At 37.1% G+C, this 72089-nt stretch overlaps 3 protein-coding genes and 1 pseudogene across 8 annotated transcripts; 2 read left to right on the plus strand and 2 right to left on the minus strand.

Moving 5' to 3' along the window:
• Positions 1–6806: 6806 nt before the first annotated feature.
• Positions 6807–10260, minus strand: LOC105477452 (G protein-coupled receptor 15). Its single transcript, XM_011733955.2, has one exon. The coding sequence runs from the start codon at positions 10152–10154 to the stop codon at positions 9072–9074; it is 1083 nt and encodes a 360-aa protein (XP_011732257.1). The 5' UTR covers positions 10155–10260; the 3' UTR covers positions 6807–9071.
• Positions 10261–10380: 120 nt separating this feature from the next.
• Positions 10381–17216, plus strand: LOC139362084 (large ribosomal subunit protein eL38 pseudogene; annotated as a pseudogene).
• A 2001-nt stretch (positions 17217–19217) lies between these two features.
• On the plus strand, positions 19218–35414 carry LOC105477449 (claudin domain containing 1). 6 transcript variants are annotated; one of them, XM_011733948.2, is made up of 6 exons: positions 19230–19375; positions 20520–20570; positions 20783–21092; positions 23185–23295; positions 24979–25116; positions 25289–35414. In XM_011733948.2, the coding sequence occupies exons 3-6, from the start codon at positions 20801–20803 to the stop codon at positions 25507–25509; spliced, it is 762 nt and encodes a 253-aa protein (XP_011732250.1). In that variant the 5' UTR covers positions 19230–19375; positions 20520–20570; positions 20783–20800; the 3' UTR covers positions 25510–35414. The 6 variants fall into 6 exon arrangements, with proteins under 6 accessions (XP_011732251.1, XP_011732250.1, XP_011732253.1 ...); XM_011733951.2 differs by having other exon boundaries at positions 19299–19375; positions 20505–20570; XM_011733950.2 differs by having other exon boundaries at positions 19303–19375; positions 20527–20570.
• Positions 35415–49470: 14056 nt separating this feature from the next.
• On the minus strand, positions 49471–50449 carry LOC105477448 (olfactory receptor 5K2). The gene has a single exon (XM_011733947.2). It carries the CDS (start codon positions 50416–50418, stop codon positions 49471–49473), a length of 948 nt encoding a protein of 315 aa, XP_011732249.2. The 5' UTR covers positions 50419–50449.
• Between the last annotated feature and the right edge of the window lie 21640 nt (positions 50450–72089).

Below are 72089 nucleotides of genomic sequence, written 5' to 3' on the forward strand. Positions count from 1 at the left end.
AAAAGATATTTGAGCAAAAATATGAGTATAAAAATTTAATATTTCCTGATGTAAATGACGAGTTGATGGGTGCTGACGAGTTGATGGGTGCAGCACACCAACATGGCACAAGTATACATATGTAACAAACCTGCACGTTATGCACATGTACCCTAGGACTTAAAGTATAATTTAAAAAATTTAATATTTAACATTTGTAAATGTTTTTCATTTTAATTTTAATCAACGGAGAGATTTTTCTAGCATGTTCAGTTTGGTTCAACAATGATGAGTGCTTGATATGGAAAAAGCAAGCATATGGCTACACAAAAATGAAGACGTGGCTTCTTCTGTTCCCCACCCCCAGGGAGGAGGGAGCTCTCTTCTTACCTGTTAGACAGACATGGCACTAGATGCGTCACTATGCAGCATACAATAGTTGCTGTGTTAAGAGACATTATGGGAAAATAAAGGTCCTACCTGCATGCTGAAATGTTCATCACCATTTTCAAATTTTAAATGCATAGCAGTTCTAAAACTGTTGCTTTTGAGGAATTGGGTACTCGTAAAGGAAACAGAGGGTCATCCTAGAAAGAATCAAATGATTACTAGGGGAGGTCTCAAGGCCAACGTAGGGACTGTACTCACAGATCAGAAACACAGTAATTGAAAAACTAGAGGACCTACAACTCAGAAATGATGTTTTATAATAAATTTAGCTACTATTTTTATCTTGTGTACTTCATTGAAAGTCTAAACTAAATTTTAGCTTTTTTTATTTCTACAAAATTAATGTATGTTATTTTTGGAAAATACAGGTAATAATAAATATAAAAATCAACTGTAACTTCACAAAGTTAACATTTTGCTGTATAGGGTTCCAGTATTTTTGCATTTGTAGATGAATAAAATAGTCACAAATATGTGGTCATCCTATAGGTATAGTTTTGTAGTGTGCTTTTTTCACTTAATTTCGTTGGATTTATTTTTAACGTCTTTCCACTTCTGTATATGGTACAGTATTTTTAAAGACTGCATAGTATTCCATTGTAAGAAAGTACATGAAATTTAATTTACTCAGTCAATTTGGACATTTAGATTGTTTTCACTTTTCTACTTTTATGAACAATGTTGCAATGAAAATACATGTGCATATATCTTTTCACCTGGCTATGATTTTCTAGGGTAAAATCTTAGAAGTGGAATTGCTTTTGATACAGGTTTCTAAATTTTTTCTACAAAGCTTAATCAATTTATACTCAATAAGCTTCCCTCATACCTGCAGACCCAATCCTGGTCAACCTTAGTATTTAATGTTTCACTTTTTGTCAGTTTCATGGGTAAAACCGTATTTTGTTTTTTTAATATTATGTATTATGCTAAATATAAATGTACAAACTTTTTGGCAATATTCTTTTCTATGTTTGAATTATTGTAGGAAGGACACATTGATTTGAAATCCTGAGGACTAAGTTATACAGTTCTGTGTTGACTTTTATTCAATTCTTTACTAATTTTCTGATTTTTAAGCTATTTCTATTAACATACACAAGTCAGGTGTGAATTGCATAAACATCTTTTTTTATTAGAAAAAAGGTAGCCATTCTCATCTATCTTCAAGTGCTCTGAATCTGTATTTTTGCTTTAAACATGAAACCACAGGCCAAGTTTCGTTTCTCATTTACCACTTCTCCACCTGAGTTGTCAGTTTTGCTTTTGCTCTAACCCAAGGGCAAATGAAAGGGCATCTCATTAAATCACTGTGCTGGGCAAGGTTCATGTATCGTTACCTACTTTGCTTTGCATACTTTTTAGTTTGTCATGTGGAAATAAATTTAAACCTAATACTGTTCAAGATGTGTTCTTGTGTTTAAAATAATGAGTCTATACTTTTAAAGTCTTACAGATTTTTAAGACTAGAGAGTCTTAAAATCTATAAAGACAATGATAGTATTTTCATTTGAGGATGCTAATGTGAACACTTTAAGAAAATGTAACAATGTTTAGGAAGTAACCATATCAAAATAACAATTACGTAAGTGACTTGTATATGGACTAAGTATGGGCTTCTTCTAAACACTGGAAAAGACCAAGGAAAATTATTTGACTTGTCATTTTCCTTGTATATACCAAGCTCTTCTTGGGTGTCACTATTTCATTCTTTGATTGAAAAAAAAAAAAAAAGCAACTATGTGGATTCTAAACTCCATGAAAAACAAGTTCTGCTTCTACCTTTTAAAATCCTATAGAGTCGAGTAAAGTGATATACATATATCACTCTATATATTTATTGTGAACAAATACGAATATATATATATATATATATATATATTTGTTCAACTTTTTTTTTTTTTTTAAGATGGAATTTCACTCTTGTTGCCTAGGCTGGAGTGCAATGGCACGATCTTGGCTCACTGCAACCTCCACCTCCCAGGTTCAAGTGATTCTTCTGCCTCAGCCTCCAAGTAGCTGGGATTACAGGCATGTGGCACCACGCCCAGCTAATTTTGTATTTTTAGTAGAGACGTGGGGTTTCTCCCTGTTGGTCAGGCTGGCCTCGAATTCCTGACCTCAGGTGATCCACCTGCCTTGGCCTCCCAAAGTGCTGGGATTATAGGCATGAGCCATCATGCCTGGCCTCAACCTTTGTTTTTTTTTTTTATATAGAGAGGGGTGTCACTATGTTGACCAGGCTGGTCTCAAACTCCTAGCCTCAAATGATCCTCCCATCTCGGCCTCCGAAAGTGCTGGGATTACAGGCCTGAGCGACTACACCCAGCCATGTTCAACCCTTTAGTAGAAATTTCAATGCATTTATATGCTTTTTGTAATTGCTGATGTATTTATGCATACATATGCCATTTTATTTTGTGTTTTTTATTTACTATGCTTTTCCTTTGCTGTATTTTCTCCTTTCCTGCATTCTGTATTTTATCAGTGGATAAAACAGTTATATTCATCTCAAGTACTTCAGTCTGAATATTAACAGCAACATTCAATAGATGCTTTTCAGCTGCAACTGTATACAGTATTTTTGTGGGTTTGTGCATGTGTATAAGAGAAAGAAAAGCCTGCGTGCAGTGGCTCATGCCTGTAATTCCAGCACTCTGGGAGGCCAAGGTGGGCAGATCACTTGAGGTCAGCAGTTTGAGACCAGCCTGGCCAAAATGGTGAAACTCCATATCTGCTAAAAATACCAAAAAAAAAAAAAAGAAAAAAAAAGTAGCCTGGCATGGTGGTGCACACCTATAATACAGCTACTCAGGAGACTGAGGCAGGAGAATCGCTTGAACCCTGGAGGCAGAGGTTGCAGTGAGCTGAGATCACACCAAAGCACTCCAGCCCGGATGACAGAATGAGTGAGACTCCATCTCAAAAAAAAAAAAAAAAAAAAAAAAGAGAAAGAAAGAGATTTTGTGAATGTGTAACTGCAATATGCCTGTTTTAGAATCCACCAGTTACAATAAAAAGATTTAAGAATTTTTATGGCTGTCATGGTGCATTGTGTACGATAGACATTTTGCATTCACAGTTTGATGTTTGAAATTTTGATTGAAACTCCACAGCTGTATGACATAAAAAGCAGACATTTAAACCACTGACCTATGAGGTGATACGAAATGAGTCACTTAACTAGTGAGTCAGGCCAAACACTTAGGATAGATACCTCCTTTCAACTTTTCTTTTTATACATTTTGCAGTAGCTCTGAAAACATTACATTTTATTCAATTCGTATGAAGTAGATTATATGCTATATTGAAGTTGGCAAATTTAGGGATTTGTGGAGGTTTTACAATGGATGATTATGAAATACAAAGGGTCTATATATACTCTGTAAGGAAAAGAGCAGTATTGCTTGCTGAAGGCTTTGCCACAGATATTTTTTACATAAAAATAAAGTCTCTAGTCATATGTAATTTTTGATGCATGAAATGTTATTTTCTCTCTAAACATCACAATAATAGTTTATATCTCCTCTTTTGTATATAATTAAGAGCAGATGAAAGAGTGCATTTATAGTGTACAGATCACAAATATGCTAGGCAGGAGCACTTTTTTTTGTTTTATTTTGAACTAATAGAAATACAGAAATAAAATATTTTAAATCAGAATTGATAGGACCTAGCAAGTAAAAATGTTAAATTTCCTATCAATGTTGACAAACATGAGGTACTCATAGATGATGTTTAACTCTCTCTAACATGAGAGTGTTAGAAAACTAGTTAATTATTATATACATTTAATTAGCAAATAAGAAAAATCACTGAATAATATCAAATTGACGAACATCCTTTACTAGGTTGGCAGATAATGATAATAATAATGTGAATATTTTGTCATAGATCTTTAAGCACATGCAGCTAACTCAGAAAGTTTCACGGTAACTTGAAAGTACCTTTGGATCTTAGAAATTTGGTGCTTATATACATAAACCAGAAATGTTTTAGTTTAATAATGTCTGCCCAACTGGCAGAATACTTTTCCCCTACTTTTAGATTAACAATGAGCATTTTATGTAAATTTACATTTCACTACCATTTACCTTGTCATGAGAACCTTTATGACTAGTTTGATACTTTGGATATTTAAAGTAGGGTTTTTTTTGTTTTGGATTTTGTTTTTAATGCTGTAGGTTTATCGTAGGATGCAATTTCCACTTGTCATATATGTTTAGGAAATACAGCTCTATTAAGGAAATGGCAAAGCTAAGAAGAACCAATGAGTGTAAATCACCCTAGGGTGGATTTTTTACATTTACAATATAAAATCAAGTCACTGGCACAGTTGTTTTTCCCTGTACACTTATATATAAAGTCTAGTCATAATTGTTTACTTCTAAAACTGATAAAAACAAAGAATGTTGGCTCAAAAAAAAACCTTTAAATAATAACCAGCATTTGTAGGGGAAAATCAAATCCACATCAAACTCCGTGAAAGACAAAAGGAACTTGCAGTGGTCTGTAACCGTTCGCAAATATTTTGGTAGTTACAATCATCCTCTTGCTTTTTCTTCTGTGGCACCTCTTTTTCTAACGGGACTGGAGCCGTTATGTTGCTAGCAGGTTACACCAGTGGTCTGGTTTTAGAAGCAAATTTGTAATTCGTTTAGTTTTGCCTGGCTTTTATGAATGAGCTCTGTAGGAAAATAGATTCTTTGTGGCATGCACATTTGACAAGTCATTTCTCACTTCTGAGATCGCTAGGTAGAATAGAGAGTGATTTGAGGAGTCAAGATGAATCACAGAGGAAGATTTTTTTCCACTCACCTTATCATCATACTGTGCATTTCTGCATCTATTTAAAAATTAACTTGTGACCCCTAGTAATAGTCCATTCTCAGTCACGCACATAGCTTGCCTTTAAGACTGTTGTTACAGCTTTTCACCACAGAAGTGATTTTGACTTGTTAAGAGTGGACAGGTTAAGAAACTCCCAGGAATATCAGGTTAGTTTCAACCTTTCAATACAGCCCAAATGGAGTAAATGTGTTTGGGACAATATTTGCGACCATGCCTGCCTTGAGTACATTTCTTTTAAAATTAATTGTAAAGTATCAGACAACACATTACCTAGGATTTAATGGAGAGCTTTTCTGGGGTAAGTTTAAAGAAGTTGTTTGAGAAATGCTGGAGAGATCACTATACTTTTAGATTTGTCATTTACATCCTCACAGTAACTTTGAACTACTTATGCAAATGACAACAAATAATGTTAATCTGTAGTGATTTCCTTGTGTGTTACGCTGAATTGTAAAAATTTTATTTCGTTTTCCTAACTTTGGATATAACTGGCAAGGCATGATTGTGTTAGGACGAAAGAGTAATTTTCTGGAAATTCTTGGCAATGCGTTGATTTGTTCTTTAATGACATTAAATTATCACAAACTAGCCTTTAGGCTAGTTTAATTCAGATAATAAAAATAACGAAAAGTTATAAATATGAGTCTGTGTTTCTATGTATATCTGTATGTATATGTAGAACATCTAAATATGTATAGAAATAGAAATTGTTCAAATAAAAAATGGAGAAATATTATGGTTTTTTTTTTTTTTTTGAGATGGAATCTCACACTGTCACCCCAGCTGGAGTGCAATGGCACAATCTTGGCTCACTGCAACCTCCGCCTCCTGGGTTCAAGTGATTCTTCTGCCTCAGCCTCCTGAGTAGCTGGGGTTACAGTCGCCTGCCACCATGTCCGGTAATTTTTTGTATTTTTAGTAGAGACAGGGTTTCACTATATTGGCCAGGCTGGTCTCGAACTCCTGACCTCATGATCCACCTGCCTCGGCCTCCCAAAGTGCTAGGATTACAGGCGTGAGCCACTGCACCCGGCCTATGGTTTTAAAAATATACAAAATGTCAGACAACTAAATAATTTGTAATATATTTTTAATGCTATTATAATATAATGTAATACTGTAATATAATGTAATACTGTAACATAATGTAAATGTAAATTACATTTCATACCAGCAGAATCCATATATAACAAAATAATGTACAAACTTAAGCTTTGAACTTTTTTCTATTAGAGTTATACTACCTAAAAAATTATAACTATTTTTTTCTTTCACAACTGGTACATTATGAATATAAAATACACTAAGATTTTATTAAAGCCTACAATTATTATATCTATTTAAAGTATTAAAAAACCAATAATACATATTTTTTGATGTTATTTTAAATATTCTCAGCAAAATTAAAGTGAAGAAGTAGAAATAAAATCTCAGTATTTTAAAAATGAGAATGATTAAGAATTATTTGATGTTAGTTTGAAAATTTGTAAGTAGTCAATAATAACTTAATAATCAATTAATTAATAACAATAATTAATAATCAATAATAAGTTTGCCAATTTATAAAACCAAAAACTCTATTTTCAGCTTTTAATTAGGCTACAAGGAGATGTTCAATATTTCATGTTTCTCTTAATATGAAAGATACATGAGATGAAATTAAATTGGCTAGTCTTTGAAAGGATTCTAAGTTTTTTCTGATTTTCAAATCTAATATTTAGAAGTAAAATCACTTTATACAGTAACTTTTTACAGTATCCTTGATAATTCTATAGACATAGATATTACCCACTACATTTAGGTATGAAAGATTAAAATGACCTTATTAGTATCATAACATTAAGGGTGAAGCTAAAATTAATAGGACAGGTTTTCTCCTTTCCCAACCAATAACTTAGCTGATTGATTCAGCTATTTTTTAAAGGCAGTATTTTTCAAAGGCAGTAACTTTCATGATTAGTAACGGTGTTTTTGCTAATTTGTTTTAAAGAAATGTGTGTCTTCTACCTTCTATATTTTGTATTTGTTTAACTTTTGGAGATCTATTCAATTGCATTGAATTTAGTTTTGAAGTTTTCCAAGAATATTTAATTTGTTATTATTTACATGGTCTTTTTTTCTATAACCATAATAATTTACTAAAAGGTTATTAGAATTAGGATTAATATTAATATGTTGTTAGAAATTAATACAGTTCAGCAGAATACTTATGTAAGGAAATTATACTTTTATTTAATAACAGTTTAAGAAAAATTAACAAGTTTGCCAATTTATAAAACCAAAAACTCTATTTTCAGCTTTTAATTAGGCTACAGGGAGATGTCCAATATTTGAGGTTTCTCTTAATATGAAAGATACATGAGATGAAATTAAATTGGCTAGTCTTTGAAAGGATTCTAAGTTTTTTCTGATTTTCAAATCTAATATTTAGAAGTAAAATGGTAATTCATTCAAGTCAACAGTGGAGGTAAAAACATAACCCACTTTCCCTTGAATCAAAAGATGTTTACAGTAGCATGCTTGCTGCTGCAGAGTCTTTTGTGGTTGCCACTCTAATTACATGTTTTTCACATCAAAGTCTTCAAAAGTAATACAGGTACAAATTGACTCAATAACTATTTGTTGGGTAAAGGAATTCAAGAAGGTTTCTGTGTATGGAAAAAATGTATGTAAAATACAAGTGATATCTTTGTTAGAGATGTTCTACTTCGGCTGAATACAGAGCAGCCTGTCTCCCTATATTACTGGATCTTATCTTGAAATTATAGGCACCAAGCAAATGATGCTATAGGGAATGTGTAGCACTAACATTTTAATTAAAATACAAAATGATAATCTGCATTGGGGTAGAGTTAAGGATTTGATGAGTTCCAATTATATTAGTAATAACATTTTCATTTGATAACCAGATAACTGGGTAATTAAAAACACGTAATTAAAGCAAAGTCAAATCCTAATTTATAAAGGCAATGAAAACGAAAGAGCATAGTAAAACTCCATTAAAAAGTAGTCGCTGCACCATTATGAATGAGATACATTTTTATCAATATCTTATAAAGCAAATAGAGGTTGAATCCTGTCATATGTTTATGTGTTAAAATACTAGAAGACCATATGATAAAGTCCCAAATCATAAACACAATACAAAATCCCCATGAGTTGTTTTTGCCAATCCAAAGCCATTGTGAATAGACATAGGATGAAGCACAATGTTGGAAGATGACGAAGAATCACTGTACAAAGCTTCAAAGATTGAGGTCAGAATCTAGCCTAGTAACTCAGAAACAATTAATTGCAGAGTGCAGGCATATTATATTTTTGTTACCTGCATTGTTACTGCATTTCTCATCTGAAATAGGCAGGTTCTAAATGATTCTGAAAGTAGGCAGAATCATTTAAATGTAGTCCAATTTGGAGCCCAGTATGAAGGGTGGTGGGGATGAAGGTACCGTGGTTTTTGAGAGAGGAAAGGCCCAAATGTGCATTAACAATCATGAAGAAAGGGACTGGTTCAAGCAGGAGCCTTTATCCAAGAGTTCAAGGACAGATGGGAATTGAATTTTCTCTGGTAGACTTGATTGGCAAGGGTGAAGAAGGCTGCTCAGCTGAGAAAACAGCACATGGCCTAATTATATCCACAACACAGGGATTTTTCAGTCCTCTCCTTAAAAACGAACTCTTCCTTGCATCTATGAAGCAACGTGAATCCTATCATTAACACTTCTTTCTTTGTTGCTGACAAAAATTAACTCCTAAACCCACCAACAGAGCTTGAAATGTCACAGTTCCCTTTAGAGGGACACAGACCTCTTCCTCCTCCTGGTAAAATCTTCTGCATGAATGAAGGTGGAGAGAGCCTTAGTGAGGTGACTATCTGATGTCTCGGTGCTACTCCCAAAGTCATAGTTTTTCAGGCAAGGGCACAAGCAGTGGACAATAGCCCGGCGGATGTAGCTGTCGAAGATATAGTAAATGAAAGGGTTGACACAGCTGTTGGCAAATGCCAAGGGTCCACTCACCTCCATACCAAGCTGAAGAATGGCTGAGGGAAAATGGCGTTCTTGCTGCAACCCAGAGACAATGGCCAGGAGCTTGAAAGTATTGAAGGGCAGCCAGGAGACAAGAAAGGCTGCCACGACGATAAAGATGATCTTTATAGATTTCTTCAGCTTTTTGTTGTGCTTTCCTGACTGCTGGTAATGGGCACACAGCTTCCTTGCAATGCAACAGTAGCAGGTCACAATGCTCAACAAAGGGACAAAAAAGGTGAAAATTAAGGCCACCAGGGACCATATGAGTTTAAGTGGAGTTGCCTTTTTCTCTGCACAGTATGGCTTATCATCAATCAGTGTGAGCTCCCTGGATAGAAGAGTAGGCAACCCCAGCAGGCAGGAGATAAACCAGATGCTGGCACAGACTACATATGCACAGTCTGTCCTTCTGAATTTCCTGGATACGACTGGGCACACAATGGCCAGGTAGCGGTCAACACTCATGCAAGTGAGCAGGAAGACACTGCAGTGCATATTGACGGAGATCATGTAGGAGCTCCCTTTGCACAGGAAGGAGCCCGTCCTCCACAGTCCTAAAGATGCTTCTTTATCCACCCAGAGAGGCAACGTGACAAGGAAAATGAAGTCAGAGAAAGCCAGATTGATGATAAAGATGTCGATCAGTCTTCGGCTGCCGGGTTTGAAATGCAACGCTCCCATGAGAACAAGGTTCCCCAGCACTCCAGTCAGGAACACAGCTGTGTAAAAGACTGGAAGGAAGACAGAGGTGTAAGGAACATGGGAATGGGTCTCCCTGATGTCCGGGTTTGGGCTCGTAGCATAGTAATAATCCAAATAAACTGAAGTTTCTTCTGGGTCCATCACCAAAGAGCAGGTGCCAAATCTGGTGAGTTTCCTCACCTATGATGTTTTTGTGTAAATTTTAGAAACCTCAAGGGAGCTTCTTTTATACAGTACCTGCCTCTTTCTCTATTTTTTCCCCTCCCTTTAAAGATCTTGGACAAACATGAAAGCCGAGATTAAAAAATGCAGTTTCTGCCAATCCTCAGAAAGGGCCCACAAGGAGCACCACTCTGATTGGTGTTGGTTGGTTGTGGTTGTGGTTTTTTTTTATTTGCATTTGCTCGTGAAACTGAGATGCTTTTTGAGTTCTTTTTTCAAGATATTCAATTTATTTCTTTAAGGCCAGTAATTAAGAAGTGAATTAACTTGATTTTTTCACTTCCTTTAAAGACCTCCTTTGCTTTTGACACTGAAATTTATTTTGATCTAGCCTTCTGTTTCACATAGAAGATACTGTTCTACTTTTAGAATTGTAAGGCAATGATGATGTATTCTTTTTATTTACTTTGTTGGTGAAATAGGAAGAAAACTAGTCTTTCATTTGTGTAAAGAGTGAATGAAAATTTTCCCAAATCATACCAGTCTACAACTAGGTCAAACAACATGGTTCCAATTAGGGCATGAGAATCTCCCCATCTATTTAGCTCTTTCATTTCACATGTAATCAATTCTGTTTCATAAGTTTTAAAAAATCCCCCAAAGACTGGGACCACATTTTGTGCTCTTATTATTATTATTTAAAAATTTCCACTACAACTAGCATAGCATCTTGCACATAGTTGGTGCTTTGGAGATGGTAGTTTATTAGGTTTGATTGAGAACATTCTTTTTGTTATCCAGCATAACTAGCAGAAATGAATTCACTGGGGTCTAACTTCAGGTATTGTTGTTATTTATGTAACTTACAAACACAGGTTTAAAAATCTCAAATTGCTATTTTTACCCTCCTATCTGCTATTGTAATTCAACCAGTGAAGTTCCCTTTTGTTAAGAGTTAACATCATTGATTTGGAGATTTTCTTCCTATTAACCCTCAAATATGCTTCATCAGACTCTGGATCCCCTCTGATCTTCTCTTCATTACACCACACCTTTGTAGCAGTGATTTTTTTTTAGCTTCTGAGCCATGGCCTTCTGGTACCTCCACACATGAGTGAACATTACTTTTGGAATTGCTGATTACTGATCTGGCAACAGATAGACCTATAAGTGACATCATAATGGAGGTGCCAGCATGGACACTATAAAAGGGAAGATTTTTTGGTACATTTAAAACACTTGGGGAAAAGGCTAAAACAGAAAGAATTCTATCACATTTTCCTCTCATATGTTTCCTTTTATATTATGATGACCATAGTAAAACATAACACATTTTGAAACGGACCCCATTTATTTCAGCTCTTTACTGGCCAAAGTGACTCAAGGTTCTCTTGCACTCTCCTCTTCTCCTATCTGATTTAATCTTCAGAATTCTAGTTTCAGGTTGGTACTGCTATTCATAGAAAAATGTATGTTTGCAGATGAAAATATAGTCATTAAACATTTGAAGTCCTTTCTTAAGTTGTTTTTTCATTTGTTTGTTTAATTTTTGAGGCAGGGTCTCACTAGGGTGTCACTTTGTCACCCAGGCTGGAGTTCAGTGTTTTGAACACAGCTCACTGCCAGGCCCATGCAATCCTCCCACCTCAACCTCCTGAGTAGCGAAGACTACAGGCATGCACCACCATGCCGGACTAATTTTTGCATTTTTTGTAGAGATGGGTTTTCACCATGTTGCCCATGCTGGTCAGGAACCCCTGAGCTCAAGCGATCTCCCCATCTTGGCTTCCCAAAATGCTGGGATTACAGGCATGGGTCACCAAGCCTGGCCCTGCTGAAATGTTATTTCTTCAGTAATTAGTATATTAAAAAGAATCATCCCGCTGGTTGTTCTTCCTCCTTCCCTCTTCCTCCTGATAAGACGCAGTGTCACCTGCGTCTTAGGCAAGTAAGCTGAGGTCAGGGAAGGTTGAAGGCTCCTCTGACCTGGGACGGTCCCAGAAGTCACTCTGGAGTTGATTTGTGGGCCTGAGCCTCCCTTCTCCTGTGTCCCTGGCTGCTGTGCGCAATTCATTTAATTTCATGGAGGGCATATTCTTTACTAAATATAGACTACAGATCAGAGAAACTAATTAACCACTTTGACATTTCTGGGACAGAAATCTTTCCCACTGGGTAAGCTTTAATTATTTAATAGAATCATTCATTTTGTCAAAAATTGGAGTAGGACAATATTTACTCGAAAAAGATTAATAGGGTAATATAGAATATTTAAACACATCATCTTTATCTGTGTGCCTGTGTGTTAAAGTACTAATCATGTCTATTCTTTAGGTGTACTGAAATTTTAATATTAGAACGTTGTACCCTAGAACCATAAATTCTTTTGGCATTTGAGAAAATAAGGTTGATTCTGGGTCTAAGGTTTTTCTACTTCTGTTTTTTTAATCCTTTGACATGTCTCAAGAATTCTACCTAAAGATATTATAAAATGGAAAAAGAGTTCATGCTCATACTGTAGAGGAAAATATTTGGCTGCACATTCATTCTGTATCCCTTACATTTTTTTTTCATATTTCAAAAGTTGCTGGACTGCCGAGGTAAACTATCTCAAATCCGATTTCCTCAGCAAACTATTGAGGCAGTTGTAGATAAAATCGTTTGCTTTATCATATATGGCCACTTTGAAGTATGGTATTTAATGGTAGAATGCTACAGTGTGAGAATACCCACCGTCGATCAACAGTATCTTGGTACCCAAATCAGAAAACAAATTAAATGTTTTAAGCCAAAAACAGGCACATAGCATAGTGCCAGTCTTTTAGTACCTCAGAGTGCAATGCTAGTACAAGACAGAATCCACAATAAAGCTGGTTAAAGTGGGGTTGTAAATAAGCTGGTACAACGGTCAGTTTTAGGACTTTGAGTGTTCTTTCAAATAAACATGAAGATACTAACAATAAAATAGACACCTACACATAGATCAAAACTCAAAAGCAACACTGGGTTCCATAAATATATGAAAAGTCAGTGTAAACAGAGTGATGGCAAAAACAAAAAAAATAGAATAAGATGTAAGTATTGGTAACTGAATTAGAGCATATATGCCATTTCTCAGAAAATAACGCTCAACTTTCCTCCCTGACTCCTGGCAGAAATAACTGCTTCTTCCTTTGTATTTCCTAAGAACTTTAAAAATACTGGTTACAAAGTACTTGTCTCATTTCACACTGTTAATTATCTTTGTATCTGACCCCGCAGCTGATAATGAGCAACCTGAAGGAAGAATCCGTTTGTTATCTCTGGACTGGCCTCCAGCATACAGACGTTACCCAACTAAAGTTCTTTTTGGACTCTTAAAAAAGCCATTGTTTTGAATTTGTGAATGTCAGATAGTATTACCCAGATTAGAGTCATCAGGGACACCTGCTAAGCTGTAGATTGCCAAACCCTATTCTAGATGTCTTCAGTCAGAATTACTGGGGAAGAAGTCTAGGACTTTGTATTTAAAAAGCATTCCAGGTGATTCTCATACACACTAAAGTTTAGAATCACTGTTCTAATTCACGTAAGTTAACCAACATTATATATTATGTTTTGTTATTATTTTGACTAACTTTTTAAAAAGACTTAAAAGTTACCTCAAAATTTGAAATTTGTGGAAGTCTTTCAGTCTGAATATCACAAAATTTGAGGAATGAATTTAGATTTCTAGGCCCTACTTATTCCATGTTCCAATTCCTGAGTTATGCTCAGAACTGGTTCAGGTGTTGAAGATGAAGACAAAGAAAGGTTTTCTCTACTGAAACGTCTGCTCAAGTGGATCCATTATTATTTGCTGTGGCTTGCAGCCTCTGCTTCACCAGCAGGCTGAAGATTTCATAATAGAGCCACCCCAATTAGGCTTATTGAACTTATGATTCTATTACTTCGGCCTCTTCCCTATCAACCACCGTATCAGGTGGAGACTCATCAGATTACATGCGTATAGCACAGAAGAAAGAAATCCCTGGATAAAAAGCCTTTGACTCACACATGCTCTGCTGATATGTCCCAGAATAAATGGCAAAGAACGTGAAGCAACTAATTATTTCTCATTAATCGTATCAAACAGTGTCATTATATATTCACTTGTTAGGTACATTATCTTGTTCATTTCTTACAAGTACCATCAAGTGCAAAGTCAAATGGTTAAGTTTAAGAAAACTGATAATACTGTTTATACTCTAGGAGTTTATTTTTATTTTTAAATTCTCAGTTACTTGGAGAATTTAGTGCTATATAATTTAATATCACATCATGCCAAATTAAGGGGCATGTATTCACTATTAGGAGGGTACCCACTTAATTTACTGGGTTATTTCCCTTGGTAACTAACACTTATATAGATAGAAATGATGTTACTATTCTAGGAATATATACTTTAGGTTTCTTCATAATAGTAGATTTAATCTGAATTTAGGTTGTGCATAACAAAAATTGTGTTTATTTATGTTGGTGTCCTTGGCATCCACCAGAGTGTCTGGCAAGCAATAGATGGTCAATAAATGACTGTAGATCTGGGATGAATCATGCTTGAATTCTGAGTTATTTCCGAAGAGTAAGGACTTTTCACAAACTTCTTAGACAACTTCCATTTTCTATTTGATCCTGGGATTGTCACATCATAAACTAATATGAAGAGATGTTTCTAAGTTAATGCAGCATATTTTTTTGTCAACTTATGCTAATGTTTTCACTTAGCACATCTTGTTGAATCAGAAGCAACTTGCAAACCAACAAATGTGAAAAATATCACTACCATGGACTCATAATAAGTATGATGGATAGTGATGAGAAGAGGACTCTCTCAATGAAGACTCAAGTTTATTAATAATTAAATTAATTTATTACATTAGTTTCTTATCTGCAATAAAGATTTTTTTGAAAAGATATATTTGGGAGGTCCACAATTCATACTCATAACTCTATACTAATAAATGTCAATTAGAAGAAATCACAAAAGTTTCCTTCCATAATTTTACCTTCATAATTACTGTTAATGTTTGAAATAGCAAGGGCTTTTTATTGGTATCTTTTCTAATCAGAATGCACATAGTCTTCCTCCTTTTCCTTGGCAAACTACAATTGCCACTATCTCTGCTTCTAGTACATTGCCTAGGCTTGAGGGATAGGGTATATAAATTCTGCAATGAAACTCTAATGCTGTGGATCTATGAAACACTATATTTTGTAGTTGCATTATTCTTCTTCCAGTAGAATTATAAACTGTAAAATTTTAGAGTGTAAAATTGTAAAGTGATATTAATGATCATTAGTACGACTGTTTTACTAATGAGGACCCTGGGGTCCATAAAGGAGTCATTAACCAAAGATCCATTGATAATTTTTAAATAAAGGATAATTTAAACTTAAACTCCTCATTTACATATGGCTCATTCACTGTCTTTCAGGAGCATGGACATCTAAAAATTATAATTTTTTTTTTTTACTATATGTGGCACTTTACTGGAACTGCTAAAAAAAAAAAGGAGACATTTTAGATGCATTTTTCTATTTGCCTTGATCTTGATTCTGTTATTATTCTACAGTGAATGGGTGCAAGGAAATTCAAAGATAGGTACATTTTTAAAAATGGTTTTTGATTGGAACCCAGAATTGTACATATTCCCATTTTCTTCCTTTCTGAAGTTCATAAGGAAAACAACCAGGAAAAAAATTACATGAAAAAACATAATGTAAATATATCTTATAATGTAGATACAACTTTTAATTCCTAAAAATGTGCAATTAAAAATAAAATAATATGAAATGTATTGGGGAATTTGGTATTGATGGAAATTCTAGTGTGAAGGGTTGTTTCATAAGTACATAGTAAAAACAAGTTACAACATCTGAGTATCTAGATTTTCAGTTATCGGTTTTATTTTAAATGCGCTATAACTATAATGCCTTCCTGTGGAAAGTAGAACCATCTTTAACAAGTTAAGCTAGATGCCTCATTTAACTTTGCTTTTAAACCTAAATTCCATAATCTCCACATGGTTGCACAAAATCATCTTTCATATTTGTGAAAATATGAGGCTAGCTACCGTTTCTCAAACAGCAGAGTAAGAAGCAGAAGTAGAAATTTAGCTCCATTAATTAATTAAGGATTTATTTTACCTACTCATACAACAAACAAGCATAAATAGAAATTAGGAAACACCAAAGATGCAGCGATAAACCAGAAATACGGTTGTGTGGTTGGTGAAACTGGGTGTGAAGAGGCCGTTCAGGTCCTCTCTCAGGGTGATCGAAACCACAAACACGTAGACACCTCCAGGTTTACACTAGGTTGGTCAGTGAAATGCATCCTGAGTGTTTTCTAGGCATTCTGAAGACTTGAAGGGTGCAAGTATCATCCTCCTTTGCAGGTCTTCCCAGAAACATCCACCTCCTGAGTCATGACGACTTGTGTATGATACGAACCCAGGCCTGGGAATCTACTGAACAGGGCTAAACAAGGATGCCCAAAATACTAGCCCTGGCAAATCTTTCCTAGTCATTTGGTGGTCAGTCCAGAGCTTCTCAAACCTGCTGAAGCGAGCAGAAACACCTATCTCTATAAATGGCTTATCTCCATTTAGGGGTAGCCTCTAGGGTTAATCTAGGAGCTTTAAAAGCTGTTTGTCTTTTTCGTCCTTTTTTCCCGGTCGCTGCTCGATGAATGGGTGCAGGGAGCAGGTCCACGCCTGCTCCCTGCGTGCCTTTTCGCCATGCCTCCAAAAATTGAGGAAATCAAGGACTTTCTGCTCACAGCCCGACAAAGGATGCCAAATCAGTCAAGATCAAGAAAAATAAGGACAATGTGAAGTTTAAAGTTCGATGCGGCAGATATCTTTATACCCTGGTCACCAGTGACAAAGAGAAGGCAGAGAAAGTGAAGCAGTCCCTGTCTCCTACTTTGGCACTGAAGGAGCTGAAATGAACCAGCCACACTGACTGGAACTGTATTAGAATACAAAAACAAAAACAAAACAAAACAAAACAAAACAAAAAGCTGTTTTCACTAAGCTTACTCAAATATTGTAGACGTTCAACGAATATTTGCAAACACTAATAATTTAATGATTCTTTCCTAAGCCTCAGGTCCTGTGCTGGGCATTGTATATGTATTTTCTCAATCTTCTCAATGATCATGTGGGATAGATGCTACTGTCAACATCCATATTTTCGAGAAAAGACAACCTAGACTTAAAGAAGGTTAATTCTCCAAAGTCACAAAACGAGTATATTCAAGTGTGCTACCATGGCAGTCAGGTACTCTAATATCCAAGTTTGCTACCAAGTCAGTTACTCTCTCTAGTTCCTTTATCTGTAGACTGAAGTTGTTTCTTCTTTACTCTCCTTTAAACTTCTCTTTTGCCTGGTTTACTGACCACAAGATCTCAGTGGAGAGGTAAATCCGAAAGTAGGGGATTTCTCTTTTTTTTTTTTTTTTTTGTTGAGACGGAGTCTTGCTCTGTCGCCCAGGCTGGAGTGCAGTGGCGCGATGTTGGCTCACTGCAAGCTTCGCCTCCCAGGTTCAAGCGATTCTCCTGCCTCAGCCTCCCAAATAGCTGGGACTGCAGGCGCCCACCACCATGCCCGGCTAATTTTTTTGTACTTTTAGTAGATACGGGTTTTCACCGTGTTAGCCAGGATGGTCTCCATCTCCTGACCTCGTGATCTGCCAGCCTCGGCCTCCCAAAGGGCTGAGATTACAGGCGTGAGCCACCACGCCCGGCGGAAAGTAGGGGATTTCTAATGAAGGCTAACGGATGAAGACATTTCCTGGAGTATAAAGGCATTTATGCGTCTTACTACACACTGACAATTTGCCTGTGCCCCTCCGCCACTGACAAATTTTTTTTGATTGTATGCTGTATGTAAAAATCCAGAGTCATGTTAGAATATATTTGGCTACTAGCTTATTATGTACTGCATATGAATATCGGTTCACTCAGGTGAAAGAAATGTAACTACAGATAGAGAAACATACCATGCCTTTAATCTGTCAAAGTGGTAGAAATTTAGTATCAACTTGAAGCTCCCATCTTTCTCCTGTGCTAAATTACAAGGCATTAGGGGACAGAGTGGAGGTTTGAGAGCCCCTCTGGTCCTCGAGTCAGTTTTCTCTGTAGGTTACCGTTGAGAAATCCACCATTTGCTGGTCCCAGGCCACGTTAATAGTTCCACTCATGTTATTGTTAAGATGTCCCTGCTTCCTGTCCATGAATTTCTGTGTTAAACCTGAGGGCTCAGAAACATTGTTTCCTGTGTGCCACACATCATCTGCAATCTCCAATGCTGTCCTTGACCTTATCTACTTGAGTGATGTTCCCCAAATTTCAGTCTTTTTCCTACTATACCCACACTTTTTTATTCATTTTTTGACATATCTGGTATGCTCAGTATTATTAACTTAATATTTTTAAAATTAAATGAAAAAAATTTAAAAGGAACAACATTACTGCAATAGAAAACTAGTATCACTTGTCATAAAAAATAGGCAGCTACAAACACACATTTTATGAAACCCAAATAATGTCATTACATTCTTGATGGATACTGTCTGCCAGGTCACATACTTCTTAGCCTAAACTTATGCAATAAAACGAGAAGGGCTCTGCTCCAATGGGAGGGATTCTGGGAGAGGGAAATAAAATGGGTCAACGTTTCACAAGTAGAATCCCATTTTTGTTCATTTATACTTAAATCTAGAGGCAGGGTGGTGTGATAGGGAAAGCACAGGCCTAAAAGTCAGACCTAAGTTATACAGGTCACGGTCATTGACTAGAGGTGACCGGAAACCGGTCCGCTTTACTTTCTGGACCATTGTTCCTTCCTCCCTAAAATCCAAGAATCCAACAGCCTAGACTTCCCTTCTGCGCACCGGCTTGCCCTGAGGAGCTGAACTACATCTCCCACAATGCGCCGCGCGCGGCGCCAGGATGCCTATCGCCGCCTCAGACAGCTTTCAGTCTGTCCCTCCTACAACTCCCACAAGGCCCCTCGGTCCCGGGCCGCGGCCCGGCCCGGAGTGGGGGCGGAGGCGGAGGCGCGGGAGTTATGGAGGGGGCGGGCTCTGCAGGGAAGTGCGTCAGAGGAGGCGCGGGGAGAGTAGGGTGCTGTGGTCTGAGCTAGAGGGTGAAGCTGGCGGAGCAGGAGGATGGGCGGTGAGTGAGCGGGACCTGCGTCGCTGGGCGGGGGTCGCGTCGCGGTTCGATGTTCCCGGCGGTTTGAAGAGGGGCCCCGTTCCCGGGCGTGGTCGGGACTGGGCGGGTTCCGAGCGGCGGGTTTGTCCCTGGGCCGAGCCCTCTAGGGCGGGGCCTGGTCGGGTACTGGGGGACTCTGGATGGGGGCCGCACACGACTGCCCCGCCCCAGCCCTGGCCTTCTCCGGCCCCGCTGTGAGGCCCGGGAGGTGACCGCTCCAGGCGTCCGGCTTCGATGAACCGCCGTTCCCAGTGCTGGGACCCTTTAAGGTCATTTGAGAGCACCAGGATGAAGGGGGGATTTTTAAAAAATCAAAATGCAAATCCAACTTTTTGAGTTATCGTTGTCATTGCCCTTACCTTTCCTGAGTCACTTCCAATTTTCCAAACTCAGCAACCCCAGTTTGCGAGTCTGTTTTCGTGCACCTTTGTAAGGTGTTTGGTGCGGTCACGGTGTATACTTGCCGTGTAGTATTTGGCTCAGCGCGATCCGCCTTGAGTCATTTTACCGCGGCCATTTACTACTGCCGTTGAGCCCTGTCCACGCCTTGGGAGTGTTGATATTTTGAGAGTTTTCTGTCTGGCTGAGGAGGGATCATTTAGTTTTTGCGGACATATGTTGCACTTAGGGTTTAGGGAGAGAGCAAGGTTTCAGTTGAGGAGGTTCAGAAGTGTAAGGAATAGGGAGAGTAGATAGGAGTGAAGCATTTGGCAGCGTAAAGAAGCGTGGCTTAGCTTTAATGGATTAGGGAGAGATTGCTATCTAGCATTATTATATGTTATTGTTCTCTTTGCTATTTTATACACCTAGAACCACCTTTCCCTCGGGGTTAACAAACATCTTCAACTCTGTTTTCCGTATGGCTCCTGACTCTTACCTTTGTTTTAGGAGGCTTCCCTCTTCAGAGGAAACTGGGAGAAGCCAATTGCCACTGCTTTTTCCTGTGTCTTTTTAACACTCAAACCCAGAACACTTAATCCTCTGCAGCTCGTGCAAAAATTCAGTCTGTGATTTAAAATGTGTGCACGGTAACACTGCTGACCATGGGCATGTCTGTTGTTTGTATCTGTAATGTGTATGTCCATTTCAGTGTTGTCTGTTTTAGTATGCAGGTGATAGACTAGAGAACAAGACCTCTGTCTCCGTAGCATCCTGGGTATGTGAGCATTCAATAAGTACTTTTATGAGAATGAGTTTTGTTTTAAGCTTAATTAAAAACATGCTTGCTTTCTAAAAAAAAAAATTCTTAATGGTTATATGTACGAAGGGATGGGGAATTGGGTAAAGGGTGCATTTGGAATAATTCAAAATAGTCTTTCTTATTTGTCCTTTAAGACTAACTTTCTTCTTTCTTCAACTTTTAAACAGAGCAGTCTGAATGCCAGAATGGATAACCGTTTTGCTACAGCATTTGTAATTGCTTGTGTGCTTAGCCTCATTTCCACCATCTACATGGCAGCCTCCATTGGCACAGACTTCTGGTATGAATATCGAAGTCCAGTTCAAGAAAATTCCAGTGATTTGAATAAAAGCATCTGGGATGAATTCATTAGTGATGAGGCAGATGAAAAGACTTACAATGATGCACTTTTTCGATACAATGGCACAGTGGGATTGTGGAGACGGTGTATCACCATACCCAAAAACATGCATTGGTATAGCCCACCAGAAAGGACAGGTATTTCTCTTATTTTAACTTCTCTCTTCTTTACCTGGTTAATAATAGACAAAATGACCTAGTGATTGCCCAGTTACATGTAAGCAGGTTTATTGGTTCTCTCTCTCCTTAAAGAAATAAATCATGTGTATCTTCTCTTTCTACTGCCTTCTCTCCCCAACCTCTTTGCATTACCATGGTACTCATCAATATTGGTTGGATGAGGAACTTTTCTTATCTTGGGAAAGCCATTAAATTTTTTTTTATTTACTCACACATTAAAACACTTTTTATTAATCTAACACATCATAAAGAAATAGTTGGAAAAGTACATCGAAACACTTTAAAAATATTTGGTAACTAGTAAAAGGACTACCATCGAAAATCAACTCAACAAATTGTCCTTTTATGGGTTAGCTGTATTATAATACATATCTATCATTTATTCCTATATCTTAGGGGATATAATTTGACCAGCTCTACATTTAAATCTATGTAAGTATGAGACTGTTTTACAGCAATCTTGATGCAGAGTTTGTAGGTTATGAAATTTGTATTACAGAAGTAAAAAAAAAAAAAACTAAGTTTTTCAGGTTTATTTTGCAGGCATTCTTATTTAACACTTAAAGTTTTTAATTTCCACTTATTAAAATGGTAGCCTTAGAACTCTTTGTAAGGAACAACGTTAATGACTACTTCTGTTGGCCACTTAGTGGGGAAGCATTGCATTCAAATCATAGCAGAACAGGCTTGTGTTACCATATATCAAAAGGATGATAATATGTCACTGTATCTGGAAAAAAGAGGTAATTTGGAAGGAAAGGAGAGAAAGTTGGTTAAAATTCATTGTAAAATGTTCAGTTTGACTTGTGAGGGTACAGGAGCACTTGATATTGGAGTGTTACCATTTAGTCATTCATTAAACAAATAATTTATTGCATGCCTCCATGTTCCAGGGCCTCTTAGCTGGGAGAACATCAGGAAAGAGAACAAAGTCCTTACTCCTGGGGAGCTAGCATTCTAATAAAGGATGACAGGCAATGAACAGAATATAACAGTATAAACAGAATAAACAATTATTTAGTATGTTAAAAAATGACACGTGCTGTGGCAAAATAGAACACAAAAGTGATTTGGAAATATGTGGGAAAAGGAGTATTGGTGGCCATAGGTTGTGATTTTCAATAGGATACTTAAGGTAGGTCTCATTGAGAAGACATCACTTGAGTGAAGAATGTAGTTAAAGACTAGATGAAAGATTTGGCTATATGGGTAAATGGGGAAGAAGTCATTTAGGTTGGAAAGGACATCTACTGCAAAGGCCCTATGGTAGGAGCATGCCTGAAATATTCAAGGACCAGTAAGGAAGCCACTGGGCTGGAATGGAGGGAGAGATGGGAAGTTGGGTGTATGCTGTCAAAGACCTACTTTGGGAGTGGGACTGGGGCAAATCCTGGAGGACTCTAGGCATAATGAGAACTTTGGCGTTGACTCCAAGTACAATGCTGAACCATGATCTGGTCACCGTGGCTGAGAACAGAGGCAGCAGACAAAGGTGGAAGCTAGAAGACTCTGGTTAGAAGGCTATAGAAGTAATTCAGGTTAGGTGATGGTTATGACTCACACCAGAATGGCAGCACTGAGCAGCAGCTGGATTCTGGACATAGTTTGAAGGAAGAATTCCTCGGATTTCCTGATGGAGTGTAAATGTACAAGAATTACTGTAAAGTTTCTGATCTGAAGAACTAGAAGGGTGGAGTTGGCATTCCCTGAGATGGGGATATGGTTGGTAAAGCAGGGTTGGATGAGAAGATCAACATTCCTATTTATTTCTGTCTTTGTTCCCTCCCCTTCTAGGCTTTCTACATAGCTATTCTGCCATTCATTTTACTGCTTCTACTTTATTTTTCTTCCTCGTGTCTATGTCTTCACTTGCCACTGAGAACCAGTGGCATCCATTGGACATCTATGAAACCTATGTGTCAGTCAGGGCCAGAGAAGTTGCTGACCCCTCTGGAAACGTCCTTTACTTTTTACTTCAGAGAATAATTACTGAAAGGGATTTTTGTTAAATGTTTATAATTAAAACAACAGGCAATTGTTCTTGTTCCAGAGTCATTTGATGTGGTCACAAAATGTGTGAGTTTCACACTAACTGAGCAGTTCATGGAGAAATTTGTTGATCCCGGAAACCACAATAGCGGGATTGATCTACTTAGGACCTGTGAGTACTTTGATTTCACCAGGACAGTTGGGGGAACAAAGATAATTTTATTTGTCTCTTTTTGGACTATGTTTTTGGAATAAGATGAGTTAGTAGATTGTGCCAACTTGAAATGAGATCTCTAACAGTATCCAATGAACTCTATTCTGTTGATATTTTAGAAGGTAGATACTTGCTTACCAAATTTCAAATGATTTGAAGTTGACAGGGGCAACTACTTCATTGGATGATGAGATCTAGACCTTCAAAAGATATTATTAGTGGGCCCATTTAATAAGAGGAAATTTAGTTGGGATAACTTATAAATTCCTCTACTTGAATTAAACACTTCCCACTGCTTGCGTTCAGATAGGTATATGTGAAAAAAGTTGACTGCAAGCTCTAAATGAGTCAGTGAGTTGTCAGGCCTGCCAGAAGTGTTTATCCAGTCTTAGGTGATAGTAACTAAAGGGTAGATGTCAAAAAATATGAAAGTATTTATTAGGAACAGCCTATTCCTTGATGATCAGGCGGCCCATGAAATACTGTTGTCAGATTTGAGCCTCAGTTTTCAGGGCTACAGGGACTTGCCCAGAAGAATGACCATGTTGTAAGAGAAAAGAGTGAATAAGGTGTAGGTATTCAGTTTTATAAAGAGAATATGTAGCAAGCAGTTTATTACTAGGAAAGTTTGAAGAAAGTAAGTTCAAAAAACACTTAAGAAGTTCCAGAAAGCAAAACCAGTACCAAAAGGTAAACTTTGGTGAAGATCGATATGAATACATTTCTAATAATGAATATTGTCTGAAAATGGAATGGCATGTTTTGTAAGGTCATCAAGTTTTCTTCCCATGTTGATGAGGGATTTATGATAATTAAAACTACCTTTAGATTCTCTGCTTTGTGCTTTATGTATATTCTTTCAACAGCCCTATAAGGTCATTTATAATTACCATTAATTTACCTGTTATTACTGCCTTTAGATCCTGTAAAGACCTAGATATTGTTGGTAGGTAGAGTCAGACTGATATTTGTATCAAATATCTACCACTTACTGTGTTATTTTTACAAGTTATTTATGACTCCTGCCTCAGTTTCCTTAATTACAAAATGGAATTAATAATAATACAGCTGTAGCTATGGGGAATTGGATTCAGGATCCCCTGCTAATTCCAAGGTTGCTAAAGTATCTTATATAAAATGGCATCGTATTAGCGTATAACCTACACAATCCTCCTGTATACTTTAAATCATCTTTAGATTGCTTATAATACCCAACACAATATCAATGCTATGTAAATAGTTGTTATACTATATATTTGTAAATTTGTATCATTATTTTTTTTCTGAATATTTTTAACCCTTGGTTAGTTGAATCTATGGATGCAAAACCTGCAGATATGGAGGGCTGACTGTACCTACTTTCTAGGGTTGTTGGGAGGATTAATACAGAAAATGTGTAGACAAACCTAGCATGGAACATAGTGAACCCTCAGTAATTGCTACCTGTTAGTGTCCTTTTACTTTTATCAGGACAAGGTTAGCATCCTTTTGAATATTGTGCTTTAGAAAAGAGGCCTCAATGTTAAAATACTTCCTCACTTTTTGAGAAAAGATCTAATTAGAATATGAAAGAAATTGCCATTGTGGGGAAAATGGTCTGAAATCATGGTAACATTTCTGTTCTTTCTTTTTAAAAATCAGATCTTTGGCGTTGCCAGTTCCTTTTACCTTTTGTGAGTTTAGGTTTGATGTGCTTTGGGGCTTTGATCGGACTTTGTGCTTGCATTTGCCGAAGCTTGTATCCCACCATTGCCACGGGCATTCTCCATCTCCTTGCAGGTAGGTTTTGTCATCATAGTTACCTTTTAGCTTCTTCCTGTCTCTTTAGGGACCAAAGAATTATAAATCTTAAATGTTCATGTATTAACTGCGCTGTCTCATTGCCTGAAAAGCCCTTTACTGTGCTTTTACCCAGCCATGTTTTGTTTTGTTTTCTGAATTTTCCCCCAAGGTCTGTGTACACTGGGCTCAGTAAGTTGTTATGTAGCTGGAATTGAACTACTCCACCAGAAACTAGAGCTCCCTGACAGTGTATCCGGTGAATTTGGATGGTCCTTCTGCCTGGCTTGTGTCTCAGCTCCCTTGCAGTTCATGGCCTCTGCGCTCTTCATCTGGGCTGCTCACACCAACCGGAAGGAGTACACCTTAATGAAGGCCTATCGCGTGGCGTGAGCAAGAAACTGCCTGCTTTACCATTGCCATTTGTATTTTTTTAAAATAATACTGACATTTTCCCCACCTCTCAATTGTTTTTAATTTGTATTTTATTTGTGGATATACCATTTTATTATGAAAATCTATTTTATTTATGCACATTCACCACTAAAGACACACTTAATACCACTAAAATGTATGTGGTTTACTTTAAGTGACGCCGTCTTTCAAATAAACTAATCTAGGCGTAGACAGAAAGAACTGGATAAAGACTTGACACAAATGTATGAAAGAAAATTGGCAGTAGGAATGTGACCCCAAACAAGTTGTGCTAATGTCTGTTAGACTTTTCAGTAAAACTAAAGTAACTGTATCTGTTCCACTAAAAACTCTGTATTAGTTTCTTGGGGAAACCTCTCATCTTTGTCAAAACTTTATGTTCACTTTGCTGTTGTAGATAGCCAGTCAGCCAGCAGTGTTAGTGCTGTTTTCAAAGATTTAAGCTCTGTAAAATTGGGAAATTATCTAAGATCGTTTTCCCTAAGCATTGACACATAGCTTCATCCGAGGTGAGATATGGCAGCTGTTTGTATCTGCACTGTGTCTGTCTACAAAAAGTGAAAAATACGGTGTTTACTTGAAATTTTAACTTTGTAACTGCAAGAATTCCAATTCAGCTGGGCGAGGATTAATATTACTATTACTATTTTTAACTCTCCATAGGATTTTCAGTACTACCAAATTGTTTTGGATTTTTTAATTTCCTCTTCACATACCAGGGTTATGAAAAGTGTGCTTTCTTTTTAACATTATATTACAGTTACAAAGTAAAATTCCCAACTGCTATTTATTTGTTCCAGCCCACTACCACAAAGAACGTTTCACCATAATGACCCCTCCAGAGCTGGGAAACCTACCACAAGATCTAAAGTTTTGGCTGTCGATTAACCTCCAACTATGGTCTTTATTTCTTGTGGTAATATGATGTGCCTTTCCTTGCCTAAATCCCTTCCTGGTGTGTATCAACATTATTTAAATGTCTTCTAATTCAGTCATTTTGTTTTATAAGTATGTCTGTAAACATTGAACTTTTAAAAAATCTTATTTATTTATTCCACTACTGTAGCAATTGACAGATGAAAAAAAAGTAACTTCATAATTTCTTACCATAACCTCAATGTCTTTTTTAAAAAATAAAATTGAAAATGAAAAGAGACTCAAAGAATTGTATGTAGAGTCTGAATTGATTTAAATCTCAACACTTTAGGATAAAGAAGTAGAGGGAATCTCCGGTTGACTGTGGAAAGTGCATCTTGCTGTACAGGGCTGTCATGTCCTGTGTTTGGGTCTCTTGTTTTATCTTCTGGAAAATGTGGGAACCCCTTCCCCCTATTAGAAATAAGAAAATCTTTATCTTTTATTTTTCAGAATTTTAAACTATGTTCTCAAAAGTAGTTTTGTTATCTCTACATGTCATACTTAATGTGGCTAGTTTTCTGTGAAGTCATTTAGTGGTTGTGGATGTTTGTGTTCTATAGTAAATAACCAAGTCAGCTTCTGACTTAGAACAAAGCCAGCATTACTCAGTAGCCAATTATTGCCTGTAAAATGGCTGGTTACTCAGGTTTCTATCTAATCTTAATTCTTGAAGATTCATTACCCCTCAGTCCCTTCTGTGGAAGGTGGAAAAGGGAAAAGCTAAGTGAACAAACAAAACACCTTCGGGAATGGGATAAGAAAATTTTTGGCAGCGTGACATTTTTGTGTTGGGCAGTTATTTTAAACTATGTCCCTGCCTCTTACCTCCCCAGAGTTACCTGGGAAGCTAGCACCGTAACACCTGGTGCTGCATATGTGTTGTAGTTGGTATTTTTAGCATGTTGCAGGGTAGCTGAGGTTATCTTTCTCCTGCAAAGACTTTTTTCTTTGGAATATATAGGGCTGCATTGTTTCATTTAATGTGAAACTGATTGTAATCAGGTTGTACTGTATGAAACTGCTCATATTCAAGCATTTTTGATCAACCTAATAGATAAAATCTGGCAAAGCAGATCCTATTAAATTTAATCTTTCAAAGCAACTCTGAAGTAAAAAATTAATTTTCAGATTTTTCAGAACGAAATTTTTTTTTTTTTGAGACGGAGTTTCGGCTGTTGTTGCCCAGACTGGAGTGCAGTGGTGTGATCTCAGCTCACCACAACCTCTGCCTCCCGGGTTCAAGTGATTCTCCTGCCTCAGCCTCCCGAGTAGCTGGGATTACAGGCATACACCACCATGCCCAGCTAATTTTGTATTTTTAGTAGAGATGGGGTTTCTCCATGTTGGTCAGGCTGGCCTTGAACTCCCAACCTCAGGTGATCCGCCCACCTTGGCATCCCAAAGTGCTGGGATTACAGGCATGAGCCACCGCGCCCAGCCTCAGCATGAATTTTGTGGCAATTTAAGAAATGTGTTTTAAGACCTTAATTCTAAAGCTCCTAACTAAATGATGTGGGTAAATATCCTCTATGATTTTTAGCATAAGACTCGTTTCAAAATTTATTAAGTATAGCCATAAAACACTAGAATTTGGTACAACAACAAAAAGGAATTCCAGAAGAATTTATTTGTTCAGATAACACTAAGTGTGCCTTCTGTCTGTATCGTATTACACTAGGATTTCAAATTCATAATGTAATGGGAATGTGTTAAAATTTTATCTGCTGCAATAGTGTAATGTGCATTAAGGATAGGGTTGACAATTACTCCTACGTGAACTCATTTAGTCATATGATTTGAGAAGAATGAGATGACCACAAATCACGTCAATTTAGTTTGTTTTTCCATTCCAGAAACATCACCAAATTGCAGACTAGCACAGTTAAAACCTATAGACCGTGTCATGTTCAATTGACTGTAATATACATAGATCAGGTCATTTTAATGTAAAGTTTCACCAAAAATGAAAACGTGTTAACCTAATTTTGCTGATTGCAAAACTTTCTTTTTTGTGATATGGAGTCTCACTCCGTCCCCCAGGTTGGAGGGCAGTGGCCCAATCTTGGCTCACTGCAACCTCCACCTCCCAGGTTCAAGGGATTCTCCTGCCTCAGTCTGTGGAGTAGCTGGGATTACAGGTGTGTGCCACCACGCCCCGCTAGCTTTTGTATTTTTAGTAGAGACGGGGTTTCACCATGTTGGCCAGACTGGCCTCAAACTCCTAACTTCAAGTGGCTCACCCACCTTGGCCTCCCAAAGTGCTGGAATTACAAGCGTGAGCCACTGCACGCGGCCTGATTACAAAACTTTCTCGAATTCTCTAGCAGCTAAAAGAGCAGTTAATGGGTGCAGCTCTGAAGATGCAAATTGTTATTTCACAGGCTTAATGCAGCTGTGTCCTGGCATAGATGGGTGGAGGCTTTTGTCCTCCTTTCAGCTCTCTTCTCAAAGGGAATAATGATTCATACCTTGAAAAGCGAGGAATAAACAAGGAAACGAATCTAAATTATTTTTCTATTGCTCATCAGGTGTTCTTATACTCCATCGTAATAAGATAGGCTTTTCCCTGGGGCCAAATTATATGCCATCATCCTGCCAATTCATAATGTGAAAATGTTCCATTGTAAAAAGAATAACAGAATTATTATTTGCTCTATAGAAGAAGTTACCATATAGTCATTACATTCTCTTCAGTGCCAGAATTTCTATTACTAGCATTACATGTATACAAATATACGTTATTTGACATATAAACATTTACATACTTACAGCAAACTTATAAAAGCAAGATCCAATTTATATTTGTACATTTGCAAAGGTTTAGAGATGTGAAATGAGTTTTTTTTTTTTTTCTGCTGTACACCTTTTAATATAGCTGAGTTACTAAGTAATGTGTCATCTTTACTGGTCCAGTGTTATTGTCTCAGTATGTGAGCTTTACCTCACCTGTCCTGCAGCCTTTCAGCCCCTCCCAGCCTTTTGTTCGTTTTTTTCCGCCCTTAGCTTGTATTGTCATTGTATGCTCGCAAGCATCTTTGGTTCTCTTGCTCCCACAATTTCCCATGACACCTTCCTTCACAATCCTTAGCCCTATCTTCATAGACTGTGCTGTCCAGTTTTCTTAATCTTCAGATATCAAGGATGGCTGTTCAGAACTACCAAGTTGATTCTATAAAAAATTATGCTGTATGACTTCAACTGCTTTATAATTCTAAGCATCCCTAATTATTGATCTTTTAACACCCTGCCACACATTTCCCAGGTCTCTACAAATGTTAGTTTTTGGAAACCTTTATTCTTCCTGCTTAACTTCCATGGAAGGAGTTTATGCTTTCTTTTAGAAGGGAATACTGGAGTCAACTCTTGTAGTATCTCTAAGCCTTATTTGCTTCTCTATATAAAAGGAGAATGTATTATCTGGTTGGAGAGATTGCTGGAATCAGGGCATCCACAGGAGCAGCATGGCATATGGTGGTTAAGTATTTAGCTTGGGAGACAGAATACGAACTTTGTAATCCCAGGTCTGTCTCTTGTCTCTCAGCCTTTTTCCAAGCACCGCTTTTCCCATCTGTGAAATGCTGTGATTATCATGTGTCTCTTAGAGTTGTGATGAGGATTATGCAAATTGCTTAGTATAGTCACTCAAAAACTGCTAGTTATGACTGGCTGCATTATGAGGGGCTGGGGTTGCCAAGCCTATAAAGTGGTGGCTCTTAGCCTAGGCTGTATATTGGAATTTCCTGGATAACTTAAATGTTTTCGTTCCAGAGAATCTGATTTAGTGGGCCTGGGCTATGGTCAAGTCATTGCAATTTTTAAAACCTTTCCAAGTGATTCCAGTGGGCAGTTATATTTGAAAGCTATGTTTAAAAGCAAGAAATAGGATTCTCTCTCTCCTAGGCAGATTATGAAAGAGATAGTGGGCTGTGGAGTAAACAGACCTGGCTCGGTGTCTGCCTTCTAGAAGCCGTTTCTCTACTGTGCTTTCTACACTCTTCTGTTGACTGGCTCTTTGTGACAGGTCCCAATCCATCACACCACTGATGGTTGGAGATGTGTATGAAGAGTCTTCCCCGCAGATCCAGTGCACGCCTGGTTCTCAGGTTCAGATTTGGTGGGATGTAATAGGAAGCCTTGTTTGTTTTGGCTTCAAGTTCAAATTATTTTCTCTAATCAGGTACTTTCAGGGACCCTGTAATTTGAGGTCGTTAGGCCTCTCTAAAGAAAGTGAATATTCGGATCCCTGTCTGCTTCATTGTATTCATACTCTTGGTTAGAACTAGGAAGGAAAGAGGCATGCATGAGTGATTAATGTTAACTTCTACCCAAGCTGGAAATTCTGAGGATGAACATGTAATAGCATTGTCTATAAAATGGGATATTATCTGCCTCAATAGGTTTTTGTGATGGTTAAATAAGAAGGCATACATGTAGGTGGTTAGAACAGCTCTGGAAACATAAGAGCTGAAAAAGTGTTTGGTACTATTATTTGGAGATTAATGCAGTGCACGGGAAGGAGGCAGCCTTTGCTTGGCCTGTGTGGTCCAGCTCTAGGGCATGCAGGACTCTGATCTGTTGTGGTTTACCACAAGGCTACACTCCAATGGGGATTAGAACTGGGGCTTGTGTTACATTATTGGAGAAGTCTTCTGTTTCCAGTAAAGTTTTGTTTCAAAACAGAAAGAGCCTCATTACGTGGGCTTTTTAGCCATACAAGCCTCTCAAGGTGGAGGAAGTTTTACTTTTAAAACTCACATTTTAATCTTTTTTTTTCAAGTAGGATGGCAGTGGGTGGAACTTTTGGCCTTTCAGTGATTGTGCTATTGGTAAATCAAGATAAATGCATCAAAAACCTTTCTATTAGTCCATTTGTGATTCTGTAACAGAACACATGAGACTGGGTAATTTATAAATAATAGAAATTTATTTTTTATGATTCAGGAGGCTGGAAAGTCCAAGGTGCCAGCAGATTTGGCATTTCTGATTCCAGGACAACACTTTGCATGCTTCCTGCTTCAGAGGGGAGGAAAACTGTTCCTCACAGGGGAGAAGAGTAGAAGGGCAAAGAGGGTGAGAGAGGGCCAAACTGTACCAATTCCATCCATGAGGGTAGAGCCCTCATAGCCTAATCACCTCTCAGAGGTCCCACCTCCTAATAGTGTTACAATGGCAATTGAATTTTGGCATGTGTTTTGGAAGGGGCAAACTTTCAAACCGTAGCACTGTCTTTGTGTTTAAAATTGAACTCAGGTCCATTGAGGGAAGTGGAAGAACTTGGATTCCTGTAGCTGGTTTGCAGGCTCCTGAAATCAGCCTCTACCACATGCAATCCAATTAGATTTGGGGTTCATTTTAAGTTCTGAGGGTGGAAGTAGATTTCAGGGATCCACACTATGGTTCCACTGCTGAGTAATGGTGGGTATTATTCATGGGCACTTAACAAGATGCCAAGTGGCGCTTGTTACCATGGACTCAAAGGAGGATTCAAAGATATGAAAGATAAGACATTATCTAAAAAATTCTAGAGAGAGTTCCAACACTTGATACTAAAACACCCTTGTAATGGTTAGTATTAAGTGTCAACTTGATTGGATTGAAGGATGCAAAGTATTGTTCCTGGGTGTGTCTGTGAGGGTATTGCCAAAGGAGATTAACACTGGAGTCAGTGGACTGGGAAAGGCAGACCCACCCTCAGTCTGGGTGGGCACAATATAATCAGCTACCGGGACAGTCAGAATAAAAAGCAGGCAGAAGAATGTGGAAAGACTAGACCAACTGAGTCTTCTGGCTTCCATCTTTCTCTCGTGTTGGGTGCTTCCTGTCCTTGAACATCGGACTCCAAGTTCTCCAGCTTTGGGACTCTTGGACCTTTGACCACCGACAGAAAGCTGCACTGTGGGCTTCCCTACTTTTAAGGTTTTGGGACTCGGACTGCCTTCCTTGCTCCTCAGCTTGCAGACGGCCTACTGGGGGACCTCACCCTGTGACCATGTGGGTCAATACTTAATAAACTCCCCTTTATAGAAACATCTATCCTATTAGTTCTGTCCCTCTAGAAAACCCTGACTGATACAGCCCTCAAGGGCTAATTTAGAGCAGCAGTACCCAATTTGACATCCTAAACTTTCACCCCAGGCCTTGCACCCTCCACCTAAAACTCCCCAACCCCCAGGCATTTCAAATAACATGTCTGGGGGAAGGAAAGGGAGGGAAAGGCCTTGAGCCTTTGAGTGGGGAGTGCTGTGGCCTCTCCCTCTTCACCACAGAAAGTTAGATGTAGACTCCCTCCTATGTGCTAGACACTATTCTAAGTGAACAAGTAGAGCTGCTCTGTAATTAATTCCTGACTTTAACATCCACAGAACTACTCTGGATTTAAACAGATCTGTTTGCAATCCCAATTCTTTTTACTAGCTGAGAAACTTTGGGCAAGTTCTATCATTCTTTAGTTCTCAGTAGAATAATAATGCCTATTTTTCATGTTAACTGTGAGGCTTATAAGGTAATATATGTAAAGTGCTTAGCATGGAGTCTGGTACATTTTAAGCTTTCAATAAATGGTAACCGTTATTAATCTTCAGATGATTTCAAATCCCCAACCCTGCCTTCTCTTCTAAACTCCAATTCCAAGTTCCTAAGTGCCTTCAAGACAGCTCCATTTGAATATTTTCATGATACCTAAAATGTAATATGTTTAAATTTACACTCATCTGTCTTTTCGTAGCTGCAACAATTCTCATTTGTTTTACATGTTTTCCCATCAATTAGACTTTTCATGTTGACATAATCTTTGACTCTTCCTGTTCCCTGGCCCTCTATATCCAATTAGTTATCAAGATTTTTTGATTCTATTTCAGTAATGCCTACCTCACTGAAATTCTGTGTAGTCACCTTAGTTCAGGTTCCTTCCTGGATGATGACAGTAGACTCTCTGCTGGTCTCCTTGCCACTAACTAGCTCACCTGAAACCCATTTTACACATCCTGCCAACCTAATTTGCTAAAGCATAGATGTTATCGCATCAACCTTTTACCCCAAAACCTTCAATAACTCTCTCCTGCTTAGAAAAACAATCTAGAATAAAGTCTAGATTTTGTCTAACATCAAAGCTGTAACATTGTCTAGCTCTATCTTTGGATCTTTTTCTCTGATTCCTTTCCTTATACTTTAGTCACAGTGATTGTTACTTATACCCAGTTTGGACTTTCTTATATCTGTGATTCATCTTATATTGTCTTTATTTATGGAATGCTATTCTCCACCTACTCAAATCTTGATCTATACCACTTCACTGCAGTTCCAGTTGCAAAAATCATGATCACTTCTTTACCAACTGAAATAACTGAAGACTTGTCTCCAATGTCTTGGTCTTCTGAATCCCTGTAGCATTCTGAGTAACCCCCTTCTTGCTGCTTTTGTCACTTTCTACTTTTTGTATAACAGTGATTGTTGTGCATATCAACCTTCCTACTAGAACTTATTGCCTATTTAATCTTTGTATCCCTCCAACATCTTCCACATTGCCTTGCAAAGAATAGTCCCTCAATAAATGAGAGAGTGGCTTCTGAGTTATAATCCTTGACATTATCAGAAAGCTGCATTGTAAAATATATACATGAAACTAGATTAACTAGGGAAGAATTAGAATTGATAGACAAGAGCTCAAATTGAACACCTTGAAGAGACTAGGCTATGCAATGGGTCCTTCAAGGTAATTTTGAGATTTACACCTCCCCCACTTCTTGCCCTGGAGCTGGAAGAAGAAGAGAGTTTGGTTGTTTGCCTACTGTGATATCACATCCATAATTTTACCCAATCACATAGGCTTTTGTGATTTTTGTTCACTTCATATAAAGTGCTTATACTAGAAAATGTTTAGAGATTTTTGATGACATAGTTAGAAGATAAAAACTCAAAGCTGACCACTGTCGGCAAAGTTTGATGAAATAAATGTATCCTAATCTGTATTTAAACTATGAAGTAAAATGCTACAATGAAATCAGAGTATTGTTAGTTACAAGTTTAAGAGATGAGTGGAGGGGAACATAAATACTTTAACAAATCTCAAAATGAAGATGGCTGTTATTTCAAATGCACATTCATCAAAAGGTAACTTTTCATCAAGAGGAAACTTTACCATACATTTCTAGTCTGTCCTGGTTACCCCCAAATCTGCCCAATATTATGCAATCTGTCTTGATTACTATAGTGGTGCTTGTCTTGATTAAAAGTAGATTCTTAACAAGTAATAATTTATTTCTTTCCACAGGAAATTACTCAGATTCTTGGCTCCATGAATAATTTTAATGATCTTCTACATTATCCTTGATAATTACTCATTTCTCAGTAATCTTTTAATTTCATCCCATGACTCTAAGGATAACTTCCAAGCTCTTTAAATGGCCTTAAAACTCATTGGCAATTTCTATACTTCAGACACACTGAACTTTTAGTTTTTCCATTGGGCCATGACTATGGTAGTTTAAAAACATGGCCTTAAAATCCTTTGATCAGTCTTGCATTGAGATTCCCACCCCCTTCAATGTAGGCTGGCTTGTGATGGTTTTGACCAATAGAATGTGCCTGAAACGACACTCTTCTCATGAGGTCATAAAGATCATGGGTCCTTAAACCAATTCTGGAACTCTCAGTCTTAGAACACTTCCGCTCCAAACCCAGATACCATGCTGTGAAGTCCAGGCCACATGGAGGGGTCCTGTGTAGATACTCCAGCTGAAATCCCAAGCTAAGCTCCCAGCTGATAGCCAGCAGCATTTCCAGCCATGTGCGGGAGCCATCCTGGATGTCCAGCCTTAATGAGACTTCAGAGGACTTCAGCCACAGCTATTATCTTACTACATCCTTGTGAGACTCTAATAAAGAACCAACTAGCTGAGCCCAATCAACCTATAGAACTGATAGAAATAAAATGAATTGTTGTTTTACGCTGCTATGTTTTGGGGTCATTTGTTATGCAGCCACAGTATCTGCAACAGCGCCATTTCCTACCACAGGCTTTCTCATGGTTTTTTTTCCCCCCTTTTTCTGAATAGCTTTTTCTGACCTTTACGCTCCTGCGTCCCACTCCTTTTACCCAGGTAACTCTTATTTTTCAGATCAAAACTTAATATTTGCTACTTCAGTCAAGTTTCCCTAATTATCTATTTTGGGTTAGTTCTCTTACATTTCATCGCACTGTGAAGTTCTTGAATGTGGTAGTTTATTGACTGCAGTAGACAGTTAAGTCCAAATATAAGAGTGATTCCACTTGCTACTGCTCCTTTGAGACTCTGTAGATCCATTTTTTCTATACTGCCATAAAATCTAAGGTAGGGTTTTTAGTCATTTAATAATTAATTAGCCAGGCATGGTGGTTCATGCCTATGATTCCAGTTCTTTGGGAGGCTGAGATGAAAGAATGGCTGAGGCCAGGAGTTTAAGACCAGCCTGGCCTTTGTCTCTACAAAAAATTACCAAAACAAAACAAAAAAAATTAATAAAGTAACCCCTTTTGAGGTAGAGAAGCACTAAAAAGTCAGTCTAATAATCACACTCCAGTTCAGTTAGGGAGGTGTAAAAACTCACTATTCAATGTTAAAACTCTTCTCTCTCTTAGCTTCGGTTTGCCTGTCGTTGGGAGGCTCACAGTAGGGGAGGAGGCTTTCTCAGCCTCTTCTCTCTGTCCTCAGTCACTGACTGTTTCTGATCTCTCTATGGTCAAACCAGTGGGAGAGTAGATTAGGGCAAAGTATATTTCCATTGTGGCTGGTACTGTTGTCATCTGAACCTGGAGCCATGGAGAGCCCATGCATAATGCCGGCTCTTTCTCTTTTTAGAGCCATTCTGTGAGTTTCTCAGGGGCTTTTTGCAGATCTTCAGACTGCAGCTTTGCTAACATGTAAAATCAATATCTGTCCTTCAGCGGGCTGCCCCTCAATCCCATTCCTGGCAGGCTGTGATTCCCCTCTGTTGGGACCACACTGAAGAATTCTCTTTGGGTCTGGGCACAGTGGCTCACGCCTATAATCCCAGCATTTTGGGAGGCTGAGGCAGGAGGATCACTTGAGGCCAGAAGTTTAAGACCAGCCTGAGCAACATGGCAAGACTTTGTCTCTACAAAAAATTAAAAAAATAGGCATGGTGGCACATGCCTGTTGTCCCTACTACTGGGGAGGCTAAGGCAGGAGGATCACTTGAGCCCCAAATTTGAGGCTACGGTGAGCTATGATCTTAGCCTGGGTGACAGAGTGAGATCTTGTCTCTAAAAACTTTTTTAAAAAGAAAGAGTTCTCTTTTATTAGGCTCCCAGGCCAGCTCCTTCTCTTAGGAAGACTTTTAACCCACAAGAATCACGAAGGATTAATGGATATCTGTACAGTGGGAGTGCTGGTCTCTCTCAACTCACCTTGGGGTCTCACTATTTCAGGGCTGTCTAATCAAGCCCTTTCACCTTTGGACCCCTCAAAGGGGAGTCATATATTCTTCTATGGGTTTCCAAAACTCCAGGGGACATGTATCAAACTCTCTGAGTAAAGACCCTCTCAATCGGGTAAGTAGAGTGAGCGGGGACAAGCTTCCTCATTGCAATGGGTGGGACTACAGGAAAGCCCGTAAATCTTTCTAGAGAATGTCTGTGTCTGAATTCTCCAAATTCCGATTAATTCCCAAGACTCATAGATAGTTGAGGGGGATAATGAATCAAAAGTCACAAGATAGGGTTTTAAACTACTCTCTGAAAATCCTGCACAGGAGTTGGTGTCTTAATTTGGAACGTGGAGCTTCTGATAAAACTAAATTGAGATGTCAGGAGAAATTGCACATAACTCTTAAACATTTATTAAATTGTAATGATTTTAGTCTAACATCTTCCTCCCAAGACTTCTGTAAGACCCATGACAGAAGAAATCTTGACTAACTTTGCTCATAGTGTGTGGTGTATTTTTAAAATGCTCAGTATTTATTGAATGATGGATGAATAAATAAATATTTAGATTATGCCACTGGCATTTCGTTGTCTATGAACTAATTATTTGGTTATCCATAATACACATTTTTCAAATATAAAAGTACATAGTCATACTCATAATTATTACATTTTGAGCTTAATTGTTTTCTATCAGTCCTTAAACAAATAAGTTACTTTGTTGGTGTATATTTTCTCAAGGAGAGTAATATTTCTATCTCAAAAATAGTAATTTCCCTTTAAATAAGGGTTATGTATTTAAATATGAAGTTAAATAGAAGAAAAAATTGAGAAGGGAAGTATTGTGAAGGATAAGGTTCTACTAGGTTTACTAGTGGTCAATTATATTAAATGTGCTATAAATATCCTACACCATTTTATTTTGTTTTTTAATAGCCTGCATTAGATACATTTCTATGAAGCAGGGATTGTTCCTATGTAATTCTTTTTACTGTGTGTGTAGCCCTTTATCATTACCCAAGCGATATGATTTGGCTGTGTCCCCACTCAATTCTTGTCTTGAATTGTAACTCCCACAATTCCCACGTGTTGTGGGAGGAACCAGATGGCAGGTGATAGAATCATGGGGGCAGGTCTTTCCTGCACTGTTCTCGTGATAGTGAATGAGTCTCACCAGATCTGATGGTTTTAAAAATGGGAGTTTCCCTGCACAAACTCTCTCTGGCTGCTACCATCGCCATATAAGAATTGCCTTTCACCTTCTGCCATGATTGTGAGGCCTCCCCAGTCATGCGGTACTGTAAGTCCATTAAACGTCTTTCTTTTGTAAATTGCCTAGTCTCGAGTATGTCTTTATCAGCAGCGTGAAAACGGACTAATACACCATGTTAAGAGGAACTAATTCAATACACACTTTGCTGGGATGAAAGAAGACGTGCTTTACAGGAGGGGATGAGGAGGCAAGGAAGAGCAGCAGCAAAGGAGAACAGCCATCAGATTGCTGAGGAAATTATACCAGATTTCATCTCTTTGGTGCTCATTGCATGCCTCTCTCCAAGAATTCTCACCATGATACATTTCAGTCTTACTTTGTGTGTGTGTGTGACAGTATGAGACTGAGCATGCTCAAGTAATGGGGTTTTTGGAGAGTCACACTCCTAGTTCAGCTGACATAAAACTAAGAATAGAACTTGTATGAGGGTTCTATTAGAACTATAATAGAACTTCTAAGAGGAACTGCCTCTTCCTGTGAACCCAGCTGCCCCCAGTCTTCCAGGAACCTCAGTATGGGACATTATCTGGTCTTGATCTCTGAGAATTAATGACTTGCTTGATATATGCCTCATTCATCTGGGCTGTTTCTTGTTGAAGAGCAAGCAATATAGATTAATTGATGTGTGCTACTGAGACAATGAGTCACAACTCCCAAAGTTTTTGCCATTTTGACACTTTGCCATTTTGACATTTTGACACAAAAAAGTAACACCTTAGTCTTACTTTTTTGCTTCTTGTCTTTTATGCTTTCTTTTTTTCCCCCCCATTTCTTTATTATTATTATTATTATTATTATAAGTTCTAGGGTACATGTGCACAATGTGCAGGTTTGTTACATATGTATACTTGTGACATGTTGGTGTACTGCACCCATCAACTCGTCAGCACCCATCAACTCATCGTTTACATCAGGTATAACTCCCAATGCAATTCCTCCTCCCTCCCCCATCCCCATAATAGGCCCCCGTGTGTGATGTTCCCCTTCCCGAGTCCAAGTGACCTCATTGTTCAATTCCCACCTATGAGTGAGAACATGCAGTGTTTGGTTTTCTGTTCTTGTGATAGTTTGCTGAGAATGATGGTTTCCAGCTGCATCCATGTCCCTACAAAGGACACAAACTCATCCTTTTTTATGGCTGCATAGTATTCCATGGTGTATATGTGTCACATTTTCTTAATCCAGTCTGTCACTGATGGACATTTGGGTTGATTCCAAGTCTTTGCTATTGTGAATAGTGCCACAATAAACATACATGTGCATGTGTCTTTATAGCAGCATGATTTATAATCCTTTGGGTATATACCCAGTAATGGGATGGCTGGGTCATATGGTATTTTTAGTTCTAGATCCTTGAGGAATCCCCATACTGTTTTCCACAATGGTTGAACGAGTTTACAATCCCACCAGCAGTGTAAAATGTTCCTATTTCTCCACATCCTCTCCAGTACCTGTTGTTTCCTGACTTTTTAATGATTGCCATTCTAACTGGTGTGAGATGGTATTTCATTGTGGTTTTGATTTGCATTTCTCTGATGGCCAGTGATGACGAGCATTTTTTCATGTGTCTGTTGGCTGTATGCATGTCTTCTTTTGAGAAATGTCTGTTCATATCCTTTGCCCACTTTTTGATGTGGTTGTTTGTTTTTTTTTTTGTAAATTTGATTGAGTTCTTTGTAGGTTCTGGATATTAGCCCTTTGTCAGATGAGTAGATTGCAAAAATTTTCTCCCATTCTGTAGGTTGCCTGTTCACTCTGATGGTAGTTTCTTTTGCTGTGCAGAAGCTTTTTAGTTTAATTAGATCCCATTTGTCAATTTTGGCTTTTGTTGTCATTGCTTTTGGTGTTTTAGACATGAAGTCCTTGCCCATGCCTATGTCCTGAATGGTATTACCGAGGTTTTCTTCTAGGGTTTTTATGGTATTAGATCTAACGTTTAAGTCTCTAATCCATCTTGAATTAATTTTCGTATAAGGAGTAAGGAAAGGGTCCAGTTTCAGCTTTCTACTTATGGCTAGCCAGTTTTCCCAGCACCATTTATTAAATAGGGAATCCTTTCCCCATTTCTTGTTTTTCTCAAGTTTGTCAAAGATCAGATGGCTGTAGATGTGTGGTATTATTTCTGAGGACTCTGTTCTGTTCCATTGGTCTATATCTCTGTTTTGGTACCAGTACCATGCTATTTTGGTTACTGTAGCCTTGTAGTATAGTTTGAAATCAGGTAGCGTGATGCCTCCAGCTTTGTTCTTTTGATTTACGATTGTCTTGGCAATGTGGGCTCTTTTTTGGTTCCATATGAACTTTAAAGCAGTTTTTTCCAATTCTGTGAAGAAAGTCATTGGTAGCTTGATGGGGATGGCATTGAATCTATAAATAACCTTGGGCAGTATGGCCATTTTCACGATATTGATTCTTCCTAACCATGAGCATGGTATGTTCTTCCATTTGTTTGTGTCCTCTTTTATTTCACTGAGCAGTGGTTTGTAGTTCTCCTTGAAGAGGTCCTTTATATCCCTTGTAAGTTGGATTCCTAGGTATTTTATTCTCTTTGAAGCTATTGTGAATGGGAGTTCATTCATGATTTGGCTCTCTGTTTGTCTGTTACTGGTGTATAAGAATGCTTGTGATTTTTGCACATTAATTTTGTATCCTGAGACTTTGCTGAAGTTGCTTATCAGCTTAAGGATATTTTGGGCTGAGATGATGGGGTTTTCTAAATATACAATCATGTCATCTGCAAACAGGAACAATTTGACTTCTTCTTTTCCTAACTGAATACCCTTATTTCTTTCTCTTTCCTGATTGCCCTAGCAAGAACTTCCAACACTATGTTGAATAGGAGTGGTGAGAGAGGGCATCCCTGTCTTGTGCCAGTTTTCAAAGGGAATGCTTCCAGTTTTTAACCATTCAGTATGATATTGGCTGTGGGTTTGTCATAAATAGCTCTTATTATTTTGAGATACGTTCCATCAATACCAAATTTATTGAGAGTTTTTAGCATGAAGGGCTGCTGAATTTTGTCAAAGGCCCTTTCTGCATCTATTGAGATAATCATGTGGTTTTTGTCTTTGGTTCTGTTTATATGCTGGATTACATTTATTGATTTGCATATGTTGAATGAGCCTTGCATCCCAGGGATGAAGCCCACTTGATCATGGTGTATAAACTTTTTGATGTGCTGCTGGATTTGGTTTGCCAGGATTTTATTGAGGATTTTTGCATCAATGCTCATCAGGGATATTGGTCTAAAATTCTCTTTTTTTGTTGTATCTCTGCCAGGCTTTGGTATCAGGATGATGTTGGCCTCATAAAATGAGTTAGGGGAAGATTCCCTCGTTTTCTATTGATTGGAATAGTTTCAGAAGGAATGGTACCAGATCCTCCTTGTACCTCTGGTAGAATTCAGCTGTGAATCCGTCTGGTTCTGGACTTTTTTTGGTTGGTAGGCTATTAATTATTGCCTCAATTTCAGAGCCTGCTAATAGTCTATTCAGGGATTCAACTTCTTCCTGCTTTAGTCTTGGGAGAGTGTAAGTGTCCAGGAAATTATCCATTTCTTCTAGGTTTTCTAGTTTATTTGCGTAGAGGCATTTATAGTATTCCGTGATGGTAGTTTGTATTTCTGTGGGGTCAGTGGTGATATCCCTTTTATCATTTTTTGTTGCATCTGTTTGATTCTTCTCTTTTTTTCTTTATTAGTCTTGCTAGCAGTCTATCAATTTTGTTGATCTTTTCAAAAAACCAGCTCCTGGATTCACTGATTTTTTGAAGAGTTTTTGTGTCTCTATCTCCATCAGTTCTGCTGTGATCTTAGTTATTTCTTGCCTTCTGCTAGCTTTTGAATGTGTTTGCTCTTGCTTCTCTAGTTCTTTTAACTGTGATGTTAGGGTGTCAATTTTAGATCTTTCCTGCTTTCTCTTGTGGGCATTTAGTGCTATAAATTTCCCTCTACACACTGCTTTAAATGTGTCCCAGAGATTCTGGTATGTTGTATCTTTGTTCTCAATGGTTTCAAAGAACATCTTTATTTCTGCCTTCATTTCGTTATGTACCCAGTAGTCATTCAGGAGCAGGTTGTTCAGTTTCCATGTAGTTGAGCGGTTTTGATTGAGTTTCTTAGTCCTGCATTCTAGTTTGATTGCACTGTGGTCTGAGAGACAGTTTGTTATAATTTCTGTTCTTTTTCATTTGCTGAGGAGTGCTTTACTTCCAACTATGTAGTCAATTTTGGAATAAGTGTGATGTGGTGCTGAGAAGAATGTATATTCTGTTGATTTGGGGTGGAGAGTTCTGTAGCTGTCTATTAGGTCTGCTTGGTGCAGAGTTGAGTTCAATTCCTGGATATCCTTGTTAACTTTCTGTCTCATTGATCTGTCTAATGTCGACAGTGGGGTGTTAAAGTCTCCCATTATTATTGTATGGGAGTCTAAGTCTTTTTTAAGTCTCTAAGGACTTGCTTTATGAATCTGGGTGCTCCTGTATTGGGTGCATATATATTTAGGATAGTTAGCTGTTCCTGGTGAATTGATCCCTTTACCATTATGTAATGGCCTTCTTTGTCTCTTTTGATCTTTGATGGTTTAAAGTCTGTTTTATCAGAGACTAGGATTGCAAACCCTGCTTTTTTTTGTTTTCCATTTGCTTGGTAGATCTTCCTCCATCCCTTTATTTTGAGCCTATGTATGTCTCTGCATGTGAGATGGGTCTCCAGAATACAGCAAACTGATGGGTCTTGACTCTTTATCCAATTTGCCACTCTGTGTCTTTTAATTGGACCATTTAGTCCATTTACATTTAAGGTTAATATTGTTATGTGTGAACTTGATCCTGTCATTGTGATATTAGCTGGTTATTTTGCTCACTAGTTAATGCAGTTTCTTCCTAGCATCAATGGTCTTTACATTTTGGCATGTTTTTGCAATGGCTGGTACTGGTTTTTCCTTTCCATGTTTAGTGCTTCCTTTAGGTTCTCTTGTAAAGCAGGCCTGGTGGTGACAAAATCTCTAAGCATTTGCTTGTCTATAAAGGATTTTATTTCTCCTTCACTTATGAAACTTAGTTTGGCTGGATATGAAATTCTGGGTTGAAAATTCTTTTCTTTAAGAATGTTGAATATTGGCCCCCACTCTCTTCTGGCTTGGAGAGTTTCTGCCAAGAGATCTGCTCTTAGTCTGATGGGCTTCCCTTTGTGGGTAACCTGACCTTTCTCTCTGGCTGCCCTTAACATTTTTTCCTTCATTTCAACTTTGGTGAATCTGACAATTATGTGTCTTGGAGTTGCTCTTCTCGAGGAGTATCTTTGTGGCGTTCTCTGTATTTCCTGAATTTGAATGTTGGCCTGCCTTACTAAGTTGGGGAAGTTCTCCTGGATGATATAATGAAGAGTGTTTTCCAACTTGGTTCCATTTTCCGCCTCACTTTCAGGCACCCCAATTAGACGTAGATTTGGTCTTTTCACACAATCCCATACTTCTTGAAGGCTTTGTTCATTTCTTTTTCCTCTTTTATCTTTAGACTTCTCTTCTCACTTCATTTCATTCATTTGATCCTCAATCGCTGATACTCTTTCTTCCAGTTGATCAAGTCGGTTACTGAAACTTGTGCATTTGTCACGTATTTCTCGTGTCATGGTTTTCATCTCTGTCAGTTCGTTTATGGCCTTCTCTGCATTGATTATTCTAGTTATCCATTCTTCCATTCTTTTTTCAAGATTTTTAGTTTCTTTGCGCTGGGCAAGTAATTCCTCCTTTAGGTCTGAGAAGTTGGATGGACTGAAGCCTTCTCTCAACTCGTCAAAGTCATTCTCCTTCCAGCTTTGATCCATTGCTGGCGATGAGCTGCGTTCCTTTGGAGAGGGAGATGCACTCTTATTTTTCGAATTTCCAGCTTTTCTGCCCTGCTTTTTCCCCATCTTTGTGGTTTTATCTGCCTTTGGTCTTTGATGATGGTGATGTGCTGATGGAGTTTTGGTGTGGGTGTCCTTTCTGTTTGTTAGTTTTCCTTCTAACAGTCAGGACCCTCAGCTGTAGGTCTGTTGGAGATTGCTTGCGGTCCACTCCAGACCCTGTTTGCCTGGATATCAGCAGCGGAGGCTGCAGAAGATAGAATATTGCTGAACAGCAAGGGTTCCTGTCTGATTCTTGCTCTGGAAGCTTCCTCTCCTGGGTGTACCCTGCCGTGTGAGGTGCGGGGTGTCAGTCTGCACCTAGTGGGGGATGTCTCCCAGTTAGGCTACTCAGGGGTCAGGGACCCACTTGAGTAGGCAGTCTGTCCGTTCTCAGATCTCAACCTCCATGTTGGGAGATCCACTGCTCTCTTCAAAGCTGTCAGACAGGGTCATTTGCATCTGCAGAGGTTTCTGCTGCTTTTTGTTTAGCTGTGCCCTGTCCCCAGAGGTGTAGTCTACAGAGACAGGCAGGCGTCCTTGAGCTGCTGTGGGCTCCACCCAGTTCGAGCTTCCTGGGGGCTTTGTTTACCTACTTAAGCCTCAGCAATGGCAGGTGCCCCTCCCCCAGGCTCGCTGCTGCCTTGCAGTTAGATCTCAGACTGCTGTGCTAGCAATGAGGGAGGCTCAGTGGGTGTGGGACCCTCCCGGCCAGGTGTGGGATACAATCTCCTGGTGTACCATTTGCTAAGACCCTTGGTAAAGCTTAGTATTAAGGTGGGAGTTACCCGATTTTGCAGGTGTTGTGTGTCTCAGTTCCCCTTGCTAGGAAAAGGGATTCCCTTCCCCCTTGTGCTTCCCAGGTGAGGCGATGCCTCACCCTGCTTCAGCTCTCGCTGGTCGGGCTGCACCAGCTGACAAGCACCAATTGTCCGGCACTCCCCAGTGAGACGAACCTGGTACCTCAGTTGAAAATGCAGAAATCACCTGTCTTCTGTGTCTCTCACCCTGGGAGCTGGAGACTGGAACTGTTCCTATTCGGCCATCTTGCTCTGGGTCCTGTCTTTCATGCTTTTTACCTGTTTGCCTTTCTTTCTTAATATAGTGTTTGAATGCTTCAGCTGGTGTCATGCATTTAATAGATCCTGAGACACAGACTGCACCCCTCCCCTCACAAATAACATGGAATATGTGCCACCACATTTGTTTTAAAAATAAATAACTTTTTAAAAATATGGAAGCATAACACATTTCATTTCTGAGTCCAATCAATCGTCCTCTTACTCATGTGGCAGGAAAGATAAAATCTATCCATCATGTTTGCCTCAATTTAGTATTCTAATAGTGGAATATGTACTTGCTATAGAGTTGGAGAAGTATTTTGACTAGAATAGTTTAGGTGCCCCTCATATTACATTACTTGACCTACACATTGGGTTAGTCTATACATATTTGCCTTCCAGGCATGAGTAAATAAATTTTCCCTGCCCTGTTATCCCCACTTGTGGTATCCCGGAGTAACTCATTTAGTCTATATTCAGATTGATTGCAAACTTTCAAAACATGTCTCCTCCCAACCCCTGACTGCCCATCTTAAATGGTATACCAGTAAGCTCCAACACCTGCATTCAGGTTAGAATGTCCTAACATGCCCATCAGGGCATCATAGCCAAAAGGCTGTTGTTTACTTTTCTCACATTAATTCTCTGGTTTTATGAAGAACTAGTTCCACATAGATACATATCTCTGTATAAAGTCATGTTTAAAACAATCTCCAGTAAGTTATTCTCCCAGTAGAAATTTTGTGACTTTTATCTCAGTCAGTTTTCCTTCATTTCATAAGTATTATTTTATCCTGAACTTCTAAAGGGAGCGTCAAACAAAATAGACCTATAAGTCATATCGGTATATGACTCATTTCTCCAAAGTTATCACACTGATTTGATAATACATGCTGTCCTACATTAGTATTTGGCTTTCTTTCCTTTATGAAAATGGAGCTACCTTTATTGTTAACACCTTAAACAGGACTAACTGGTATCTGTTCTCTCTGTTCCCTGGGATTGATGTTGATTCATCAACATAAACAAAACATAAAATTATAATGCAGAGATGAAGCTAATTCAAACCAAATAAAATAGCAAGTTTATAGTTAATAAAAGGGTTGGTCAATAAACATATTTAGTAAAATGTATTTACTTAAAATGAATTATATTGATTATTGTTCTACCATATTTCTATCAAGTTCATACCTATATCTCCTGCTCAGTAAAACTGAATAATTTTTTTATAAAGAATGTACAGCTCAACAGTTAACTGTTTACTGTATAAGATTTTCTTTTTTAAAATAATGTATTTGGCTTATATTTTTCTTTTAAAGTTTTCTTAAAGTTTAAAGGAACGATTAATATTTTATCTCTTTTTTTGTTAACCTCAGTACAAAAGTATAGTTGATGACTTGACAAAAGGGCTGCATCTATGGCTTGAAGGTGCAGCGCTTTCAAGTCATCAACTGTATTTTTGTACTGTTGAATTTCTCCAACAGTAACAAAGGAGAGCATGCTTCCAGCTGGAGCTGAGTCCAAGCACACAGCCATTCCTGCACACACATGCGTGCAAACAAGGAAGCCCAAGTAGGAGAAGAGGAAAGAGGTTGTAGGGATTTGGGAAGAAATCTGATTATTCCCCAGAGGAAAAGACAAATCTACTTTCCTGAAATGGCCCTGAAATCTACTTCCACCCTCAGAACTTAAAATGAACAGTATCCTTCTTTTCATCTTCATTTCTTCCCCAGTGAATATGATCTCCAAACCATTCTTTTTTCTTTGAACTGTAAATTTTCCACTCATGGATGATGTAACCAACAGATGCAATCTCTGAGAAGATGGAAGTCGGGGCCTCTTACTGTAAAATTGACCTAGCTGGACTCAGGAAACCAGGGAAGAAGTCAATGCAGGCATTTAAAATGTAAAGCTTTTTCTGGTTAAACCTATTTATATTTCTTGTAGGTTGAGTATTTCTTCCCAGTTTTTCTCCTCTGGTGTATAACAAACAGGTCAAAATTTCCCATCTTTCCTCCTGGTACTAGTTGAATCCTACATTGCATACTTAATGCATAGTGAAAAGGCATCTAGCAGAAATACACACCCCAAAAACACACCACCGTTTTATTAGGTGCCCGATAAATTCTGTATTTAGCTTATTTATTTATTGTTATTTTTGCTTTTTCTTGACCCACTACATGTGACTGCAAATGAATTAATAAATTATCCCTTCTGGAACTTTTTGGTCATTTCTTTTTTTAAATGTTTTCACTATAAAAGGTAAGCTGAAACATTGAGAAATTGTTCAAATCAGCATATTTTATAATTCACAACTACAACTTGGTAAATATTTTTACTGTAAGTAAGCACTGAAATAATGAAGTATGATGAGAGGCAGTAGTTTTTAATGCAAAGTTATACATTTAAATGTTCAGAGGGGCCAGGGAGGTGACATAAGAATTGTTGCCAGTTTTTCAAGAAAAGTCAAATTTTGCTTTTATAAAAAATTTTAATAAATATTCTCCTGATTTTTAAATCTCTTAAAATTAATTTTCCAAAGAACACTATGCTGTTCTGCATTGCGTGGGATACATAATTCTGTGCAATATCTGGGTGACCTTTTGTGATTTCTTACATAATAATTGAGAATGTAGTTTTTGTAATTAGGCAGCCTGGGGTTCAGGTCATGCAGACTCCTGTGGGTCATTGAACAAGTGACTCAACCATACTGCCCTTCATATTCTCACCTGTCACGTGGGATAATAATTGTAGTTCTCTCACAGGATTTATGAGGGTTAAATGAGGTAATAATGTGTATATACAGCTTAGCACAGGATGGACACATAGTAAGTATTCAAATCCATTTGGTGATGCTGATGGAAGTGAATTAAGCAAAAACTCAATTGATGGGGTTTAAATTTGAAATAGGCAAGGAAATACTGAAATGTCTGAGTATAACTGGAATGAACTAGGATAGGTTTTCTTGGAGGTTACAAATATACACTATATTTTTATAGTTTTGCATTCATGGTTTAGGGAATTATATCTAGAAAATATATCTGTTTTCTGCTCCTTTTTCTATATAGACTCAGCATGCTGATTTTCCATGTGATGCCAGCCTATGGTGGCTGGCTAGCTTGAGACCCACTGCAACCTGACAATTGCCTTCTGAAAATTTAGATGTGACCACAGAGCATCAAGAGAGGAGGTGGAAGGGAGAATTTTTCTGTTACCTGTTATGGGTCCTCCTTGTTCCAGAAGTTAGTAATTAAAATAATGGCAATGTTCCATTATTTAAGAAGATGAAAAGAGTGGTGTCTTGGTCATTAATATGTCTTAGCATCTAGAACAGTGCTCGCACATAGCAGAATCTCAATAAACATATGTAGAGTGAATAATTGGAAAGTATTTCTTTATGATGTCACATAAGGTTATTAGGTTCTATCCATATTAAACAACTTTAAGTTTTGCAGTGGTGAAGGAATAAAAGAAAGTATTTGAGATAAGCCCTGCCCACAGTTCAACAATCATACTTTTTGACATGTCTATATATAATATACCAAAAGATTGTGTCTCCATTGTTTAACCCCTTCCTCACCTCTCAGGAGGGGGCACAGAGAAGTTTAGCCTAACTCACTGACAATGAAGACTCTTCAGATCTATATGAAGCTTGAACTGTTTGTCTAGAACTTTATGATATGGTATATTTATGCATGCAGATTTTGGAGTAAATAAAACTTAATGAAACCTATCTTGAAATTAGACATTCTGATTTTAATTATTTAAATGATAAAATCATTTTAACAACAACTTCAATTTGGAAATACAATATTCACTTTTATTGGGCACAATAATTTCCTGACTATCCCATTCTAACTACAATAATGTCCTCCACACACAATTACATTTTCTTCCTCAAAATCCACTTGCCATTTTTGTTGTTCATGGATGTAAGTAATTTCATTGGTGGACTGTTCACATGATCTTAAACACTTAACTGTAATGCTCATGTTGTAAGCTATTAGAATGGGCTGGTTATCAAAGCCCACTTTGTAAATGGAATAGCCTTCTACATTTGTAACTTGTAGTTTTGCTGTTGTTTTGGGTGTTAATCATAATTGTTACTAACACAGTCTATAGGCATGGTGGCATTCTACATTGCTGCTTGAATGAATTCAATGTCTGGATGTGCTTTTAAATTCTGAGTAAAGATTTAGCACAATTCACTCCTTTCCATGAATTTTCCCTGTCACATATTTCTGCTTAATTTGATTGCATTTTGACATGTTTTAATATTTTGTATACAATTAGTACACTTCCTCTGTGTAATTTTATTTAGAAGGTTTTTGAGCGTTAAACCATTAAGCTAGGATAGATGTCATTTGTTCACACTTTCTTGAGATTTTATTTTCAGCAGAATTTTTCTTAAGACACTTATTACTTCCTTGTTTCTCAGGCTATAAATGAAAGGATTTAGTAAGGGAACTACTATTGTAAATAAAATGGCAGCTGGTATATCATTACCTCCTTCAAGCAAATTCGGTCTAATGTATATGAAAAAAATAGATCCATAGAATAATGAAACTGATGAAAAGTGGGATGCACAGGTAGAAAAGGCTTTGGCCCTTCCCTCTTTGGAGTTCATTCTGAAAATAGTAAGAAGAATATAGAGATAAGATATGAAGACACTACCTATCGTAAAGACTTGAATTGAACCTGAGAAGATGAATAGAACCAGTTCATTGATGAAAGGGTCAACACAGGAGAGTCTATACAAGGGAAGAATGTCACAGTAAAAGTGGTTGATGTGATTCGATCCACAGAAAACTAACCTAAATACAAGCCCCACATGAATCATGGAATGCAGGTTTCCAGCTATGAAGGCCCCTGTGGTCATCTGAATGCAGAGTTTCTTGGACATCATGATGTGGTACTGCAGTGGGCTGCATATAGCCACATAGCGGTCATAGGCCATTGCCGCCAGAAGAAAGCAGTCTGCAGTTTCCACAGTGCAGAGAAAATAAAACTGTACTGTACATTCATAGAGGGAAATCCTTTTGTCCTCAGAAAAGAAGTTCTCTAACATTTTCGGGGTAATGGCACAGGCACAGCAAGAATCCACAAGAGCCAGGTTTCCCAGAAAGATGTACATTGGTGTGTGAAGTCGACGGTGGGTAAATATCAGTGCCATCATACCAATATTCCCCACCATGGTGATCAGATAGACGGCAAAGAACACCACAAACAGCAGAGTCTTCAGCTCTGGGTGATCTGTAAACCCCGTGAGGATAAACTCATTTTTCATGGTATGATTTTCTTCAGCCATTCCTGACTTGTCTGAAAAACAATTGTGGAGAAATAAGGCATCAATTTATAATATGCCACAACTATTGTGATCTCTTTGGCTTAAAAGAAGGAGAGCATCTTCTGCAAGATGAAAATAAGATTTAAAAAAACCTGACAATATTGAGTGTTATCCAGGAAACAGTAAAATGGCAACCTAATTGCATTCCTAGTAAATGTATAAATTGGTGTAATCATTAGAAAATAATTTGGTAATAGATTAAAAAACTTTTAAGGTTCATACCTTTTAACCATACCTTTTAACCAGTAAAAATAAATCCGTCAAAAAGAAATAACTAAAACTTCAGAAAATATGTACATATAATGATGTTCATTGTAATCTCATTCATAATAGTGAAAAATTTAAACACCTAAATGGTAACCTTTTAGTTAACCAGTATGATTAAATAAATGTGAATCATCCGTATAAATGTATACTGTCAAATATTTTAAATGGTGTTTTGCTAGAATATTTATTACAATAAAACAGACACAAAATATTGAATAAAAGCAAAATAAAAGGTTTTACATGCAGTATAACCTGAATTACCAAATAAATATTTACATGTAAATGTTACAGAAGGTAGTACAGAAGCACATCAAAATGTTTTTACTAGTTTTTGCTATGTATAAAAATTATTGGTCATTTTTTCCTGTTTTTATTTTTCTCTATTTTAAGTTTTCTATAATAACTATTCCTCATATTCAAGAAACAATCTTTATTAAGTATATAAAATTAAGTACCCTTAGAACTGCTATGTTTTATACTTCAATAAATCCATAAAAATCATTGGGGATTCAACTAATGTTTTCTGCACTTTAGAAATCTACAGTGGAGAACATCACAATGCACTTACTGAACAAGTGCCTGCTTCATTCTCATGACGATGACATTGGTAGTTACAATAATTATTTGCTGACAGTCTTGCATGTATCTCAAAACATTCAGGGATATGTTCACATCTTGTGGTAATGCATTCTTATGATCCTTTACCTATAAAAGCAGTATCACCTTAGTGTCAACTTTTGCTCTTTTGAACATTATGATTTTATGGTATTCCTAGATTCTATTTGGAATAGATTCTAGACCACATTTGTTAAAATTTGAGGATATTTTTAAAACTTCCGTTACTAACCCCTTAGGTAGGTCCTTAAACATGGAGTTCTAATCTGTTGGGGCATGTTTTATTTCAATCTACCTTCATTTATTATAGTTACTTTTGGAAACAGGTATGCATGCACTGATATTGAATGCCTGTTTTATTTTACTTTCTTTAAAAGGTAGTTGAGACTGTTCCAGACATTTACAGATTGATAATTTTCTGGATAGTAAGTGATCACAAGTACACTCCAAATTTCAGGAACAGAGAAAATGTTTTGGAGAGACATAGAAAGACCTCTTCTATTTTAGTTTCCTGAAAATATTGCTGACTTTTAAATATCAGATTATCTGGGGGATGATATCTTTAGAAACAGTATTTTAAAATGAACTTTGAAATGTATATAAATATAATTTGAATACTTTTCCTTAACTAGTTACCCTTGCCAGTTTAAAGTCACATAACATAAGATTTCCTTCAGTTTTCTCGGTTGATTGTAGTAAATTAAACAGATATATGGTTTATATTGGTATTTGATTTCTCTAAGAATCAAAAGAGAAACAAGAACACTCCCTAAAATTATATCGGGGGTTTAAAAGATTGGTTTGAAATTATAGTCCTTGCTCATATGTTTTTTTAATACATAGGGAATGCACAATACATTTTCAACACTATTTCATTGTAGAGGTTACCTCATTATTTAAAGAAGTTTAAACATTTTCCCTAATGTATTCTGTTATTACTACCAAAGTGTGCTCTTATTTATTTTTGAATCAATGTAGGCTCCTCTTGAATTCATAAGTGATATAAATGGATTATAGTAAATTGTCTAGAGTTTACACAATAGACTTTAGATTTAGAAAAAGAATATAAGAATCTTAAAAAATTGAAAAATTAGAAACGTAAGGAAAAAGAAAACCATAAGTAACTCAAAGAAAAAATGTTTCAGGATATCAATTTTTTTAGTAATAATAAGTGTTAAATTCTCACCTCGATTTTCCTGATAAGAGTTTTATAGAGACCATCTGGTTGCCTGGTATTAGTTTTTAAATTAGATGCAGCAATTAAACTATCTTTTTGATCATTTAGGAGAATATATGTACAATGAGATCAATGTTAATATTTATGTCCTTGTAGAGAATGACCCAGCTCTTCAAAATAATTCTAAGAGGATTTATTTGGCATTGACATCAAAGTATAGCCTAAGAGACTTAATCTTCTGAACATTCCACACATACTAAATTGGATTAATTAGGCATATCCTTTGAGACCTGGAGAGTAAGCCAAAAATTGATTAATAAACATATTTTGATTTTCATTCATTTGAGTTTATACCACTTATCCTTATCATCAATCTGAATATAAAATCCTTAGTGGGAAGAAAATATTCATACTGGAGCAGTCAGCAAAGGCTTCATGGAGGAATTGTCAATTGAGCCAGGATTGGTTGCCTTGGAGGGGAGATTGCTTGTTGTGAGCAGAGGTTGGAAGTTAACACATTCTCCATTTTTTTTTTCTTTGGTTAGTGATAGTATTTTATTTCAGGAGCTCTGACCTTACTGCATTTTTTAAAATTTATTTTTAATTGGCTCATAAAAATTGCATATGTTTATGGCATACAACATGATGGGTTAATATATGTATATATTGTGGAATGGCTAAATCAGGCTCATTAACATGTATTGCCTATACACTTATTATTTTTGTATGGGTGATAACTTTTAAAATTTATACGCAAATATTTTCAAGAAATCAATACATTGTTTTAACTATAATCACCATATTGTACAACAAATCTCCTGAACTAATTCCTTCAGTCTAACTAAAAGTTTGAATCATTTGATCAATATCTACCCACTTTACTATCCAACCATTCATAACCCCTCTGCTGTACTCTGCTCTATGACTATTTTAGATTGCACATATAATCAGATCATATGGTACTGGTCTTTCTGTGTCTGAATTTTTCCCGTAACCTAATGTCCTCCAGGTTGGTCCATGTTGTTGCAAATGACAGAATTTTCTTCTGTTTTAAGCACAATAGTATTCCACTGGGTATATTTATGATGTTTTCCTTATTAATTAATTTGTTGATGAACACAGGTTGATTCCATATCTTGGCTATTATAGATAATGCTACATGGTCATAGGAGTGTAGACTTTTTTGACATCTTGATTTCATTTCCTTTGAATATATACCCAGTAATGAGATTGCTGGTTAATGTGGAAGTTCTATTTTTAATTGTTTAGATTTGCCTCTATGTTTTTCACAATGGCTGTATTAATTTTAATTACCATTAACAGTGTGCAAGGATTCCATTTTCTCCATATCCTCACCAACACTTGCTATCTTCTGTCTCTTCGATGATAGTCATTCCGATAGATGGAAGGTCCTGTCTTTTGGTTTTAATTTGCATGTATCTGATGATAGTGATGTTGAGCAATTGTTTATATATCCATTATTCATTCCTTCGAGAAATGTCTATTCAGGTCCTTTGTTCACTTGTAAAATCACGCTGTTTTCTTACTATTGAGTTATTTAGGTTCCTTATGTATTTTGGATATTAATCTCTTATCAGATGTGTGGTTTGCTAATATTTTCTCCCATTTTGTGGGTTGTCTCTTAATTGTATGAATGCTTCCTTTGCTGTGCAGCAGCATTTTAGTTTAATGTAGTCCCATCTGTCTATTTTTGCTTTTGTTGTCTGTGAGTTAAAGGTTATATCCAAAAAATTATAATCTAGACCAATGTCAAGAAACTTTTTCCTATATTTTCTCCTAATAACTTTATGGTTTCACGTTCTACATTTAAGTAATAACATTTTGAGTTGTTTTTTGAATAAAGTGTGAAATAATGGTTTAACTTTATTTTTCTTCATGTGGGTATTTACATTTCCCAACACATTTAATAGAGAAGACTGTCCTTTCCCCATTGTATGTTCTTTGCAGTTTCATTAAAAAGCAATTGACCTTAAATGCATGGATTTATTTCTGGGCTTTCTATGCTATTCTACTGGTTTATGTATGGAATGTCAGTACTATGCCATTTTGATTTGTAGTAAGTTTTGAAATGGGGCCAGTTTTGATTGTTTTTGCTTTAGACTGCTTTTGTCATTTGAAATTTTTTATGGTTCCATTGTAATTTAACAATGTTTTCTATTTCTGTGAAAAATGTTATTAAAATTTTAATATTTCATTGAATCTGCAGATAGCTTTGACTTGTACGGGCATTTTCACAATATTAATTCTTCCAGTACATAAACATGGGATGACTTTTGTTTTATTTGTGTCTTCAATTTCTTTTATCAATGTTTAATAGCTTTCAGTTACAGATTTTTTGCCTCATTGGTTAAAGTTATTCTCAAGTATTCTATTTTTGTTTAATGTTTTTTGAATGAGATTATTTTCTTGGTTTCTTTTTCGATACTTTGTCATTATTATATAGAAATAGTAATTTTTGTATGTTGATTTTTATCCTGTAAACTTATGGAATAAATTATTAGTTCTAACAGTTTTTTGGTGGAGTCATTAAGGTTTTCAATACTTAAGACTATGTCACCTTCAAATACAGAAAATTTTACTTCTTCCTTTCCAATATAAATACATTTTATTGGTTTTCTTGCCTGATATCTCTGGCTAGGACTTCCAGTTCTATTTTGTATACAGGTAGTGAGGGTGGACATTCTTGTCTTGTTTTTTATTGTTCAGAAAAAGCTTTTAGTTTTTCATGCTTAGTATGATGTTACCTCTGGGTTTGTTCTATGTGGCTCTTATTATTTTTAGGTACATTTCATCTATACCTAATCTGTTGAGAGTTTTTATCATATGAAAGTATGTTGAATTTTGTCAAATGCTTTTCTGCATATATTGAGATAATTTTTTTTAACTCTGTCATTCTGTTAATGTGGTATATCATATTTGTTGATTAGTAGGTCAATCATCATCGCATCCCAGGGGAAAATCACACTTAATCATGGTGTGTGACCCTTTCGATGTGCTGTGGTGTTCAGTTTGCTAGTATTTTGTGGAGGACTTTTGTGTCTGTGTTCATCTGGGAGAGTAGTAATTTTCTCTCCCTGTAATGTCTCAATCTTGCTTTTACCAGTATAATGCTGGGCTCATAAACTATGTTTGGAATATTTCCCTCTCTTTAATTGTTTTGAAGAGTTTGAAAAAAATTAGCATTAATCATTCTTTAAATTTTTTCCTAGAACTCACCAATGAATCTATCAATTTGTGGACTTCTTTTCTTTGTAAGTTTTTTGATTACTGATTCAATCTCTTTACTTGTTATTTATCTGTTGAGATTATTTCTTTATGATTCAGGCTTAGTAAGTGGTATGCTCCTAAGAATTATATATCCATTTCTTCTAGGTTAACCAATTGGTTCAGATATGTATAATCATTCATAACAGTCTCTTTTGATGCTTTGTATTTTCATGATACCAGTTGTAATGTCTCCTCTTTTGTTTATAATTTTAGTTTTGTGAGTCGTCTTTTTATTTTTCTTAGTCTAGCTAAAGGTTTATTGATTTATCTTTTCAAAACAACTCAGTTTCATTAATATATAATATTATTTTTCTAGTTTTTTGTTTTATTTATTGATGATCTGATATCTGTTATTTTGTTCTAGTTCCTTGAGATGTAAACTTATGATTTTTATTTGATATCTTTCTTCTTTGTTAATATTGGCATTTATTGCTATAAACTTCTCTCTTAGAACTGCTTTTGCTGCATCCAATATGTTTAGGTATGTAGTTTCCATTTTCATTTGTCTCCAGATATGTTTTTATTTCTCTTTTGATTTTCTCTTTGTCCTATTGGATGCTTAGGAGTGTGTAATTTAATTTCTACGTGTTTGTGTGGATTTTCCAATTTTCTTCCTGTTATTGTTTTCTGGATGCATACCATTGTTGTTGGAAAAGACACTTGATATTATTTCAATCTTCTTGAATTTTTAAAGACTTGTTTGGTGGCCTAACATATAATCTATCTTGGAAAATGTTCATGTGCACTTGAAGAAAAATAATACTGCTCAAGTATATTGCTACTGTTGGTTGAAACATTCTGTATATGTCTGTTAGTTTCCTGTGGTCTATAGTGTTGTTAATGTCTACTCTTTCTTTATTGATTTTTTGTGTTATCTGTCCATTGTTGAAAGTGGGGTATTGAAGTCCCTCACTATTATTATATTGCTATCTATTTCTTCATTCATTTCTGTTAGATTTGCATTATGTATATGTAAGTGTGTCAAGATTGGTGTATACATATTTATAATTGTTATATCGTTTTGTTGAAGTGACTTCTTTATCATTATATAATGACCTTCTTTGTGTTTTATATCAGTTTTTGACTTAAAGTCTAATTTGTCTGATAAAAGTATAGCCACTCTTGCTCTCTTTAAGGTCAATAATTAAGTAATTATTGATAGGTAAGGACTTACTACTACAATTTTTTAGTTGTCTTCTAATTATATTATAGTTCCTTTATTTCATTCCTCTTCTTTTGTCATCTTCCTTTGTAATTTAATGATTTTTTTTGTAGTGGTATGCTCTAATTTCTTCTCTTTATCTTTTGTGTATCTGCTGCAGGGCTGCAGCTGTTGTTATTGTTGTGGGTGGGTGTGTCTGTACTTACCATGAGGTGTACATAAAATATCTTATATCTGATGAGTTTAAGCTGATCACAACTTAGCTTTGACTGCATACACAAACTATACATTGTATTTACTACTCCCCTCACATTTTATGTTGTTAATGTTGCAATTTAATTATTTTACATTTGTGTATCCAAACTTAAATTATAGTAGCTATAGTTATATTTATCCTTTTATCTTTTAACTTCATACTAGAGTTAAATGTGATTTGTGTATCACCTTTACAGAATGAGAGTATTCCGGATTTGATTATATTCTTACCTTCACAGTGAGCTTTACATGTTCATATATTTTCATGTTGTTAGGTAGCATTCATTTGTTTCAACTTGAAAAACTCCCTTTAGCACTTAGGCTTTTTTTTTGTCTGAAAAAGTTATTATCTTCTCTTTATTTCTGAGTTATTATCTCCTCTTTATTTTTATACTATTGCTGAGTATAGTATTCTTTGTTGGTGGTTTTATCCTTTCAGCACTTTCAATGTATCACTCACTCTCTTCTGGCCTGAATTAATACCGCTGATAAATCTCCTGTTAGTCTAACTGGGCTTCTTTTGCACATAACAAATTGCTTTTCTCTTGCTGCCATCAAAATTTTAGGTTTGTCTTTGGCTTTTTGAGCATTTTAATATAATGTGTCTTAGTGCAGATTTCCATATACTTAATGTATTTAGGGTTCTTTGGGATTCATGGATTTGGATGTTTATTCCCTTCTTCAGATTTGAGAATTTTTTCATCATTATTTTTCTAAATAAGCTTTCTGTCTCATTCTATTTTGCTGACATTTCTGGATCTTCCATAATGTATATATTCATTCACTTAATGATGTCCCATAATTTTCATAGACTTTATTGCCTCTTTTTCATTCTTTTTGCCCTCTGTTTCTCTGATTGGCTGATCTCCAACGAGTTTTCTTCAAGCTCACTAATTCATGTTTTACTTTATTGAGTCTGCTGTTGAACTCTTTATGGAATTTTTCATGAAGTGATCTAAAGCTCCAGAATTTCTGTTTGGTTCTTTTTAATGGTTTCTATTTCTTTAAGTTTCTAATTTTATTTATTGATTTCATTATTACATTTATTTGTTTATCTGTGTTCTCTTGCATCTTACTAAGCTTCTTTGAGATTATTATTTTCATTCTTTTTAGGCAGTTCATAAGTATCCATTTCTTTAGGGTCCAGTTTTTGGTGCTTTATTTTGTTCCTTGGTTGGTGTCTCATTTCCCTGATTGTTCATGCTCCTTGTGGCTATGTATTAGTGTTTGTACATTTGAAGAAGTAGGCACCTATTTCAGTGTTCACAGACTGGTTTTAGCAGGAGATGCCCTTCAGAAGTCAACCAGTCTAGAGATTCTTGTTAGGCCATTTGGTGGAGTTCATGGGTGGGTGGACTTACTGTTGGAGTTCTTGGCAGGTTGGCCTGGAGCTAGTGTTCACTGGGATTGGTCAGGATCTTGGATCCATGGGGGAATTGCCTACATTGTTGGGCTACAGGGTTTTGCCTGGATGTTGCATTGTTCTGTGTCCTGTGGCTCTGGATGCCAGCTTGGTCCATGGAGCTGCAGGTGTTATCCTGGAACTGGGTTGGGCATGGAACCTGGGTTTGTAGGAGGCTGGGCTGGAGTCATGGGTTTTGCAAACAGGTCTGTAACTGGGGTCGGCTTGAAGCCTGGGGCCGCAGGAGCTGGCCTTTTGATGTAGTGGGACTACAGTCTAGGGCTGCAGGGTTGGCCTCATACCTGGGTCCTTGCATGCTTACCTGGAGCCTGAAGTTGCAAGGTCCAGCCTGACATGGATGTCAGCTTGAAGTGTGGGACTACAAATGGGGGCATGGCACAGGGATGAGCCTGAATTTGTGGACTGTGGATGTGGTCTCATCTGGGTCTGCAAGGGCTGGCCTGGTTCTGGGGTAGGTCTGAGGCCTTGGAATGAGAGGCAATAAGTAAATGAGACCAGCCTGGAGGCTAAGTTCTTGTGTGCTGTGTAGGAGTCTCAGGTCATAGGGGATGGCCAGGCACTTGGGTCCATGATAAATTAGGGTGATTATTTCAGTCTCCTCTCCCCAAGTAGAGTCTACCTCTCTCACAGCTGTGCTATGCAGGCATAGGTATGTGTTGGGAGGGTGTGACATGAGTCATATGAAATTGTCCTTTTTACTCTCTTTAATCTCTCTTATTTCTGTTTTATGCCCATGTTCTGTAACCTTCAACCTGGTTTCCTTAGTTCTTGTGAAGGTATTTTCATGCATGGATAGTTGTTCTAATAGATGTTTCTGCTAGGAGGCAAACAGTGGAAAGTCTTATTTCACCATTTTGGTCTATCTCCAAGCTTTGTCTTCTAATTCTTAATTTTTTAAAAAAAATTTGCTTTTATAATTTAAAATTTCAAAATTTGTAATATTAAGTTTCACTTTTATATAGCTTCTATTCTTGTATTTTGAATGCTATAAATTTTAATTTGTGATATGATTACTTTTGGAAATTTTATTTTATTGTCTGATTTGTCTCTTTTTCTCAAAGTATTTTTCTTTCCTTTTTTTTTTAAAAAAAAAAGTTTGCTTGTTTTCCCATGAGATCTATGAAGCCCTTCTATGTACGGGACTCCTGTGGGGTTGATTCAGGCTGTCAAGTGTCTATTGTATTGAATTCCTCTTGCTACCAAATCCTTTTTTTTTTCATCCTTTCCATAAGAATTGACTTCAAGAGCATTCCCTATTAAACATCTACACACTAAACTCTATCTAACATCTTATTGCTCTTGAAATCCAATCACTGACAATTAGTTTTGAGAGAGATGGATTTGGCATGAGAAGGAGAATATATTTTTCATTTCTGGTATGGCCCCTACTTGATTGAGGCCCCTCTAGAGAGAGATGTGAGGCAGAACTCAAAGTCTGCATGAAGCATCTGCTGAAACTGTCAGCAAGGGCTGAGGGCCAATCTGCTTATGGAATATCTCAAAGATATTTTAATGAGATTCTATGTTTAAGAAAAGTTTGATGATCATGCCTCATATTGGAATTATTTGTGAAAAAATATATTTTGACGTGCCATTAAGGTGCCAGTATTATACCATTTTTAAATTTTTGGTTAACAAAAAGGTTTCATATGGGTTAGTCTAAAACATTTTAGCTTCTTGAGTACAAGTTTTACTCTTTCAAGTTGACACTAGGTCTTATTTAATTTTTGTTTTAACTCAGCACCACAACCTTAATGCTTCACATGTTGCAAACCTCAGAAGTGGGTTGGCTGAATAAAGGGATAGATCTTGCACATATGGAAAAAATAAAAATGAAATAAAAAGTCTTCTGAATTGATTAATGGAAAAACAGTAAACAGGGAAATAGACAGATAGCATAATAAGAAAGGGGTGATGCTTTACATCAGTCTTAGGTGAAAACTGGAGTTGCTATTTATATGTTATCTCCAGGGAAGGTGAGAAGACACCATGTGGAAAAATATTTGTACCATATAATACTCTGAACTTATCCAACTTAGCACTGTAAGAAGTATAGACAACAAAAGAGCAGCAGAAACCAGAAGCTTAGCCTAAGATAAATTTTGAAGAAATAAAAATGTCTGATCTTTGCTAATGCCTAGGAAACTACAAAGTACTTGGTTAGGCAGAGCCAACATGGAAAGACTCAGGTATAAGTTGCAGGCTGTATGTTTAATGTTTAATAGAATGAATAATTAGTAAATGTTTCTTTAAGAAAAATTAAAAAACAAATTGTCATTATAGACTCTTAAAGTTTTTACAATTATTTAAAAAATTATCTTTAAAATTCAGTTTTCTGAAGTTTTGAAAGTGGGTTATTCTTAACTACCAAGGCCCAAGGAGGATGAATACATTTTGATAGTATCAGGACAATATAAATGTTTGTAGGAAAATATAACCTCTTCTACTTGTGACTCAAGAGCTACAGAAAATGGAACAAAGTTATGAATATATGTATTATGTATATGCACGTGAGATATCTTTTGAATACAGGTAGTTAATTTATTGTATATTTTTGTTGTTTTTGTATCACTGCATACATTTTTTCTTGCTATAATTTAATGCGTATCTTTTGAAGAAAGGAAAAAGTCCAGCCCACCAGCAAAGCTATCCCCTTTGAAAAAGAAGTAAAAAATTATATTTTCAAATAGTTAAAATTTTATTATTTATTTTTAATTTTATTTAAATAACACATTTATGAGATTTCAAATTGATAGAAATAATTCATCAGAATATCAGTTTTAAATCTTTGAAAGAAATACAAGACTGACACATCAGAAGGTAAAATAAGGTCTTTTTATTTGCTCTGATATAGAAATAATTTCCTAGTATTGCATATAACTTTTTTCTTCTCCTGTACATAATCTTAATAGAGTCCCACCTTAATATATTATAATTATAATCTGAGAGTTACACTAAATGAAAATTTAATATTTTAACAATTAGTATGACTCTAGAGTTGAATGGGCTATAGCTATTACATTCTACTTCTCAAATATTTAATCAGCATCACTTATGACCCAACATTTAAAATTATGTGTTAGCTGGGCAGAGTGGCTCACGCCTGTAATACCAACACTTTGGGAGACCAAGGCAGGCAGATCACTTGAAGTCAGGAGTTTGAGAAGAGCTTGACCAAAATGGTGAAACCCTGTCTCTCCTAAAAATACAAAAACTAGTTTGGTGTGGTGGCAGGCACCTGTAATCCCAGCTACTTGGAAGACTGAGGCAGGATAATTTGAACCCAGGAGGCAGAGGTTACAGTGAGCCAAGATCACACCACTGCACTCCAGCCTGGGCAAGAGAGTGAGACTCTGTCTCAAAATAAATAAATAAATAAATAATAAAATAAAATTATGTGTTGAAATAGACTTGCTGATAAAGCAGACTTGTACAAATAAGCAGTGCCAACTTTAGAGCACTTTTCCTGAGCTGGAAATGTGTAGGAATTGGAGACTAATATGATCTGAAGGGGCATGATCTGTAGAAGGCAGAAAAATGGTGTCCCCAGAGATGAATGTATAAAATAAGTATTCTCTAGTCCACCAAACCTTGGCTACTCAGACAGTTGACAATTCATCCTGGATGACAGGAAATAGCATATTAGGATTTAGGTAATATGTCAATAATTAAAATGTAAAAAGAAAGTGTTAGCAACATTAACAATTTCTACAAATTAGTTTTTGTTTTTTGAAAAAATGGCAGACAGGAGGCGGGACTAACTTGCAGCTCCCTCTCGGATGAACAGAACAGCATGTGGAGACTCACATAGTGAGTCCAAGAACTCCAAGAACTAGCACAGGCATACGAGGAAAACTGAAAGAGCCCACAGACCTTTTGAAAGAAGTGGCTTGCTGATGCACGCTTTGTGAAACAGCTGAGAAACTGTGAGTGCCCAAAGTGTGAGTGGTGAAAGTTCACCTCCTAACACACATCCTCACATCCTCACTGGGGCACCTGAAAACCCAGATCATGGAAGAAGGATTTAACCTTACCTAGAGCTGAAAAGAATTTAGAGAGCTGAGCAAAATATAAAAGTAGAAGAAGTATAGAAAAAGCCCTGTAGGTATTCCTGGTTCCCAGGGAAGTCATTTCTGACGTTTTCTCACAGAAGTCATTGGGTAGTGCTGCCAGTGGAATTGGGGAAGGACCACAGGTAGAAGAAAGCTTTCAGATGAACTTTGTAATAATTTTGACCAAGTGCTAATTTTCCTGGGCAGAATCCGGGGTGGAAGGAATGGGAAGTGCAGACAGCAGCACAGAAGCTGTGATAGGCAAGGAGGGGTGGGACCTAAAAGCCCTGTTTGCTTTCTCAGCTAGAAAGCATGTAGCCTGAGGCAAGATCGCAGCACTGTTCATTGGCTGCCTGGATATAAACTAGGTGCTATTGGCGGGGCATGGTGGGATCCAGACTGGCCTTGCTGGCTGCACAGGAGACCAGCGAGGCTTGTCATTGCCAGCTTTCCCCCACTTCCCAGGGAACCCGTATGACGCAACAGAGGCAGCCATTATGCCCCGGGAACATAGCTCCATTGGCCTGAGAACCACACCCCCATCACCCACAGCAGCTGCAGCAAGCCCAACCGAAGGAGAGTCTGAGCTCAGACTCCCCTAACCCTGCCCCGACCTGATGGTCTTTCTCTACCCACTCTGATAGCCAAAGAAAAAGGATAAAATCATTTGAGAGCTCTATGGCCCAGCCCATCGCTTGAGAAATCCAAATACTTTTCCAAGTGACACCACAGCAAGCTTGTATCTCCCCTATACTACTGTAGCTGATGCTGTCTTGAAAGTCTCCTGGCTGGAGGCCAACAAACTCAAGCCATTATAGCAACTCATAAAAGAAAAACCCTGCTCCAAGAAAGGAGAAAACAACAGCTAATTCCACCACTGAAACATACTGGCTAACCATAGGTGCTGTGTCTGTCCAGGTGACAACTTCACTGCTAGCACAACCAACATTCAAGAAAATCAGCACACTAAAAACTACAACCATGGACCCTCAAAGAGTCTACTTCAGTCCCCTGCTACCACCACGGGAGCAGGTGCTGGTATCCACAGCTGACAGACTTAAAGATGGATCGCATGACAGGACTCATTGCAGACTCTCTTCAGTACTGGCCCAAAGCTCAGTAGCGCTGCTGGGTAGCTAAACCCAGAAGAACAATGACATCCACTGCAGTCTGAATGCAGGAAGCCCCATCCCTAAGGGAAGGAGGAGAGCACCACATCAAGGGATCAACCTGTGGGACAAAATAATCTGAATAGCAGCTCTTGAACCCCATATCTTTTATTTGATAGATATCTACTCAAATGAGAAGAAACCAGAAAAAATAATTCTGGTAATACGACAAAGCAAGATTCTTTAACACCCCCAGAAGATCACACTAGCTCACGAGCAATGGATCCAAACCTAGAAAAAATTTCTGAATTGCCAGAAAAAGAATTCAGAAGGTCAATTATTAAGCTATTTAAGGAGGTGCCAGAATAAGGTGAAAACCAACTTAAAGAAATTAAAAAATAATACAGAATATGGATGAAAAATCTCCAGAGATATAGGTAACATAAATAAAAAACAATCACAACTTATAGAAATGAAGGACACACTTAGAGAAATGCAAAATACACTGGAAACTTTCAAAAATAGAATTAAACAAGTCAAAGAGAGAACTTCAGAGCTTGAAGACAAGGCTTTTGAATTGTCTTTGAATAAGGCTTTGAATCTGAAAAAAGAAAAAAATAATAAATGAAAAATGACCAAAGCCCCCAAGAAGTTTGTGATTATGTTAAGCGATGGAGCCTAAGAATAATTGCTGTTCCTGAGGAAGAAGAGAAATACAGAAGTTTGGAAAACTTATTTGAGGGAATAATCACGAAAAGTTTCCCTGGCCTTGCTAGAGATCTAGACATTCAAATACAAGAAGCTAAAAGAACACCCTGGAAGTTCATCACAAAAACATTTCATCACCTAGGTACTTAAGAGAGCTATGAGGCAAAAGCATCAGGTAACCTATACAGGAAAACCTATCAGATAAACAGCAGATTTGTCAGCAGAAATCCTACATGCTAAAAGGGATGGGAGTCCCATCTTTAGCCTCCTTAAACAAAACAATTATCAGCCAAGAATTTTATATCCAGCAAAACTAATCTTCATAAGTGAAGGAAAGATACTGTCTTGAAAATTAACAAGGATATTCAAGACTTGAACTCGGTTCTGGACCAAGCAGACCTAATAGACAGCTACAGAATTCTCCACCCCAAATCAAGAGAATATACATTCTTCTCAGCACCACATAGCACTTATTCTAAAATCGACCACATAATTGGAAGTAAAACACTCCTTAGCAAATGCAAAAGAATGGAAATCACTCACTCAAAACCACACAACTAAATGGAAACTGAACAACCTGCCCCTGAATGACTACTGGGTCAATAACGAAATTAAGGCAGAAATAAATAGTTCTTTGAAACCAATGAGAACAAAGACACAACATACCAGAATCTCTGAGACACAGCTAAAGCAGTGTTTAGAGGGAAATTTATAGCACTAAATGCCCACAGGAGAAAACAGAAAAGATCTAAAATTGATACCCTAACATTACAATTAAAATAGCTAGAGAAGCAAGAGCAAACAAATTCAAAAACTAGCAGTAGACAAGCAATAACTAAGATCAGAGGAGAACTGAAGGAGATAGAGATACGAAAAACTGTTAAAAAAATGAATGAATCCAAGAGCTGGTTTTTTGAAAAGATCCAGCCAGACTAATAAAGAAGAAATAGAGAAGAATCAAATAGACACAATAAAAAAATGATAAAGGGGAATATCACTACTGATCCCACAGAAATAAAAACTACCATCAGAGGATACTAAAAACACCTCTATGCAAATAAACTAGAAAATCTAGAAGAGGCCGGGCGCGGTGGCTCAAGCCTGTAATCCCAGCACTTTGGGAGGCCGAGACGGGTGGATCACAAGGTCAGGAGATCGAGACCATCCTGGCTAACCCGGTGAAACCCCGTCTCTACTAAAAAATACAAAAAAAAAAAAACAAACTAGCCGGGCGAGGTGGCGGGCGCCTGTAGTCCCAGCTACTCGGGAGGCTGAGGCAGGAGAATGGCGTGAACCCGGGAGGCGGAGCTTGCAGTGAGCTGAGATCCGGCCACTGCACTCCAGCCTGGGTGACAGAGTGAGACCCCGTCTCAAAAAAAAAAAAAAAAAAAAAAGAAAATCTAGAAGAAATGGATAAATTCCTAGACACATACGCCCTCCCAAGACTAAACCAGCAAGAAGTTGTATCCCTGAATAGACCAATAACAAGTTCTGAAATTGAGGCAGTAATTAATAGCCTACCAATCAAAAGAAGCCCAGGATTCACAGCCTAATTCTACCAGAGGTACAAGGAGGACCTAGTACTATTCCTTCTGAAACTATTCCAAACAATAGAAAAAGAGGAACTCCTCCCTAATTCATTTTATGAGGCCAGCATCCTCCTGATACCAAAACCTGGCAGAGACACAACAGAAAAAATAAAATAAAATTTCAGGCCAATATCCCTAATGAACATTGATGCAAAAATCCTCAGTAAAATACTGCCAAACCAAATCCAGCAGCACATCAAAAAGCTTATCCACCACGATCAAGTTGGCTTCATCCCTGGGATGCAAGACAGGTTCAACATATGCATATCAATAAACGTAATCCATCGCATAAACAGAACCAATGACAAAAACCACATGATTATCTCAATAGATGTAGAAAAGGCCTTTGATCAAATCCAACACCTATTCATGCTAAAAGCTCTCAATAAATTAGGTATTGATGGAACGTATCTCAAAATAATAAGAGCTATTTATGACAAACCTGCAGCCAATATCATATTGAATGGGCAAAAGCTGGAAGCATTCCCTTTGAAAACCAGCACAAGACAAGGATGCCCTCTCTCACCACTCCTTTTCAACATAGTATTGGAAGTTCTGGCCAGGGCAATCAGGCAAGAGAAAGAAATAAAGAGTATTTGAATAGGAAGAGAGGAAGTCAAATTGTCTCTGTTTTCAGATGACATGATTGTATATTTAGAAAACCCCATCATCTCAACCTGAAATCTCCTTAAGCTGATATGCAACTTCAGCAAAGTCTCAGGATACAAAATCAATGGCAAAAATCACAAGCATTTCTATACAACAATAATAGACAAAAAGAGAGACAAATCATGAGTGAACTCTCATTCACAATGGCTACAAAAAGAATAAAATACCTAAGAGTACAACTTAGAAGGGATGTAAAGGACCTCTTCAAGGAGAACTACAAACCACCGCTCAAGGAAGTAAGAGAGGTCACAAACAAATGGAAAACATGCCATGCTCATGCATAGGAAGAATCAATATCATGAAAATGGCTATACTGCCCAAAGTAATTTCTAGATTTAGTGCTATCCACATCAAGCTACCAATGACTGTTCACAGAATTAGAAAAAAGCTAATTTAAATTTCATATGGAACCAAAAAAGAGCCCGTATAGCCAAGACAATCCTAAGCAAAAAGAACAAAGCTGGAGGCATCACACTATCTGACTTCAAACTATACTGTAAGGCTACAGTAACCAAAACAGCATGATACTTGTACCAAAACAGTTATATAGACCAACGGAAAAGAATAGAGGCATCAGAAATAACGCCACACATCTACAACCATCTGATCTTTGACAAACTTGACAAAAATAAGCAAGGAGGAAAGGATTCCCCATTTAATAGATGGTGTTGGGAAAACTGGCTAGCCATATGCAGAAAACTGAAACTGGACCCCTTCCTTACACCTTATACAAAAATTAACTCAAGATGGATTAAAGTCATAAACATAAGACCTAAAACCATGAAAACCCTAGAAGAAAACCTAGGCAATACCATTCAGGACATAGGCATGGGCAAAGACTTCATGACTAAAACACCAAAAGCAATGGCAACAAACACCAAATTGACAAGTGAGATCTAATTAAACTAAAGAGCTTCTGCACAGCAAAAGAAACTATCATCAGAACGAACAGGCAACCTACAGAATGGGAGAACATTTTTGCAATCTATCCATCTGACAAAGGGCTAATATCCAGAACCTACAAGGAACTTAAACAAATTTACAAGAACAAAACAAACAACCCCATCAAAAAGTGGGCGAAGGATATGAACAGACACTTCTCAAAAGAAGACATTTATGTGGCCAACAAACATGAAAAAAAGTTCACCATCACTGGTCATTAGAGACATCCAAATCAAAACCACAATGAGATACCATCTCATGCCAGTTAGAATGGTGGTCATTAAAAAGTCAGGAAACAACAGGTGCTGGAGAGGATGTGGAGAAATAGGAACGCTTTTACACTGTTGGTGGGAGTGTAAATTAGTTCAACCATTGTGGAAGACAGTGTTAGATTCCTTGAGGATCTAGAACCAGAAATGCCATTTGACCCAGCAATCCTAATACTGGGAATATACCAAAAGGATTATAAATTATTCTACTATAAAGACACATGCACACATATGCTTATTGCAGTACTATTCACAATAGCAAAAACTTGGAATGAACCCAAATGCCCATCAAGATAGACTGGATAAAGAAAATGTGGCACATAGACACCATGGACTACTATGCAGCCATAAAAAAGGTGAGTTCATGTCCTTTCCAAGGACATAGATGAAGCTGGAAACCATCATTCTCAGCAAACTAACACAGGAACAGAAAACCAAACACTACATGTTCTCACTCATAAGTAGGAGTTCAAAAATGAGAACACATGGACACAGGGAGGGAAACAGCATACAGCAGGGCCTGTCGGGGGTTTGGGGGGTTTAGGAGAGGGATAGCATTAGGAGAAATAACTAATGTAGATGACAGGTTGATGAATGCAGCAAATCATCACGGCATGTGTGTATCTATGTAACACACCTGCACATTTTGCACATGTACTCCCGAACTTAAAGTATAATAATAATAATAAAAAATACGGAAAGGGAAAAAAAATGCTGTGTTTTTTAGACAAACGAATGCTGAGGGAATTTGCCACTTCCAAGCCAGCACTACAAGAACTGCTAAAAGGAGTTCTAAATCTTGACACAAAACCTTGAAATACATCAAATTAGAACCTCCTTATAGCATAAATCTCTCAGGGGGTATAAAACAATAACACAATGGAAAAAACCCCAAGGAATTCAGGCAACAACTAGCATGTTGAATAGAATAGTACCTCACATCTCAATAATAGCATGAAACATAAATGGCTTAAATGCTGCATTTAAAAGATACAGAATGGATAAGAATTCACCAATCAAATATCTGATGCCTTCAAGAGATTCACCTAACACATAAGTACTCACATAAACTTAAGGTAAAGGGGTGGAAAAATATATTCCGTGCAAATGGGCACAAAAACCAAGCAGAAATAGCTATCCTCTTATCAGACAAAATAGACTTTAAAGCCACAACAGTTAAAAAAGACAAGGACGGACATCATATAATGATAAAAGGACTAGTCCAACAGGAAAATATCACAATCCTAAATGTTTATGCACCCAACACTGGAGCTCCAAAATTTATAAAACAATTACTACTATACCTAAGAAATGAAATAGATGACAACACAATAATAGTGGGGGACTTCAGTACTCTACTGGCAGCACTAGACAGGTCATCAAAGCAGAGAGTCAACAAAGAAACAATGGACTTAAAATATACCCTAGAACAAATGGACTTTGCAGATATTTACATAGCATTCCACCCAACAACTGCAAAAATATACATTCTATTCTTCGGCTCATGAGACATTCTCCAAGATAGACCATATGATAGGCCACAACACAATTCTCAATAAATTTAAGAAAATTGAGATTATATCAAGTACTCTCTCAGACCACAGTGGAATAAAATAGGAAATCAACTCCAAAAGGTACCCTCAAAACCATGCATATACATGGAAAGTAAATAACCTACTACTGAATAATTGTTGAGTCAACAGGAAAATGAAGATGGAAATTAAAAAATTCTTTGAACTGAACAATAATAGTGACCCAACCTATCAAAACTTCTGAGATTCAGCAAAAGCAGTGCTAAGAGGAATGATCATAGCATTAAACACCTACATCAAAAAGTCTGAAAGAGCACACATAGACAATTTAAGGTCACACTTCAAGGAACTAGAAAAACAAGAACAAACGAAGCCCAAACCCACAAGAAGAAAGGAAATGACCAAGATCAGAGCAGAACTCAATGAAATTGAAACAATAACAAAAAATACAAAAGATAAATGAAACAAAAAGCTGGTTCTTTGAAAAGACAAATGAAATTGATTGACTGTTAGTGAGATTAACCAAGAAAAGAAGAGAGATCTAAATAAGCTCAATCAGAAATGAAATGGGAGATATTACAACCGATACCACAGAAATGCAAAACATCATGCAAGGCTACTATGAACATGTTCACACGCGCAAACTAGAAAACCTAGAGGTGATAGATAAATTCCTGGACATATATAACCCTCTTAGATTAAACCAGGAGGACATAGAAACCCCGAAGAGACCAATGAGAATCAGTGTTATTAAAATGGTAATTAAAAAATTGCCAACAACCAAAAAAGTCCAGGACCAGATGGATTCACAGCTGAATTTAATCAGATATTCAAAGAAGAATTGCTTCCAATCTTATTGAAATGGTTCCAAAAGATAAAGAAAGAAGGAATCCTCCTTAAATTATTCTATGGAGCCAGTATCATCCTAATACCCAAACCATGACAAAAAAAAAAAGAAAACTACAGACCAATATCCATGGTGAACATAGATGCAAAAATCCTCAACAAAATACTAGCTAACCAAATCCAACAGCATATCAAAAAGATAATCCACCACAATCAAGTGGGTTTTGTACCAGTGATGCAGAAATGGTTTGACACATGCAAGCAATTAATGTGATACATCACATAAACAAAATTAAGAACATAACTCATATGATCATCTCAATAGATGCAGAAAAAGCATTTGACAAAATCCAGCATCCCTTTATTATTAAAACCCTCAGCAAAATCGGCACAGAAGAGACATACCTTAAGGTAATAAAAGCCATCTATGACAAACCCACAGCCAACATTATACTGAATGAGGAAAAGTTGAAAGCATTCCCCTGAGAGCTGGAAAAAGACAAGGTTGCCCACTTTCACCACTTCTATTCAACACGGTACTAGAAGTTCTAGCCAGAGCAATCAGATAAGAGAAATAAATAACGGACATCCAAATCAGTAAAGAGGAAGTCAAACTGTTGCTGTTCACTGATGATGTGATCATATACCTAGAAAACCCTAAAGACTCCTCCAAAAAGTACCTAGATCTGATAAATGAATTCAGTAATGTTTCAGGATACAAAATTAATGTACATAAATCAGTAGCACTGCTATACACTGACAGCGACCAAGATGAAACTCAAATCAAGAACTCAACCTCTTTTATAATAGCAAGAAGAAAAACAAAACAAAATAAGCAATCAAAAAACCACTTAGGAACATACTTAATCAAGGAGGTGAAAGACCTCTACAAAACTGCAAAATGCTGCTGAAAGAAATAATAGATGACAGAAATAAATGGAAACACATCCCATGCTCATGGATGGGTAGAATCAATATTGTGGAAATGACCATACTGCCAAAAGCAATCTACAAATTCAATGCAATTCCCATCAAAATACCACCATCATTCTTCACAAAATTAGAAAAAACAATGCTAAAATTCATATAGATACAAGAAAGAGCTGGCATAACCAAAGCAAGACTAAGCAAAAGGAACAAACTTGGTGGCATCACATTACCTGACTTCAAACTATACTATAAGGCTATAGTCACCAAAACAGAATGGTACTGGTATGAAAATAAGCACATAGACCAATGGAACAAAATGAAGAACCCGGAAATAATGCCAATACTTACAGTCAACTGATCTTTGACAAAGCAAAGAAAAACATAAAGTGGGTTAAGGACACCCTATTCAACAAATGGTGCTGGGTTAATTAGCAAGTCCCATGTAAAAGATTGAAACTGGATCCTCATCTTTTGCCTTATACAAAAATGCATCAATATGCATCAAAGACTTAAATCTAAGATCTGAAACTATAAAAATTCAATTCTAGAAAATAACATCAGAAAAATTCTTCTAGATGTTGGCTTAGGCAAAGACTTCATGACCAAGAACCCAAAGCAAATGCAACAAAAATAAAGATAAATAGATGGCACTTAATTAAACTAAAAATCTTCTGTACAGCAAAAGAAATAATCAGCAGCCTAAACAGATGACCCACAGAGTGGGAGAAAATTTTCACAACTTTGCATCCAACAAAGGACTAATATCCAAAATCTACAAAGAACTCAAACAAATCAATAA

This window comes from Macaca nemestrina, chromosome 2 (assembly GCF_043159975.1).
Source record: "Macaca nemestrina isolate mMacNem1 chromosome 2, mMacNem.hap1, whole genome shotgun sequence".
Taxonomy (NCBI): Eukaryota; Metazoa; Chordata; class Mammalia; order Primates; family Cercopithecidae; genus Macaca; species Macaca nemestrina.

Excerpts from the sequence above, each read along its gene's own strand:
- LOC105477449 (XM_011733950.2), top strand. Across the intron at positions 21,093-23,184 it reads TAGCCCACCAGAAAGGACAG|AGTCATTTGATGTGGTCACA; the intron begins GTATTTCTCTTA and ends TTCTTGTTCCAG. Across the intron at positions 25,117-25,288 it reads CATTCTCCATCTCCTTGCAG|GTCTGTGTACACTGGGCTCA; the intron begins GTAGGTTTTGTC and ends TTTTCCCCCAAG.
- LOC105477448 (XM_011733947.2), bottom strand. The coding sequence starts at position 50,418 with ATGGCTGAAGAAAATCATACCATGAAAAATGAGTTTATCCTCACGGGG.
- LOC105477452 (XM_011733955.2), bottom strand. The coding sequence starts at position 10,154 with ATGGACCCAGAAGAAACTTCAGTTTATTTGGATTATTACTATGCTACG.